A 72089-nucleotide genomic window follows, 5' to 3' on the forward strand; every position below is an offset into this window, starting at 1 on the left:
ATTGTAACACTCTAGCTCATGGCACAACTATGTACTCCAATCTAGTTGACCTCGTTCTACCAATTCCTTTGGTGTTCTGAATATAGCTTCTTTTATCTCTTGGAGCACTTCATAAATGCTCTCAAATCCATCCTCAAAGCTGAAAGTTAACATAAAATTTTCCCTTAAGATGTCCCATTCAACTATTCCATGGCAAAGCTCTGTCACAAATTACCAATTCATTGGAATTATATCTATGGTATGACAAAAAATGTGCACCCATGCTGGTTGTGGTTCTATACCCTAGGCCTTAGTCCATCGTGCCAAATGATCGTGCAAATCATCTTTTCCATTGTTTTTTCTGTTATCTGAATATTATCATATGTAAACATGAAATTCATCATCCTTCGATATTCCTTCCATAAAATAAATTTCTCCTTGTGTGTACCCCACCAACGGGCAGGCATAGCATGCAACACCAACTCTAGTGCTTAGAGGCGGTGTTCTCCCGATACTTCATATTGCATTGGAGTATAGATACTTCATGCAACTGATTATGCTAGTGTTCAAGCTCTTCATCTAAATCTGAGGTGCAGGAGCTATTCCTATACCACGCAATTCGTCCATCATCCATAGATTTGATCCAATCCTCATCTCACGCTTTTATTTTTTATATCTCGTCTAGATCATCATCACTTTCCATGAAATCATGAACAAGTTCTATATAATGCGCTCCTTCTGTAGGATCTAATGGCACTACAACCTTGAGATACTTCTTTCCAAATTTTATCTTCAACTTCTTTAAGTTGATTACCCTGTTCATATTAATAGCCCAGTCAATTCCTAGTAACATGGGGTATGGGTTACTATCATCCAGTACCTCAATGACCTCAAAGTCAACCAACATTCTCACACCTTCAATGTCCACCATTACACCATATAAGTGCCCCATCGAAATAATATTATGTTGATTTTCCATGTGCAGCTAAATAGGAGACCGTTGTAGCTGAATAGGAGACCACTACAGCACAACTCTCCCCATCCTCTCCCATGTCTACTTAGGTAGGACATTTGCATCAGACCCTAGATCCAAGATTAATTGGTCCATTTCATATTCACCTATTTGTACAGTTAGCCTCATCTCTTATCCCGTGTCCTTCTTATGCTTATCAATTTTCCTCATAGTGCACTATTCAGCAGGAGTCTTTTCTTTAGTTGCGCACTTGTCGATTAAATCTGGCAACCCTTCTACCACTTTTTGATCATGCAATAACTTCATACAGGTCTTCAAAAAGTAGCGAGTAATAGAGGATCTACCTCTTGCATCGCACTAGTCTCTATCATTTTCTCATGAATTACTAAGGTAGAGGCCTCAACGAAGTTATTTTTTGCTTCCATGAAGGTCTCTTTAGTGCGATTAAGGCCAAATTCTACTTCCTTATTAGTTGCTTTGCGTACCCGTCCATCATCCTGATGCTTCTTACCTTTATTTGTATCAGTCGCCATACCACCTCTCAGTACTATATTTATGCTATGATCTTCTTCGTGGGGCTCAACCCTCATCATTTGGATGTTCTGCGTAGGTTGCTAGGGTTTCACCTTTTCTTGCATCTTTGCCATAAGTAATAGATATTCCTATATGACATGGTCAAACTTTCGACAATACTGACACGACGGGTGTGTGGGATTCGTATAATCATCTATGAAGTTCCCTGCTTCACCATAGTTATAGCATATTATTTTCCCATGCCCTTGACCTGGTCCACCACCTCTTCCTCTTCCTCAGCCATAGAATCCTCCATGCACAACTTATGTGCCCTGATCCTTAGGTTAGTTCTTTCCCTACATTTGGTAAGTAGAGGTTTTATCCATTATCAACTCATAACTTCTACAATGGCATTCATCATGGCCCACAGATTTACAAAAATTGCAAAAAAATTGTTGAGGTGTTTGTACAAACTTCTGCAGTAAATGGAAGTTATCAGTTGCATGCTATCCTATAACCTGATAGATAGCACACCATAGATCATATCTTGTGCTCATCCCAAAATTAATCTCTAGTTTCAGGGGAATAGGCCCCTCCCCAATAATATAGTTCTTCTATACCGGGAAATGGTCCTTATCGTGTCCATGGCTCTTACACTTCAAACACCAGACATCAACGCACACCTCTAGCTGGGTCTCCTTTCCTTTCTTCAAGCTCTGCAATTCCAAGTGTGTGCTTTTAGCTGTGAGAATATTTTGCACTCCTAGTTTCATTTCCTGTATGGGCGAGGCATCCAGCCTCATCGCAATATCTAAGGATTCTACTTGCGTTTCTATCTTCTTCTATGAAAAAGGCACCTCAAGTGTGGCAAGAGTGAAGTTATGTACCAATCGCAATGTTGGGAATCCGTGATTATCATATTGGCATGCCTAATCAGGCATTTGAACCTTTGATCGAAATCTCAAGGTGTCTCATCTACCTTCTGTCGGATTTCCTTAAACTCAATTATTGATTGTGCCCCTAACTTAGGCTTACTGAACTCCTTATTCAAAGCTTCTTGGGTCTCTGCCAACATCGTATTGGGGAAATCAATGCAATACTTGATGTACCATGTTAATGCATGATCCTGTAAGGCTATAACCAGTTGCGCTTTCTTCATATTTTCATTTGTAATTTGTTGCATTGGGTCTTCACTCCATACTCCTTTAAAAACCAAAATCTTCGTTTTGTTCGCCATGTTGAATGGTGGAAAAGGAGGTGGGGGGAATGAAGGTGTAGGTGTATGAGGCTAAGGTGGAGGAGGAGATGGAGTGGATGGATGAGGTATCCTCAAGACACCCTTCGTAATTAACTGAAATTCACTTCGCGGCATAGTCAGCACCATCCCTTCATCATCATTTGAAGGTAGTTCAATGAGTAAACTATATTGTTGGGTGTAGGAATTACACTTAAGCAAAATCCTCAACACTTAATTTTTCAACCCGGGTGATTCGTAAACTTAGAGATGAAGCACAGGAAATGCTAGAGATGGTATGAATCTTCCTAATATAAATCCCTACTTTCTTTAAAGGAAAGATTGCAGAATCAAAATAAAAAGAGAAGAAGGCAAATTGAACCATCAAAATAATCTAAGACTGGAACAAGGAAGAATACATTTGCAAGAGGGAATTAAAGATAAAGGGCAATCACTCTATCTAATTATTGTTTAACTATTGAGTGTGTGTTTTTCTTTAGCGGAGACCCTTAGCAATCTCATTAGATGGGCCCTTAAACCTGATCCTTTAGAGATTTCCTTCTTGCACTAATCTGTCTTGTACTATCACAGTCTGCTTGCACTAGTGTAGGAACAGAGATTTATGCGGAAGGTATAAATAGTGTCTTTACTAAAGGCTTTTTACTTCCTGCAAGGGCTTGAACTTTTCCAGGTTCAAAGCACTCAGATCCCGTGGCAATAAACTAGTTCTTGCACCGGATCAGAGCTTCTTGTACTTAGCATTTAATTCTTAAAATGGGTGCTTAATTATTGCAAGTGCTATTATACTGTTAAATCAAATTGCACACATATAAAGTGAATGTTTCTTATCTTAACACAGTGCAGGAATAAAGAAACAATCAATATACATTCATCCTATCATAAGCATTTAATGAAAGAAAGAAGATTGCAGGAAGTAGACTAAGATTGCTTGTTGCATCACACCAACATGCACTGGTGCAGGTTCATTTCTCTTTCTTGGACCAGGCGGGGAAAACCAATCAAACAAAATTGCAGAAAAGGAGATATCACATCAATGTGTACTAATGTAGGGTTATTTCTCCTACTTGGACCAGGCAGAGGAAAACCAATCTGAAATCAAATGCAGGAAAGGGAATTTTTCTACTTCACACAATGGATCTGCTTTCACTCAGACAGGAATGCATGTGCTTAAAATTAAATCACACTTGACAATGTAAACACAAATTACAGGAAAATGAGAAATGGGGTAAACATGCTGGGTTGGCTGGACCCTAGCCAACCAGCACGTTTCCCCTTTAAATAAAAACAATGCTTAGTACCTTAATCAATTCATCATCTCAAATACAAAAACAAAATTTGTGAAACATAAGGCAGAGCTCCCTTTTATTAATTCACTGAGGCAAGTACATACATTAATACATCGTCCAGCCCAGATTCGGGTGATAACAAAATACAAAAACATGTTACCGCCCCTTTGGCTGTGTCTCTGTTCTCTTCCACTATAAAAAAAACTGCTTAGTCCTATTTACATTCTACATTATATAGATCCTTGGCTAAAGGCCAAAATAGATCATTCAACCGATTACATAACCAAACGGAGAATTTAGCTTTTCGGCCTTCAAAATTAGACAGTTAGCAAGACTAACCGTAGCCAATCTCCAGCTATCATCCTTCATAGATTCGATCTCAGCTTCCTTTGGATCGATCTTGTTGTCATGGTTGAAGATGCTCAAAACAAGGCGGTGATCAAGGAGGTTCGGATCTGCTGCAAGGATTTGTTGTGCTATCAATGGTGCAAGATCTGATCCTGCACTATGATCAGTGGTCATGGTAAGTACTCTAACTACTAAATAAACATTGGAGATATAAATAAGTTACAAAGAGTGATTAAAAGTAAAAAATCATGTAAAAAATTATTAATTAATTCTATGTTAAATTAAAATTATGAAAAATAAAGTTTACACGGAATATGTCACCATGCTTGGACTAGTGCAAGATGAGGGTGTATAAAAGAGGTAAAATAGTGGTAAATGGTTATGATTTAGGAAGGGGAAAATTGAAAAAAGAGAGAAAATTAGGGGGCTAACATCCTCCCATCCCTAAGCTGTTGTGTGTCCTCACACAACTCTTTACCTTTCCAAAAAACATTCAAAACTTTGAACATTCCAGCTCAATCCTACTCTGACATACTGACATCAGCCTGCAATGTTTCAGACTTCTTCTTTCTAACGTTCTTTAGTTTCTTTGTCACCTTTTTAAGTCGCATGAAACATCACGCTGCTTGGTACTTCCAAACTCTAACTTCACTTTTATTTTTCTGGATCTCCGCAGTTAATTCTTCTTTACTCTCTTCTTTATCCTCCTATGCTTTAGCCATGAGCTATTCTAAGTTCTTCACTTGAAGCTCTAGTTCAACTATCCAAGCAGAAAGAGTTACCAAATATTCTTCTTCTTCTATCTCGACAGGGGTTGTGTCTTCGTTAGGGACCTTAGTATCCCTCATGGTTACATTAAGAAATTCTTCTTCTTCTGGTTCTTCTTCTTGCACTGGTGCAGAAGGGGATTCAACGTCCTGTGGGGACTATGGTTATTTGCCTGCACCAGATTCTTCATTCTTTTTCTAGGACCTTTTAATGAAATTGGCCAACAAAGTGTCATCTTTGACATCTACAAATTTTGCGTCGTCCGCAAGGACTGATAGGTTGTCTTCTTCAGGGGTATGTTCCTGTACTGGTGGTGTAGAAGGAGTCTCTTCAACAGGTGCACTAGTTGTCTTCTTATTTGGAGATGGGGTCCTTTCTTCTATTGATTTTTTAGGTCGTTTCCTTTTTGCGCTGGTGCAAGAAGGACTCCCATTTACATTCTTACTCAGATCCTTGCTTGTGCTGGTGGGGTCCTCTGTCTCCTTTCCAGTAGCTGTCTTTTTATGTAGCTATTTTAACAATGCCTCCCAGGTCATGCCTTTAACTTGTAATTGTTTCTGGACCAAAATCTTTATCAGACCGTGGTGATATAACTTCTTGTCGACTTGGTCTGCCTGTCTATCTCGCACACTCTTGGCCATTTTTTCCAAGATCTTAAGCAAAAAATAGGGGAAATTCATCCTCCACTAGATGTGCCGGGCGACATTGAAATGTTGTAGCCTCCTAAAATGGTACAAAAAAGTGTGGGAGTACCTTCCCTCACAAGTTATGAATTTTTGTAAGATGAAAAGGAGGTCCTGCCACTATCCTAGCAGGGAACTCCGTGGAATTCCTTCCTTCCAATCTACCTTCATCTTCTTGTAGATGACAAAACACTATCATCGCTTCCTTTCTAGTTTCTAATTTTTAAACCACTACTCACCAGTATTTTCCAACCCTGTCACTGCTGCTATAAACTCTTTCATAACCTCAAATTTTAGAGGCCCAATTTTTACTCGGCCATTTTTGAAACTTCTGGTAAACTGTAAGGCCACTTCAATATCGTGCCCATCAAACTTTTGCAAGAATTGAAGAAATCCTGAGTCACTCACCAGTCTGTTCTACCCTACTGAGAGACAAAGGTTCGCTTCAAACAGGCGGCATCGCTGCTTAACAGTTATGAATAGTCAAGAATTTACATGCAACACCGAGAAAATTGGTTCTTATAGACAGGGATCCAACCGTCCACCATCCCTTCCATCTTATCACCCATTCATTCCACTAAAATAGCCATGGATGTGCGGCATCTTTGAGATCATGCTGGATTGGTACTTGTGGCGGCGTTTTAATGGCTAGGTGAGGTAATCATTATGAGTGAAGGACATCTAGGATTATGGTGGAAAGGGGAAATTATATCCAAGCAATGGTTAAACACTTCCACATTCCTTCATAATTCAAAAGAGAAATTAGCATTCATTACAAAATGATCATGATTCTTAACTTAAAAACACCTTGTACTTGAAATAATTTTCTCCTAGTTAATATGAGAGCACAAGTACTCATCGACTAAGTGAAAGAAGTTTTTATAAACTTTCATGGTGATCACTTTCTTATGACGTATGCTATGAAAAGAACACATTGTACTATGTTTTTGACAAGGTGCATGCTTGCACTAGTCTGCTTGCACCCCTTAAACTATGCTATTCTACTGGTACCATTCTGCTTGCATTATTATATAGGACGACATGCTTGCACTAGTACAAGCATAATATCTGAAAAAAAGAATAGGGAATTTAAGTAAAATATAGGTTGGACTTCCAACATGGCTTCCTCAATTTATACTGGAAATTTGCTTCGCCCTTTCTTATGCTTCATAGCATATCCTTTTGCTCTTTGTGTGTGAGATCCTGCAATGAATTCATGAGGGAACAAAGAAGTGGGAAAAGGGAAATTTCACAATGGGAAGGAATTCTATTACAGGGATTCCAAGAATAGTACCACAAGAGGGGATAAATAGAAGTGGGATAGCAAAAAAGAAATTCAAGGGTAAAGTGGGGTTTTTACGAAACGGACAGGGTAAATTCAGAAGAATATGGGAAGGTTAATCATTCTAGGATTGAAGAAGAAAACTGAGGGAATATTAGAAAGTGACATATGAATAAAGGCAAAAAAAATTCTGGAAGGTCTGCCTGCACTGGTGCAAGAAAAATAACTATAGCGAAAATTAATCGTTACTTGAATAAAAATATCCATGTTAATTACCCTGATTGTATAAACATTGGTTCTGTTGAACCTGATTTTACTTGGTGGCCGCTAGCATATATAAAGATCAAGCAACATTCTCTTTTTATTAGAAATTTTTGATCTTCCTGCCAGCAAGCTAGTTTTCAAGTTGATCCTTTGGCAATAATGTCAGTGAACTGATTTTCATAATTACACGAAAACGTTTTTTCTTTATATTTATAAAGAAAAAATTGTATGAAAATTTTATTATTATTATTATTATTAAAGAATAAGAAGAATTCATGTTTCCAAAAGGTTGGTATTACCATTCACCACTACCGTCCCAAATTGCTATTGGACTTGCTGTGTAAAATCTTTCCTAGCAAGTGGCTGAAAATACTTCTTTAATCTGTGTCCATTTATCAAGAATACTTAATTTTGTCAATCAATAGTTTTAACTTCTATTGTTCCATTCTCGAATACCCGGATCACTTCATAAGGTCCCATCCAATGTGTATGGAATTTCCCTTTAAAAATTTTAAATCTAGAATCATTAAGGAGCACCCAATCACCTGGTTGGAATTTCTTTTTGTGAATAGACTTGTCATGCCACCTTTTTCATTGCTGTTGAATTAGTATGTTCTGTTGAACAACATCCCTATGAAATTCATCTAACTCATTTAATTGGAGAAGAAGCTATTGTTGTTCCTCAGAGAGATCTAGTCCTAACTAACCTACAGTTCTGAAAGTTTTCATCTGGAATTCAATTGGTAACAGAACCTGTTTTCCATATACCAGCTCATATGGTGTATGTCCCGTGCTATTTCTCCAAGTGGTTCTGTATGCCCACAAAGCTTCTGGTAATCTTTCAGCCTAGTATTTCCGATGCATATTTACTGTCTTTCTAAGAGTGGACTCGATCACTTTATTTTTGGATTCCACCTGGCCATTTTCTTGCGGGTGATACGGTGTGGATTTCCTATGCCGGATCTTGTATTGCTCCATCACACCATGTACCCGATTAGAAATAAACTGCAGACCATTGTCAGAAACAATTTCTCTAAGCACACCAAATCTAGTAAATATTTCATTAAAAATAAAATCAACAACAACTTTTTCTGTAGCAAAAGAAACAGATTTAGCTTCTACGCATTTTGTAACAAAACTTGTACAAACCAAAATATGTTTTTTACTTAATGACGTTGGATTTATTGGCCCTATAAAATCAATAGCCCATTTTTGAAATGGCTCAATCATAACTTGGGGGAATAAAGGCATTTCATTGGTTTGATTAGTCTGGCCCACTTATTGACAGTTATCACATCGCTTGACATACTGTTTGGCATCCTTAAACAAGGAAGGCCAAAAGCTACTAGCACACAATACTCTATATACAGTCTGCTTATCAGCGAACTGGCCTCCACAAGATTCATCATGAGTAGATTTCAATATGTCAAACACTTCCTCATCTCTTACACACCTATGGATAATCAGGTCTGGACCAGTGTAAAAGAGATCTCCTTGAATCCAGGTGTATCCAACACTTTTCAGAATAATATTCCGCTTTTCACAAGCGGACAAGTGGGGTGGTGTTTTCCCAGTAACCAACTAATTAGCAATGTTAGCAAACCACGAAGAATCTGTTTACATAGAAAAAAGATTTTCATCCATAAAATCATCATTAACAGGAGTTGCTTCACTAGGATTATCTAATCTAGAAAGAAAATCTACTACAACATTATATTTTCCTGGTCTATCAACAATAGTAATATTAAATTCCTGCAACAATAGTAACCACCTAGTCACTCTACCACTAGACAATGGTTTGTTCACTAAATATTTAATCGCGGAATGATGAGTATGTACAAATACTTCATATCCTGTAATATAGTGCCTGAACTTATTAATTGCAAAAATTACAGCTAAAAACTCTTTCTCTGTAACTGTATAATTTAATTCAGCGGAAGACAAATTCTTACTAATATAATAAATAGCATAGGATTGCTTATTTTCCTCTTGTCCTAAAGCTACGCCAATAGCCAAATCTGAAGCATCAGAGGAAATGTGAAAAGGCAGGGACCAATTAGGACCTCTCAAAACTGGTGCATGTACTAACTTTTCCTTCAATGTTTCAAAAGACTGTTGGCAAGCTGTGGTCCAAGAAAATTCACTATCCTTAGCTAGAAGTCGGAAAAGAGGGGCAGCTATCTTAGAAAAATTTTCAATGAATCTTCTATAGTAACCAGCATGTCCTAAAAAACCTCTTACTTCCCTTTGAGTTTTGGGTGCAAGAAGATGTAGAATGATTTCAATATTTGCTGGATCAACCTAGATACCTTTACCAAAAATCAAATGGCCAAGTACCACTCCTGCTTTGCACATTAATCTACCTTTCTTTTCACTCAAGGTGAGATTGGCTTCTTGACAATGAAGAAGTACTTTCTCTAGATTTTTGAGAGCTTCCTAAAAAGAATCACCAAACACAGAAATGTCGTCCATATAAATTTCTACAAATTCTAGATTAGCAAAAATGGCGAGGACTGCCCTTTGAAAGGTATCCAGGGCATTACATAAACCAAAGGGAAGCACTTTATAAGAAAATGTACCCCATGGACATGTAAAAGTAGTTTTATCCTGATCTTCGGGTGCAACCTGTATCTGGTTATAGCCACTAAAGCCATCCAGAAAGGAAAAATATTTCTTTCCTGCAAGGGTATCAAGCATCTAGCCAATGAAAGGGAGAGGGAAATAATATTTAAGAGTGGCTTTGTTTAATTCTCGATAATAAATACAAATACGCCATCTTCCATATTTCTTAGGTACTAGCACTGATGGAGAGACCCTCTGACTGTTAGAAATAGGATAGATAAAACTGACATCCAAGAGTTTCTGTACTTCTTCCTTCACAATATCTCTTAGAGCTGGATTAATTCGCCTTTGGGGTTGTTGGACAGGTCGGGTTCCTTCCTGAATATAGATATGATGTGTACAAGTTTTAGGAGGAATACCCTTCATATCTTCATAGCCCCAAGCAAAGGCACTAAGATGGTTTTGCAACAAATTCACAAGCTGCTCCTGCTGAGATGAGTCCAAATCTGAACAAATATGCAAGGATTTACAGAGGCTAATCTCAACAAGAGTAGTATCAGGCTCAGGAGTACTCAAGGGAGTGGTCAAATGCAGCAGTACAGAAGAATGAGAATCATGATTATCTTGAAAATCTAAACTGAAAACATAGCTCAATGGCTCAAAATTAGGCATAGTGTCTAGATTATTCAGGAAATCTTGACTCTCATCTTCTTATGAAGACCTAGTATAATGATGGATAAGGGAAATGGGCTTAGTCTCTTCATCACTGCTTTGATCCAACCATAAAGTATCTCAAAGGTCCTGAATGGATCTGGCAGGGGGGTATAAGGTAATTTTCTTCCTACAATCTCCATGCGAAATATACATATCACCAGAACAACATCCAATATATGCATCGGCTATAGCAAGCCATGGTCGACACAAGATCAAGGGATTTCCTCCTACTGGGTTCTTTGGCTGAAGCACAATGAAATCAGCAGGATATTCCCAAGAATCTAATGAGATGATCTCATCATCCAATACTCCTTCTGGCTTAATTTTAGATCTATCTCCTAATTCAAGCACAGTGGGAGTAGGGCGAGGATGAGATAACCAAAGTTGATCCATGGTTTTCTTAGTCATGACATTAATGGCTTCCCCCAGGTCTATAATAACATTAGAGACAAGGACATTACGAATCTGAACTGAGACAACAGGGTTCACTGGATCCGTATATTTTTCCACAGACACACATCTCGTCATCAGCTCTTCTGCCCTACCAAAAAATTGAATGGTTTGGGGTTCCAATCTCTTCCTCCTGGGTTTCCTGAGACAGAGTTCCTTAATAATCTTGGTACAAATGGGGATCTCTTTGATGGCTTGAAGCAAAGGTATCTTAATGAAAATATTATGAAGCTCTGATGCCAAGCTAGTCTCAAAAATAGGCTCACTTCTTTCCATTACTAGCCTCTCTGGGAAGGGAGGCTGGTTGGAAGAAGATGGCAAGGATTCAGAGGGTAAGGGCTACTTAGTGACAACTTTTGGAGAATGGTTAAACGTTTCCTCTTCTCCTTTATTTTCAACAAGCACTATAGGTTGCTTCTGATTTTCTGATGTTACAGTCCTTCTCGATCTTAATTGGATATCATGAACCCCAACTGGAATAGACTAGTACTCGAATGGTAAAGGTGGGTTTGTTACATAGATCATTTGCACTGCTTTATTATTGTTAGGATTGGGAATAGGTTGAGCAGGCAACTAAGGAGGTCGAAATGGTGGAGGTAAAGGCAACGATGGAGTAGACTGACCAGAAGTTGAGGCATTGAATAAGGTGTATGCGTAGATGGATATGACTGCATTGGTGGCTAGTAGGAATATGGAGAATGAGTTGGCCCTCTCCAACCTTGTTTCCATGGTTGAGAAGGTTGCCCATGTTCATATTGATTCCCATACTGCCACTGCTGATTAGTGCTAGGATAAGAATATGCATGTGAATTATAACCAATATAGTGTGGAGAAAATTCACGAGCCATACCTGTACCTACCTAAGGCCAACTCCTTCTTGCTCCCATAGCATACAAGTATTCAGCTTCAGGTTGTCCCCCTGTAAATACAACTTTAAGTCTTGGTATAGAAGGAAATTTTTCTGTGACATGGTCTTCTACACAAATAGCACACTTATTAGTTTCTTTCAAATTAGGAGGACACTACTTAGGAGGATGATTGTCTCTACATTTAGGACAGAAAATACATAATGATTCTTGTTCCTTCATGAGTTTTTGCTGAAATTTTAAAGAGTCCAACTATTTGGTAAAAGTATTCATTATATCAATTTTCATGTTTTCCATTTTGTTTTCTAGTCCAATAATCATAGCATCAGTAGATTCGGTTTTTATATTTCTATTTCGAGTTCCTCTACCGGATCTATACTGATTTCTTGAAAATTTCATGCATAATTCACAAATTTGTTCAAAAGTTTGCTGAGAAATATCACCTTGTCTGAACAGATTTAAATTATTTCTAGCATTATCAGTAAGTCCTCTTAAGAACAAGGTTCTAATAGTACTGGGATCAAGCTTAAGTTTCGGCCTTTGTAAAATATACAAAAATCTTTCTAGGTAATCTTCAAGAGTTTCATCATCATACTCTATGATTGTAAAAATCTCATCCTGCATGTCCCGAGTTTTGCAATATTCTTGATATTTAGAAAAAAACACTCTCTTCATCTGATCCCAAGAGGTTATAGTGTTTCCTCCTAACCCCATGAACCAACGTAGAGTTGAGTACTTGAGAGTAATAGGAAATAATCTTAACTTCGGAGTGTCAGTTGAATAATCATAACTTCTACATAGAATATCAAACTCGAATAGAAAATAGTCAGGATCTTCATGAACTTTACCATGGAAATGAGGGAGAGCTGATGGTGGAATATTCTTCATTTACGCCACACTATCAGGGTCCACAATTGGAAACACAAAAGTGGATTTTTCTCCACTTACCTGGCTTTCACCAGTCCCTTCCACATGATCTTCATGGTCCACCATTGTTTCCCTTTTACTTAAACCGCTCTCAATAGGCTAAACCACACCTGAGCTATTGTCACCAGAATCCATGTGGATTGTTCCTGCGTGATGGGTTTGAATTGGATTAGGCTTCCTACTTACAGAAGGAGACCCAATATGATAATTTTTTTTAGAATTCTTTCAACCCTTAGTGGGCTTCAAACCCTTACCTTTCCTAGTCATTCATTTCAAAAAAGAAAGAAAAATAACAAACAACTTCTAATAAAAAATGCTATCAAAAATCAATTAACACCAGTAAAATTCCTTCAAAGAACCTTTTCCAAACAATACTGTAAAAATAAATGAAAAATTACCTCTATTGTATAATCAGAAAATTCTTACCAAATCAAATCGCCTCCCCGGCAACAGCGCCAAAATGTTGGGTGTAGGAATTACACTTAAGCAAACTCCTCAACACTTAATTTGTCAACCCGGTGGATCCGTAAAATTAGAGACAAAACACAGGCAATGCCAGAGACAGTATGAATCTTCCTAATATAAATCCCTACTTTCTTTAAAGGAAAAATTGCATAATCAAATTAAAAAGAGAAAAAGGCAACTTGAACCATCAAAATAATCTAAGACGAGAACAAGGAAGAATGCATTTGCAAGAGGGAATTAAAGATAAATGGAAATCACTCTATCTAATTACTTTTTAACTACTGAGTGTGTGTTTTTCTTTAGCAGAGACGCTTAGCAGTCTCATCAGATGGGCCCTTAAACCTTCTCCTTTAGAGATTTCCTTCTTGCACTAATTTGTCTTGTACTATCGCAGTCTGCTTGCACTAGTGCAGGAACAAAGATTTATGCAGAAGGTATAAATAGTGTCTTTACTAAAGGATTTTTACTTCATGCAAGGGCTTGACGTTTTCCAGGTTCAAAGCACTCAGATCCCGTGGCAAGAAACTAGTTCTTGCAATGGATCAGAGCTTCCTGCACTTAGCATTTAATTCTTAAAATGAGTGCTTAATTATTGCAAGTGCTATTATACTATTAAATCAAATTGCACACATAAAAAGTGAATGTTTCTGATCTTAACAGAGTGCAAGAATAAAGAAACAATCAATATACATTCATCCTATCATGAGAATTTAATGAAAGAAAGAAGATTGCATGAAGTAGACTAAGAAGGCTTGCTGCATCACACCAACGTGAACTGGTGTAGGTTCATTTCTCCTGCTTGGACTAGGGGGGGAAAACAAATCAAATAGAATTGCAGAAAAGGAGATATCACACCAACGTGCACTGGTGCAAGGTTATTTCTTCTGCTTGGACCAAGTGGAGGAAAACCAATCTGAAATCAAGTGCAAGAAAGGGAATTTATCTACTTCAGACAACGGATCCACTTTCACTCAGACAGGAAAGCATGTGCTTAAAATTAAATCACGCTTGACAATGTAAACACAAATTACAGGAAAACGGGAAATGGGGTAAATGTGCTGGGTTGGTTGGGCCCTAGCCAACCAATGCGTTTCCCCTTTAAATAAAAATGTTGCTCAGTACCTTAATCAATTCATCAGCTCAAATATAGAAATGCAATTTGTGAAACATGAGGTGGAGCTCCCTTTTTATTAATTCACTGAGGCAAGTACATACATTAATACATCGTCCAGCGCAGACTTGGGCGATAACAAAATACAGCAATCTGTTACCGCCCCTTTGGCTGTGTCTCTATTCTCTTCTATTGTAAAAAAAAAAAAAAACCCTTAGTCCTACTTACATTCTACATTATATAGATCTTTGGCCAAAGGCCAAAATAGATCATTCAACCAATTACATAACCAAATGCAGAATTTAGCTTTTTGGCCTTCAAAATTAGACAGATATCAAAACTAGCCATAGCCAATCTCCATCTTTCGTCCTTCATAGATTCGATCTCAGCTGCCTTCGGATTGATCTTGCTGTCGTAGTTGAAGCTACTCAAAATGAGGTGGTGATCAAGGAGGTTTGGATCTGCTGCAAGGATTTGTTGTGCTGGCAACGGTGCAAGATCCGATCCTGCACTAAGATCAGCGGTCACAGTAAGTACTCTAACTACCAAATAAACATTGGAGATATCGATAAGTTACAAAGATTTATTAAAAGTAAGAAATCATGTAATAAATGATTAATTAATGCTAAGTTAAATGAAAAGTATGAAAAATAAAGTTTATACGAAATATGTCACCATGCTTGGACTGGTGCAAGATGAGGATGTATAAAAGAGGTAAAACAACAGTAAATGGTTATGATTTAGGAAGGGGAAAATGGAAAAGAGAGAGCAAATTAGGGCGCTAACATATATTCTAGGATTGATCCTTCATTTCTTCTAAAGAATCTTCCACTTCGCATAGCCCCAAACATCAAGGTAACTGTATAACCATATTTTCACATAAAAACATTTTAATCCGAGTCTTTAAGGATTTCAGAGACTTACCTTGCTGACCTTTAAAGAGACTTCATTTTGCTTCGTTATAGCTGATATTTATGTAGATCGTGAAATAAGTCATGAAACTTCCCAGAGTTCGATCAATCCAGTGATCCACAGCCCGCGTGATATTGCTTTCTGATGCCTCTAGACATCGCACCAGTTCAGAAGTCCACACTATAGGACCATCGGCCGCCACGTCCCTTGACTATCAACCAATTTAGAGAACCACACGTGTAGTTCTTTGGGGAAGAAACTAAAGAAAGCGTTGATCTCATATGTGTATAAAAATATCTGTAACCACTACTCCTTGGATAATTTAGGGCTCCTATTCTCTTGAGTTGTGAATGCGTGCACGTTTCAATCAATACACTTATTAATCTCTTTCTTCATAGGGAACCATTTATCACACATCTCTTAGCTAGATCATGATCCCAACAATGGAACCATTTGTTGGCTTAATGGGCCTAACTCAAGTTTAGATTTGTTTGTGCCAATCAACAAAACCATGACTAGTGGCCCTTTCAGGAACAATCTAAATATAGTAGGCTCCAGTCTCACTTGAAGCAGTATTGGGGGATGCTAAAACTAATTTTCTACATCCAGAGACGATGTAATAAGTGGTTTTAAGCCCTCGTGGCTCAGATCTACCTTCACGCAAATCAGTACCCTTCTATGGCTCGCTACTGCAACTCAAGAAAATGGCTTCTAGACCTTCGCAAAGGTTTGCGATCAGACTTTAAGAGCTTGAAAGAAGAAAATTGTCCACTTTCGCACACTAACTAATAACCCTAGATCTGCCTTCGCGTAGATCTATCCAATTCATCATAAATCATAGTAGAATCAACCCTTATCTTCATGAAAACATATAATTATTCAAGTCATGCATAAATATTATAGATTCATTTATAATATTTTTACTTTAGGTATTTTAAAGGTTTCATTTATTTGTTCAAGAAATTTTTTTAGGCAGAATGATATAAAATGTCTAATTGATAAATTAAATGGGCTTAGTTACCTAACCATTAACAAAAAATATCTAAATTTTTGGTCAAGTTTGTATAGAAATTCCAGCTTTGGGGATTATTAAGGTAGCTCACACAAAAAATTTATTTAACTAATTATGATAAAGTATCACCTTAAATCGTGTTCAACTTGAGACGTTATTGGGTATTTTTTTGTTTAGGAATGGCCATCCTTACATAAATACTTCCTAACTATGGTTAACTTACATGGTCACTAGTTATTGTGGGACCCACACGAGTTGTGCAAAGGCAACTGTAATTACTCTAGGAAAGATGGGAAAGAAAGAAAGAAAATGTTAACATCCACAAGGCTAAAGATAGGCTATGGGACCTCTTTGAGAGTGAAAAACTTGAAAAAAAGTATGCACCTCAAGAGATTTAATCCTCTTCAAAATGGATCTATACGGGTTCTATATATGCATATAGAATGTGTAACTTTTCATTTTTAAAACTGTATTTTTGAATGCATATATGGATACAATGCCTTGAATGTTTACTTGAATACTTGGATTGTGTAAACTACACCACATAAATTTACAATTCCAACAAATATTTGCTAGACAAAATTTTAATTTTAATTTAAAACTGGAATTAATGGCTCCATGAAAATGACTCCAAATTAATTTAAAATTTTCAAAAGGAGATAGCTAAAATTCTAAAACAAACCCCCTTATTTATGTTGATTGTAGAATATCATGGAATCTGAACGTCACTCTAGTGAAATATGTTATCTATTTAATCTCATTATCAACACACAATGACTTTAGCCAATTCCTATGTGCAATTACATTTTTTGTGCGCTACCCACGAGGACCTATGGTAATGTTTCTCCTAATTACCTTGCACATTATATCTTGGATATAATATGTATATAAGATTTTGACATAGTGGTATGATTGGAAAAAAATGATTTAGCTAGGTGATTTGAGCAACATCTATCATAAATGCATCGACACAAATGTGAGACTATTGCAAGCCTGAACACATTTCCTCCCCTCCATCCTCCACCCTCTAGGTTGTTAGCTTTCCTTTACTACAACATTTTTGCAATAACATCATTAGCATGCTCAATTAGTTTAGTGTATCTTTGCACCTTTAGGGGAAATTGCTAGTTATATAATTTAACTATATATATATATATATATATATATATATATATATATATATATATATATATATATATATATATATATAATTTAACATAACATAGCATAATGTAACATGTATTGTGCATAACTATAACATAATATAACTAGAACTAGAACTAGAACATTTAACCTAGCATAATTATTTAAAACATAACACACACGCACACATATTTAGAATTTAACATATAGCTATATATATAAGTTCACGTTTCAACAATGCACCATTGATAGATACATTAAATCCATTATGAAAAGTGCATTTGGTCTAGTGAATAAAAGAATTTAGACTATTTTCTAATTTGTACCATACTATTTCATTATGTAGTGTGTTTTACAACAAACGTTTTCTTCATGCGTTTGCGCCTAGTACATGTCATGTGTCAAAGTCAAGCATTAAGAACTTAAAATCTATTGTAGTATTTGGTTGGCATGAAATTTTATTAGTTTTGTAAATAAGTTTATTTCAAATTTTTACATGTATATTTACATATTTATACACTATGAATAAAATGCATTATTTAGAAACATGAAAAAGTGTGAAGATATATTTAATCCCTTATTTTGATTGTGTTTACATGGAACTCAATAATTTGGTTGATAAATTATCAAAAAATGGACTCTAAAGCTTTGGACTTCAAGCTAGATTATTCTTCTTGAGTTTAGAAATAGTTTTTTTGTCAAAAAAAAGAAATCTTGGATTAGTTTATATGTAATATGATGGGGCATACCATATACACGCCCCAACTATAGGCCATGGCAGTGCGAGGGGTTCTGTTATACGTGGTCGGGCTCATGATAGATCATGTAGCCCACCAAGAGTTCATGTTCCACTTGTAGATCTTGCCTTTGACGCCACTCAAAGTGTAAAAGACATTGTTTATGTCTCCATTGATGATCATGCTACATTTAGTGGACTTTCTTTTCCTATTTCAAGTAAACCTCCTACATTTTTAAATCCTCTTTAAACTTTATGTGTTTATGTCTATAAATTGTCTTCAGTTTTTAAATTTTCTTAACCTTAGCATGTTGAAGCTAAGGATCAGAGTGCAGCATCGATCCCTTTATGGGATGATGCTATAGCTCATATCATATTATAGGATGTTACAAGCTATGATACGTGGATCACAACAGAGATAGAGAAGATCCTTGCCAATTCACCGACTCATCTTGCATTGTATTTGATGTTGGATAGAATCAATAGGTTGATCGAGACATAACAAAGGTCAAACCCACTTATCCACATATCACAGTTTATATATAGTATTACAAGGCATGAGGTTAGAGACCTAGATACTTGGGAGGTGGTGAAAGAGACCACCAAGGACATTGATCTTCGTGGGGAGTTGTTTGACATCCCTTTGGATCGCCCTGCTATACATAAAGATCTGATTCCACTGAAATAGCTTAAGAATGTTCATGCAACCCCTCTTGTATATGATAGAATCATTGGAGCTTAAGGCCAGTTCCCCTGCCATGACTAGGTCGCCATTTATTCTTTGAAGCATTTATGTGTAGAGTTCATGTTACATATGAGTCAGATTACACTTATACTAGATCTCATTATTATGGATCGACATGTTAGGTAAACTTGACTCAGGATAGAATCAAAGTTGACCAGGTTAAATAGTGATGGTTTTAGGGCACATGGTATTGTGCACCCATAGTATTCTGCCCGTGGTATTATATGTAATGGAGCTTATAAAAGGTTGGAAGGACTTCATGTAATCCAAGACCTAGAGGTGAGCAGTGAAGGCTCACTTGGTCGGATTGGCCAGGGTTTTGGCCAATGCTAATGAGATCTTATTAGGTTGGGTTTTTCCCCAGATTTGGGGTTTTCCTGGATAAACATTTGTGTTTATGTGTTTATGGTTGTTGCTGGTTATTTTCTTATATATATTCCTTTCGGTAATTATTTATGTTATGCAGTAATTTCTTAACAACTAGTATCAGAGCCAAATATTGGTTTCAAAGGGATTCTTTGATGCTAGGGTTTATAGTGCCTGATGAGATCAATGCAGCCTTTTTTGCAGATCTGGGTCTGGAAAATAATGGTGGAAAAATCGTATGCAGAAGAACCTCGAGGAGAATGTGCAAAAGATAGTGCCATAACTGCTAGGGATCGCAGTGCATTTGCATATTTACCGGGTTGGAACATGCCGACGAATTGTTTGGGATTCATGTGGCTTCGAAAATTGTTCATTTTCTGCTACGTGAGGCCACCGGTGCTGGAATATACAAGGTTCTCGACGTGCTCGTAGTTGGAGCGGTTTGATAGAAGTTTTTGAGCAAATCAAATTGAGAGAGGATGGATCAGAATCGTAGCAGCAATAAATTAAAAAATTAATGAAGTCAAAATTATTTCATGTGAATGGGCATACTACTATAAGACCTGGTAAGGCATGTGTACCCCTCGGTGATCACCGGTAAAGTCTGGGTTAGACCTAGGCGATAGGGGGGATGTCGAGTTAACAATACCCTGGGTAAAAACTCTGAGGGGGGTAAGAGCTAGAGCGAGCGGGATTGTGTCACTTAGCAGGTTTGGCTGGAGTTAGTCAAGGAACCCCAAGTCAAGTTTAAGGGGGTAATTGTTAGGTAAACTTGACTCACGATAAAGTCAAAGTTGACCAGGTTAAATAGTGATGGTTTTGGGGCTCATGGTATTGTGCACCCATAGTATTCTTCCCGTGTTATTATATGTAATGGAGCTTATAAAAGGTTGGAAGGACTTCATTGTAATGCAAGACCTGGAGGTGAGCGGTGAAGGCTCACTTGGTTGGATTGGCCTGGGTTTTGGCCAATGCTAATGAGATCTTATTAGGTTGGGTTTTTCCTCGGATTTGGGGTTTTCCCGGATAAACATATGTGTTTATGTGTTTATGGTTGTGTTGTGGTCACCAGCAACCCCCCTCTTTGTTTAGTATTAGCAATAATATCAAGCAAAGGGGGACCCTTAACAAAAAATCCCAAAAATATTTTTATCCAAATTTTTGTATTTAACTCCCTAAAAGCTATATCGCAGAGAGAGAGTGAAGAGTTTTCCTATGTGCGTAAATAAGTTGTAAAGAAGTGATGCAAAATTCATCGCATCGCATATTCTGAAAGCGCCCTTAAAAAGAAAAAACCTAAGGAATCGCCGACGGTCGATATGCGACGTCGCATATCGCAAACATCGCAAAAGCAGCACACAACGAGCAAATGAAAATTGCGATATTGCGATTTGCGATCTGCGATCCTACAAACTGGGATTTTGCAATTAGCGATCTGCGACGAATGAGACTATTAAATTGCTGCGATGCAAATCGCAGAAACCACTCATCGCAAAGTTTCTTCGGCATGATCTGTAAACCCAAAATTGAGCGCGCACCTTAAGGCAAATTAATGATTGCACGCCTGAGTATCCAAAGATGATCGTGTTGCGTTTTTCGAAGAGTCAAGTCATTATGAGTGTCATGATTATGCATTCATTAGAGTTTAAAGCTTTCATGTCAATCTTTTCGTCATGTCTCTTTTCCTTTGCGTAAACTGTAAGGCAGTAACTGATATAAATCTATATGCAGGAAACATCTAAGGAAAAGGGGAAAGCGCCAATACTTGAAGAACAGAGAGGAGATGCCTTCGCAAATGAATGCCGCATGCAGCAGAGCCGCGGATTCCAGAGTATCACTCCACAGACACTGATGAAAATAGACTATCCAAGACTCAGAGTCAAAGGCGCACAAAAGCAGCATGTTTGCAAAAGATCCTGAAGCTCAGATTGGATAAAGCAAAAAGAAAAACGCTGAAAAGGGATGATGCTTCAGAAAAGCCTGGAACAAAGAATGGAAGCAATTTTCAATACGTAAGATTGTTCAGGCAACGAAATCCCTAACTCATTGAGTCATTCACACGGTCGGAAACCGAAATAGCAACAACACAATCAGTTTGAAAGAAATCTGGGTTATACTAAGTATACACACAGCAAAAAACACCCAGCCAGAGGAAGATTTTCAAAAATATCTTCTAGTTTGTCAGAAAGAGGTGCCAGCTTTTTTTATTTCTACTTTCATCGCCCGAGCAAAAGGAAAAGACAACCAGCCAACTCTTTCCAGGCGAACCTCACATTGCTTACAACACTAAGGAGCAGATACAGAAACGGTTAGAAATTAGATTCAATTTTTAGAAATAAATTTGCTTTAGTAAAAGGGCGGTCATTTGAAGCCGTTCCCTAAATTTGTGTAATTAAGATTAGTTAGTTAGTAGTATTTAACCCTTCTCATGGCATTTGGAGAAGGGTCCGGAAATTTGTCAAAAAACTTGTCCTCAGAACATGCACTTTTGCACCCTCGGAGGGGGTTTTTGATGAATGGATGGATCGAGATTTATTTATGTTTGCATATTAATGTCTGCTACTGATGTTGCACTTCTGTACTCTTAGTAGATGTTAGAAGTAAGTAGAGATAAATCATTATTGCTTGAAGTTTGTGAGTGAAAATCAGTCATAAATGGTACTTTTATCTCTTGATTAATTTATGCTCATATTCTTAGAGTGATATACAGCTGATTTGTTTATATGTTGATGTATGAATGTCTGGATTACCATTTGGCACTTTTGTACGGTGGAATCATTTGTTTATGCTTGACATATGAATAAATGATTATGCGATATGTTGTTCACAACTGTTTTTCCTAACTTCTTATGCAGAATGGTTCATCTTAATTGATTTATATTCTTATGATAGCTGAATGATCTTTATTACCAGTTGTTGTATGAAATCTTTCTATATCGCATAATGAAAGAATTTTACCCCGGGTTAGTATAGATTAGATGTGCTGTTTTTGTTAGATTACAGTAGCATAGAGTCAGTTTAGAGTTTAGAATTAAATTAGTTTAAAATTACCTTTAGATTAGTATCTTCAAAATCTACACACACACACACATCTTTTAGATTGGGAAGCTGGTCCCATCATCCCCAGTCGGACCCGCTACACCAAACGGGCAAGGAGCCGCCAACGAGGTTCCCGACCGGGTGGGTATCCCCCTTGTTGTTGACCCGATTTCGGGGCCCTCAACATATTTGGCGCTAGAAGGAGGGCACGAACTATGAATGGCAACTAAGTCAAAATCTAAATGCCATTCTGAGAGTAAATCACCCTCATCAACTCCCCCGACTTCTCCACTACGGTTAAACCCGGAGTTAGAAGTCGCTCGAGTATCCACCGCTGCTACCTACTCCAATATATCAGACCAACTCATTATTGAACCCCCTAAAATTCAAACTTTGATTCGTAAACTCCAGGGATTCTCTATTTTTTCTCATAGGTCTGATAAATCTAACAGCAACGTGACTTCGCGGTACAATCCTGCTCACCCTCTGACCAGATTGAAGAGTGAAAAATTTGGTATTCAACCAAGTGAACTCCCTCTCCCTACTAGGAAAAGAGCAAGGAAAGCACCACCAGAGTCTGACCGTGAGACTCTTTCATCCACTTCGTCCATTTCAACACCCTCACCGTGAAGTCAACCACCCACATCCTCATCCCAAATCACTCATCCATCTTCCACAACACTTCCTCTTCAATCATCAAAGATCATAATACCTTCATCTTCTCAGCATCAGGGACCATCTTTTGCACTCTCATTAACTAGCGGCTCAACGATGGCCCAGTCTCCATGGAACAATCCTGGGCGGTTTTAATGCCTCCACCCCTGAGCCCAATACCGGCCCATCCTGAGAAGTGGCTACCTAAATTCAATCCAGAAATAGGCATGCTAGCTGAAGAGCATATCAATAATTTCATGCTTTCTGTTAATCTCAACGGAGTTACCAACGAAGATGCTGTCGTCCGACTTTTTCCTTACACAATGCAAGGAACAGCCGGGTCATGGTACTTTTCGTTACCTTCCGGGTCCATCACAAGTTGGGACATTTTTCAAAGTCAATTCCTCACCAAGTTTGGCGATGACAGATCAACAGTGACATTGATCAATGACCTATCTAATCTTAAAGCTGAGACTAGAGAACCCATTAAAGATTTCAATTTACGGTTCAACAAGATCCTCAACAAGATTCCCGCTGCTTCTCAACCCAGCAAGGAAGTAAGATGTGAATGGTACATCACGGCCTTACCATCAAACTTGGCCATCTTCGTAGATAGGGCAAACAAGACGACCTTAGTTGAAAACTTGACTAAGGCATTAGCAGTAGAAAAACGCGTAGTTGCCCTAGAAAAGAGACCTGCAATAGAAGAACGCAAATCTAAGAAGATCTCTTTCAAAGAAGACACCAAGAAGAAGCAAACAAAAGATCCTTTCGATATGGAAGGATTACAAAAGGTGTTAAAGGCCATGTCCAACGAGATGATTGACATAAGAAAGCAAGTAGCAGAAACTTCTTCAAAAAATCCCTACAGATATTTTAAAAGAAACCTTCCCATGGAGGTGAAACCACCCAATGCTGTCTCAAATGTCGAATCTGAAGAAGAAGAAGAAGAAGAGAATACCACTGAAGGGCAGACCGATGATGAAGAAGTTGTGGAACTACAAGGAATGTGGGATTTCATCCTCCCACAAGAAGAGGATCAAGAAGCATTTCCGGTTAGCACACGAAGCAAAAATCAACTTGATCCTCCCCAAACTACCCCTAAACAGAAGGGCGCAAGCCCTGCAACAAAAGATAAGGTCGCAACAAAGAAAACAACCGCTAGAGCGACCCAATTTAGCCCAGTCCAATCAGATCAAGCACCTCCATCAAGAACACTGATAGTGTCGGATGAAATGGAGTATAACATTATCGATGACATGAAAAAGACTAGGGCTAATATCACTCTGTACGAATTGAGCAAATTGAGACATCAACAGAAAATAATGATGAAAGAATTACATGCCGTGCCTACTACATCTTTACCTACAACTATAGCTTCCCACAACATGGGAAGACCTCCAACCAACATGATCAATAAGATTGATCTGAATGACATTGCCTTGATTGGAGGAAGGTCAAGATCCCATACTCCTCCTTTTCTCCTCACTTATGAAATTTTCAATAAAAACGTGCACAATTGCCTGATTGATTCTGGTGCTTCAACGAATATTCTACGCAGATCAATATGTGCCAAATTGAATGTTCAGCCTCAGAAATCTGCAATGCGCATAGTTCAACTTGATCGATCTCAAGTCGAAGTGATTGGTGAACTTAACTAGGTGACCATAAGATTGTCGTCTAACCCGAAAGTATGTCAGGTTATCGACATTCTAGTAGCTGATATCCCTGAATTCTATGGTTTAATTCTTAGCAGGGATTGGTCCGAGAAACTCCACGGATATTTCTCAACCGACTGGTCGCACATGTGGTTACCCTACAACGGCAAACCCAATCAAATAAAGGTTGAACGAGAATTGCACCAAAAGTACATAGTGACAGAATTGGAAGGAGAGAACGAAGCAATAGCATACAATAGCAGTATCATAGGCAATTACTCGGTAGATTCTTTCCTCGACAATTTCAATGCTCACACTTCACCTTACTTAGAAAATTCAGTTGTGTCCCAAGTTGAAAATTTTTCCCAAAATGATGATTCAAAGTGTTTTAATTTTTTAGATAATTCTTTAAATACATCTTTATTTTGGAAATTATATTTTGATGGCTCTAAATCTAACGAGGGAGCAGGAGCAGGATGTGTTCTGGTTAACCCAGATGGGAACAAGACCATGCTTACATGCAGACTTGAGTTCGATTGCACAAACAATACAGCGGAATATGAAGCCTTGGTGCAAGGCCTATACAAAGCAATCGGCTTGAATGTTAAGTATCTTCAAGTCTTTGGAGATTCCAAAATTATTGTCAAACAGGTACGTAACACCATACATTGCCTGTCAAGTCATTTAAAGCACTATCAATCTTTAGTACAAGATCTGACTTCGCATTTCATAGCATTCAATATTTCGTCAATCCCAAGACTCCAAAATGCAAGCGTAGACCTGTTAGCTAACGTAGCCTCTAGACTGATTCCCTCCGAAGATTTTAGTCCCGATAGGTTTTCAATAGAATTAATCTTTAAACCATCCATCCCTGACAACATCACCAACTGGAGAGTATTCAATGACGATTCAGACATTGTAAATTTCCTCACTTCTGAAGGATCCTACTCAAATCAAATAATTGACGAAGACCATCATGATCACCAAATTTAGCAAAATAGCACTGATAACGCTATACCTAAATCGGTGGTTAAGTTAGAAGATTTATATGATTTGAAAAGTCGGTTTAAAAGGTCTGCCAATTCTAAACTCTACAGTTCAACTCTGAATTATGAAGTAGTGAACCTAGGAACCGATCAGAAGCCGCAAAACGTTAATCTGGGCCACGGCCTAGCCCCTGAAGAAAAATCAGCATATATCCGTCTTCTGAGACAATACAAAAACGTTTTTGCATGGAATTACGATGAGCTGAAAACATACAACACTTCTATCATTCAACACACTATCCCTATGATTGACAATGAAAAACCTGTCCAGCAGAAGCTCAGAAAAATCCACCCCAACTTAGAAAATCAGATAAAGACTGAGCTAAATAAATTGTTGAGAGCCAGAATAATTTTCCCCGTCAGACACTCCAAATGGGTATCCAATATGGTGCCTGTTAGGAAGAAAAACGAAGATATTAGAATCTGTATTGATTTTCGGAATCTCAACAAAGCCTGTCAGAAAGACAATTTTCCCCTCCCACCTATGGAGCAAATACTACAGGCAGTAGTGGGCTCAGAATTCATGTCTTTCCTAGATGGATTTTCAGGATACAATCAAGTGCTGGTACATCCCGATTATCAGTTAAAAACCACATTACGAACCAAATGGGGCACATACGCATATCGGAAGATGCCATTTGGTCTGATCAATGCCGGCGCTACCTTTCAGAGAGCCATGGACATCGCGTTTAAAGGTTTGGTCAATAAATCGGTAGTGATTTACCTGGATGATATAACAGTGTACTCCAAGAAGCGAAGCGACCATCTCAAAGACTTGAAACAAATCTTTCAAAGATGTTTAAGGTATGGAATTTCACTTAACCCAAAGAAATCTTTTTCCGCATTAAGTGAAGGGAAATTGCTCGGATTCATAGTGTCGAAATCTGGTATTCACATTGAACCTGACAGAACCAAAGAAATTTCCGAAATATCCATACCCCATAACAAAAAGGCCATGCAATCTTTCCTTGGACAAATCAATTTTGTAAAAAGGTTTGTCCCCGATTTTTCACGTATTATTTCTCCTTTACAAAATATGATAAAAAAGAATTCAAATTTTAAATGGGGCATAGATGAGCACGAAGCATTCAACTTGATCAAACAAGCTATCATCAATGCTCCATCTTTAGCTACACCAAATTTTTCAGAATCTTTCATCTTATACACTTTTGCCTTAGAGAAATCTTATGCCGCGATTTTGACTCAAGTAAATCAAGAGAAGGTGGAAGCTCCAATCGCATTCTTTAGCTCGAACTTACAAGGTGCTGAACTCAATTACTCAGACGTGGAGAAACAAGCTTATGCTGTTTTCAAAGCGATCAAATATTTCAGACCTTTCTTACTTAAAGCCCATACCAAAGTCGTAGTACCGTTTCCAGCGGTAAGAAACTTGTTGGTACAGAAGGATGTGGGCGAAAAGAGAGCAAATTGGATTACCGCTCTACAAGAATACGATCTTGAGATCAAACCAGCAAACATCGTAAGGGGTCAAGGCTTCTGCAAGATGTTAGCTAGAGCATCGCAAATTCCTGAGAACTCATCTGAAGAGGTACACACGTATGAGGTAAGCCTAAACGACGCAGAATCATTATATGCGGACACCATTTATTATCTTAAGAACGGGTATGCTCCATCACACCTGGATCACACCAAGAAAAGAGCTCTGAGGTTGAAAGCTAAACAATACTAGCTCATAAATGATGTTCTGTTTAAAAGGAATTATGATTCTGTACTTCTTAGGTGTCTTGAGAAAACTGAAGCCGAAAAGGTTTTGCAGGAACTCCATGATGGACCAGCAGGTGGACACTATGCTGGAGAGACTACTGCGCATAAGATCTTACGTGCAGGATATTATTGGCCCGCGCTGTTCAAAGACTCATACGATTACGTAAGGAAATGCCAAATCTGCCAGACTGCTGCAGGGAAACAAAGGAAATTGTCCATGCCACTACAGCCGGTTAACATCGAGCAACCATTCAGCCAATGGGGCTTGGACATAATAGGTGAGATCGTTCCTCACTCTTCTAAGCAACATAGGTATATCCTCACGGCAACAGATTATTTTACTAAATGGGTAGAAGCAGTTCCTCTCAAGACAATTAATTCTGAAAACATTATTAAATTCATAGATCAATTTATCATCACTAGGTTTGGATTGCCAACGGCCTTAATGTTTGATAATGCATCATACTTTTCTGGAAATGCAATGACTGAGTTTGCATTAAAAAGAGGGTTCAAATTGAAATATTCTGCTAATTACTATCCACAAGGTAATGGGTTGGCTGAATCAACAAACAAAAACCTAATCAGGATTATCAAAAGAACAGTCGACCAAAACCAAAAGAATTGGCACAAAGTGTTGGTAAATGCTTTATGGGCAGATAGAATCACGAAGAAATCTTCAATCTGCACTTCTCCCTTTAATTTAGTTTATGGGAAAGAAGTGGTTCTTCCAACTCACTTAGTCATTCCCTCTTTGTCTTTAGTACAACACATCGATGAAGTATCTACTTCCTCTTTGCAATTAAGACAAATGGAGATAATCAAACTAGAAGAACGCCGAGAACAAGCTAAGAAAACCCATGCTCACCACCAAGCACTAATAAAATCCTCTTTTGACTCAGCCATCATAACCAGAAAGAACTTTCAGATGGGAGATTTAGTTTTGAAATGGGATAAGGCTCATGAAGAAAAGGGCAAACATACGGAATTTCAGAAGCTGTGGCTTGGTCCTTTTCAGATTGTAGAAGTCATAGGCCCATCGACGTTTATGTTGCAGGATTTGGCAGGTAGAAGAGATTCTTTGCCTGTGAATGGACAGATTCTTAAAATGTATTTTCCATAGAAGATCACTCTTCTATTTTTGTAGGATACTTTTAGTTTCTTTTATTTTTGTTTTTTTTCTTTCTTATAAATAAAACCGTTTGTAAATGATCATTGAATAAGATTCATGAAAGAGCACACTAACTCTCTATCAGATTTTGATTTCACTTGTACAAATAGCAAAGCTTTTCGAAAAATCTGATTTTTATTATTGACAAATAGAGTTAGCTTTAGCCTAAATAATGATATTAGTTTCAACCTTTCAAAAGACTTTGATGAAAGCAACCTTTGGTAAGAAATTGTTTTATCCCAGCACAATGAAAGGTATCATCAATAATAAAATAAATATTCTCTGCAAAGCTGTTATTTTCAAAACTCTATTATTGTCGTCCAGAGCTTTCTTAAGGAAAAACAATGACTTCCTCCCTGCTAAAGGAAACCGCAGCATTCAAAGAAACAATCCAAGAAAACACTATATCTCAAAGAATAAGAGGTCTCATCACGAGCCGGCTTATCATGATCACAAATATTATAACTTGCTGACTTTGCCAATACTGTCTATCAAAACAGGGCAACGACTCAAAATTGTTGCAATCAAAAGACAAGGGGTCTCATCACGAGCTAGCTTGTTCAGCAAAAGTGTAAATCAAGTGAATGACTGTGTCATAATTTGGCCACCAAACCAAGACATTGTTCTTTAGAGAGTAAAAAAGGAAAAAGTGCCAAAAAGGATTTTTCTCTGAAATGTTGTAAATAACCTCAAGCAGGAAAAAGGATCATTGCTGGATAACATGGTAACCCTGTTGAGGCTATGGACGCTTGCGGGCAGCAGAGGCTCTACCTACGACAAATGAGCATAGTTTAAAGCCAGTACGCAGAGAAGACCTTATTTTATCTTTAAAAAAGGACCAAGTAATGTCTGGTATGAATGCAAGAACTAAGCCTAACGAAAGTAGACAATTGGAATAAAAGAAGGGTTGAGACAAAGTATCACTGACAGGATGAGGGGTAATCTACTCTATCTGTCCATAACAAAATTTAGACATATGAAAATTTTTCTGTTTCGGAAGTGGAAATGTCAATAGAAAAGCAGAGATAACTGGTTCTTCACAGTGAATCGCCATTGTTGTGGTCACCAAAAACCCCCCTCTTTGTTTAGTATTAGCAATAATATCAAGCAAAGGGGGACCCTTAACAAAAAATCCCAAAAATATTTTTATCCAAATTTTTGTATTTAACTCCCTCAAAGCTATATCGCAGAGAGAGAGTGAAGAGTTTTCCTATGCGTGTAAATAAGCTGCAAAGAAGCGATGCAAAATTCATCGCATCGCATATTCTGAAAGCGCCCTTAAAAAGAAAAAACCTAAGGAATCGCCGACGGCCGATATGCAACGTCGCATATCGCAAACGTCGCAAAAGCAGCACACAACGAGCAAATGAAAATTGCGATATTGCGATTTGCGATCTGCAATCCTACAAACTGCGATTTTGCGATTTGCGATCTGCGACGAATGAGACTATTAAATTGTTGCGATGCAAATCGCAGAAACCACTCATCGCAAAGTTTCTTCGGCATGATCTGTAAACCCAAAATTGAGCGCGCACCTTAAGGCAAATTAATGATTGCACGCCTGAGTATCCAAAGATGATCGTGTTGCATTTTTCGAAGAGTCAAGTCATTATGAGTGTCATGATTATGCATTCATTAGAGTTTAAAGCTTTCATGTCAATATTTTCGTCATGTCTCTTTTCCTTTGCATAAACTGTAAGGCAATAACTGATATAAATCTATATGCAGGAAACATCTAAGGAAAAGGGGAAAGCGCCAATATTTGAAGAACAGAGAGGAGATGCCTTCGCAAATGAATGCCGCATGCAGCAGAGCCGCGGATTCTAGAGTATCACTCCACAGACACTGATGAAAATAGACTATCCAAGACTCAAAGTCAAAGGCGCACAAAAGCAGCATGTTTGCAAAAGATCCTGAAGCTCAGATTGGATAAAGCAAAAAGAAAAACGCTGAAAAGGGATGATGCTTCAGAAAAGCCTGGAACAAAGAATGGAAGCAATTTTCAATACGTAAGATTGTTTAGGCAACGAAATCCCTAACTCATTGAGTCATTCACACGGCCGGAAACCGAAATAGCAACAGCACAATCAGTTTGAAAGAAATCTGGGTTATACTAAGTATACACACAGCAAAAAACACCCAGCCAGAGGAAGATTTTCAAAAATATCTTCTAGTTTGTCAGAAAGAGGTGCCAGCTTTTGTTATTTATACTTTCATCGCCCAAGCAAAAGGAAAAGACAACCAGCCGACTCTTTCCAGGCGAACCTCACTTTGCTTACAGCACTAAGGAGCAGATACAGAAACGGTTAGAAATTAGATTCAATTTTTAGAAATAAATTTGCTTTAGTAAAAGGGCGGTCATTTGAAGCCGTTCCCTAAATTTGTGTAAGTAAGATTAGTTAGTTAGTAGTATTTAACCCTTCTCATGGCATTTGGAGAAGGGTCCGGAAATTTGTCAAAAAACTTGTCCTCAGAACATGCACTTTTGCACCCTCGGAGGGGGTTTTTGATGAATGGATGGATCAAGATTTATTTATGTTTGCATTTAATGTCTGCTACTGATGTTGCACTTCTGTACTCTTAGTAGATGTTAGAAGTAAGTAGAGATAAATCGTTATTGCTTGAAGTTTGTGAGTGAAAATCAGTCATAAATGGTACTTTTATCTCTTGATTAATTTCTGCTCATATTCTTAGAGTGATATACAGCTGATTTGTTTATATGTTGATGTATGAATGTATAGATTACTATTTGGCACTTTTGTACGATGGAATAATTTGTTTATGCTTGACATATGAATAACTGATTATGCGATATGCTATTCACAACTGTTTTGCCTAACTTCTTATGCAGAATGGTTCATCTTAATTGATTTATATTATTATGATAGCTGAATGATCTTTATTACCAGTTGTTGTATGAAATCTTTCTAGATCGCATAATGAAAGAATTTTACCCCGGGTTAGTATAGATTAGATGTGCTGTTTTTGTTAGATTACAGTAGCATAGAGTCAGTTTAGAGTCTATAATTAAATTAGTTTAAAATTACCTTTAGATTAGTATCTTCAAAATCTACACACACACACACACATCTTTTAGATTGGGAAGCTGGTCCCATCATCCCCAGTCGGACCCGCTACACCAAACGGGCAAGGAGCCGCCAACCAGGTTCCCGACCGGGTGGGTATCCCCCTTGTTGTTGACCCGATTTCGGGGCCCTCAACAGGTTGTTACTAGTTATTTTTATATTTGTTTCTCTCAGTAATTCTCTGTAATTAATTTGTGTTCTTGGGTAAATTTCTTAACACGACATTGGGACGTACATATGAGCATGAGGGGGCTTGTAGGGACCCTAAGAATGTACCACCACTTCCAAGATTCTTTCCACTACCATATTAGAGCTTGGTATAACGACAAAGCTAGGGGAGTTATCACGACTCAGTGGTGAGACCAGTGAGACTATTGCAGATAGCATGCAGACTTCATTGGTTAGTGAAAATGTTTCATTGGATGGGGAGATTAGGATACCACCACCATTGCCTCTTGGCCTGCTAGTGCCCTTATATGATGATGCATTTATCATGGTTTTACCCTTTGAATATATTTTGACACATACATGTATGTATTGCGACGTCATTCATGAGACTTGGAGGGTGCACAACTTGCGTGACACAGACCAGGTATCTATATATATATATATATATATATATATATACAAAACTTTTGACTCATTTTGTCAAATTATATATAATTATTTATATTAAATTTTCTAGTTCATATTATATTGCATTTATATTAATAATTTCATGATAACATGTAGACACATCCCAACTACATGGATGAGCTTACGAGGTGATCCGTGGGGGAAGTTGATTAGCCAGGTCATCCTCGGCCAGAGCATGTTTCCATGGATTCTCCTCCACCTCCACCTCCACCTTATATTTTCACTAATGTGGAGGAGAGTCACTATTTACAACAACATGGACCAATAGTTTAGGCAAACTTTTTTATTCCTAGGATTTCAATTTTTTTTTTTAAGTTACACATGTATGCTAATTAATTTGTAGATTAATTATTATTTTTCCTTGGCATTGTGTACATAGACCCATATGAAAAGTGTCTTTGATGTCATTGTTATTTTTATACATGATTGGGATACTACATTTAGAAGCACTGATGATGTGGTTCCATCGATTCAGGCCCCAATCATTGAGCCATAGGCAAGGGAGCACCACACCCAGATTCATGATCAAGCCCCCATCATATCTGACTTGCATTTAGACTCAAATGAGGTTAGTAGATTCATGTATAGGTAATTAAAAGTGTGCTTCAAAATAATTTATTTCCACAGTGTTTATTTTGTACAAATAATGATCTAATTAGTTTGAATTCAAATGTGTTATATTGCAGTACCAACTTATGGACACTTACTTTGCTCAGCATAACTCACATAGGAGTTTTGGTGGTACTTACGGTGTGATGGTTTGTATATTTTCAAGCTCATTTCATAGGGAACATTCACATGTGTGATATAGACTTTGTATATTTTCATACATAGGAAGTTTATGGATATACATCATGGACATTATTTTAGTTTATGGATTCTTATTATTTCTGTTTATTTCTGTTTATGTGATATTTCTAATTTGTATATATTTTCAAATGGATAGTTTATTGATAAATGTATTCACTATTTAAGTTTATGGATTTGTATTAATATTGTTTATAGATATGTTAAAATTATTTCGGTAATTTAAATTTTTTCTATATACTATAACTTTTATTAGTAAAATATATGTTCAATTTTGATTTTTAGATTCATAGGCTAAGAAAACAAGTACAAACTTAAGTTATGATGAAAGTCACTTTGATAGTTAAAATGAACTAAAATATATCATGTATCAATTTAATATTGAACATGGAAATAATTCCAATCATGCTTCATATTGGCTTGTATCAAGTGTCGTTTAGTGCAATCAACATGTATGCTATTACAATTCAATTTTAAAAGTAAATTATTTAAATTATAAAGTCATGTGTGTGTGTGTGCGCGCGCGTGTGTGTGAAAATTTTTGTGACCCACCCATATACCATTTCATGGCCAACTTTTTTAAGTATTTCAATCAATTTATTCTCTCAAGGTTCAATTAAAAAACACAAATAGGATTGAAATAAGTTTTATTCATTTTTAAAAGATGTCATGTAAACAACAAATAGGTTTTATTCAACATTATTTATTTTGAGACTATGTACAAGAGATTAGTCATAACATGATATAAATCAATCGTATTGAAATTTAATATATAGGTCAAAAACAATATATGACAACATTTCTATAATTGTATATAATGTTATCAACTTTCCTAAATTTACAAGTAGTTATCCAAGTATTTCAATCAATTCCTTGTAATGGAAATAAGTTTTATTCATTTTTTAAGAACTCAAATATGATTGAAATAAGTTATATATTCAATTTTAAAATATGTGGAGATGTAAAATTTATAAATACATGTTTTATTCAATTTTATTTGGTTTGAGGTTATCTACAAAATCTTAGTCATAATGCACATTATCAATAATTGTTTTTGTGCTTACACTAAAACCAATGCACAATTTTAAACTAATTACCTTGAAATTAATGTACACCATATATCTAATTACATCAAATCATAAATCAACATCTTCACTAAAATCAATGCATCTAATACAAACAATCAAATAGGATCATAAATAAACATCTAATGCAAGAAATCAAATAGGATGAGAAATCATTATCTACATTAAAATAAATGAATTTAATACAAACAATCAAATAGGATTAGAAATGAACGTCTACACTAAAATCAATGCATCTAATGTTGCAAGCAATCAAATAGGATTAGAAATCAACACCTACAGCAAAATCAGTGCATCTAGTGCTAGCAATCAAATAGGATTATGAATCAACATCTAGACTGAAATAAATGCATTTGATGCAAGCTCAATCAAACAATATTAGAAATTAACATCTTTAATGAAATTAATGCATCTAATGCAAGCAATGAAATAGAAATAGAAATAGAAATCAACATCTAGACAAAAATCAATGCATCTAATGCAAGAAATCAAATAGGATTATAAATCATCATATGTACACTGAAATCAATCCATTTAGTGCAAACAATTCTCTTCCTTTCTCTCCGCCATACATCTATATTGATATCTCCCTCCATCTCTCCTTTTTATTTCTATATCAACCCCCAGACACACACACACACACTCTCTCTCTATTGATATATATCTATCTCTCCCTCCCTCCTTCTATCTCTCTTTTCTTCCCTATCTCCCCCTTCCATCTATATCTCTATCTCTATGTATCTCTCCTTCTTCATCTCTATATATCACCCCACAAACATACACATAGTTTCTCCATATCTATCTATATCTCACTCCTTCTCTCTCTCTCCCTTTCCCTATCCCTCTCCCTTCCCCTTCTCTCTCTTTGTTTCCCCTTATATCTCTCTTCCCTCCTACTCTCCTCTCTCCCTCTCTTTCAATACCCCTTGTCACTCCCTCTCTCTCTCCATCTTCCTTGTCACTCTCTCTCTCCCTATATATGTCTTTATTCTTACCTCCCTATCTCCCCCCTTCTAATTCCATCTCTCTCTCCCTCCCTCTCAATTCCTCTCTATCTTCATTTCTCTCCCACTTCTCTCTATCTCTCCCCCTCTTCACTATGTATCTCTCTATCTCTGTCTATATCTCTTGAGCTTAGTCTTGCAAATCTATTGACTATCTCCCTCCCTCTCTCATTCTCTCTCCCCCTTCTCTCCATCTCTCCTTCTTTGTCTTTCTATCTCACCCAAAACATACACACTATCTCTCCATCTCTCACTTGTCACTTACTTTCTCTCTCTATATGTCTTGAACTTCTTCCTTCCATATCTTTTCCTCCAAATCCAACTCTTGAGCTCCCTCTCTTTCTCGAAGACTCTCTCTTCCTCTCCCTCTCTCCATCTGTTTGTGCCCCTCCCTCTCTTACCCTTCTCTCCCATGCTCTCTCCTATATATTTCAAAATTTTTAAAATACTTTTACAATTAAAATATTATGTTTAAATAACCTTTTTTATTGTTATGGCGTAAAATAATTTAATTTTTTTATATAATACATATTTAAAATGCAAGATTTCAAATGTGTGTTGTACATTCACCTCGGGGGGAAATGATAATTTTCCATGGAAATATTATCTAAAATTTTCCAAAATATTAATATTCCATCTACCTCCATCAAAGACACATAGAGTAGTTCATGTCTTCCAATTTAGACTATTTAGGTTTTATTTCTTTAATGGTAGTTTTAGGTTATGATTACTTCAGGATTTTAAAAATATTATATATCTTACTATGTTAGGTTTATAAAAATATTAGTTTTAAATAAAATTAACATATTGAGTGAGCTTGTATGACTCTTTTTGTGTTAATCACTATTCTATTGATGCCTATGGGGTATATCAATCACATTTATTAATGTGGTTGTGCTAAGTATATATTATAATATAACAAATTTTATATTATCTTAAGTTGATAATATTATATTACTCCAAAATTAATAAATTTAATAATAAAAATTAAAATATATTAATATAATAAAAAAAATACAAATATCAAGTTTCACCATTTAATTTAATAATAATAATAATGTTTTTTAATATTAATACTAAATTTAATCAAGTTTCTACACGTCATGATAACAAAAATTATAATAAAATTTGGAAGTTTAAAATGTGGTAAAAGCTTAATTTTAGATCATTCAAATTATTTATAGAGGCTCGATCAATCCATAATGCTCAATTGAGCTATGTAGCTCAATTGAGCCATAACACTCGATCAAGCCCTTGTTAACCACGTATATGGCTCGATTGAGGGTTTAGGAAACCATCGATCAATCTATTTGAATTTGAAATTTAAGCGCTCAATTGAGCCTCTTATGTCCTAAAATCCACAATTTCAGTACCCCTTTTGCACAATTTCCTGCAACACCATTTTGTACCCTAGCGATCTTATGGCTAAGTTTTCCCTGAGGTTGTGGAGTTAATCATGTTGGATTCATGAAGGAATCCTCTATCCAATCAAATATGAGTTTCACATTTTAAAATTCATATGATATTTTTCATCTAATTTCTTTTAAACATAATGCTTCAAATTTTTTTGAATTTTTTTAAAGAGGTTGAATAAAAAATCAATATCATAAAATATACACAACGAAAAATTTCATAAAATATCACTATCTTTGTTTATGAGTCCTCTTCAAAAGGATAATCTTGTTTTTCAAATTTATTTAAATAGTTTAAAAAATCCTTACGTGAACACGTGTGTCTGGAAAATGTAATTGAAATATTACTTCGCCAACTTCGAAAAATAACAAAAAATATATTTTTTCATAAAAAAAATTAATAGGAAAAACTTAGCTCTCTCCATGTAGATCATGCTCATATATATATATATATATATATATATATATATATATATATATATATATATATATATATATATATTAAAAATTACACATTTTAGACTAAGTTAAGCTACGTAAAGACACACATACCTCTTAATATATCTGAACATTTCATAAGGACAAGCACTTCATTTAATGGAAAATTGACATATTATATGACAGTAAATATTTTTGCAAAAATTATCATTAGGTAAACACCATAATTCTTCACAATTTGTCTTTTTACTCCAAATAAAAATTCAGAGTGCTTATATGAATTTTGAAGGCTTCAATTCGATAAAAGAGGATAAATTTGAAATTTCATCACCACATTTGGCCAAAAGGTGTAACTCATCTTGATGCATCCACCCTTATTGTTCTTTATCTCTTGCAATTTTAAACATTTCATATATCATAGACAATAGAATGGTCACTTTGTAATTCAATTTCTCCTAAGTTGATTTTCACCTACATAAGATCAACAAAAGAAGAAAATAATACATGTGACACACATAGTGTTGACCCCTCTTAAGTTTGTATGAACCTCATGTTGATAGTTAAATTTGACACCTTTGGGAGTTGCAGTTTTCTTGCTACAATACTGAGAGCCATGACATTTAACTGTGAATGGATTTTACTCCCTAACTATAGATTATTGTGTTTTTTTGGTAGCCTAGGAGAGTTGACCTCACCAACCTATTCCAAGTCCCTTGAATCCTAAGGTAACTTTGGTGTACTACCAGACAAAAGAAAAGATACTAAATCGACTATTAACATTGATTTTAGTGGTTTTTCTTACTCATGGGTAATGGAATCCAATTGAGATTGTGTGAAATGACTCAAGACCAATTCTAATGCATGCTATGTGAATTGCAATTTTTCAATTTCTCTTTTGATGAATACTAATTAAGGAAGGGTAGTGAGTATTTTCATTTTTCCAAGTTACAAACAACCTCACATTCACTTTTAGTATTCTCTCTAAAATTCACTAAATCTACAAAAGAAATATAATCCAAAAAAAAAAAAAAAAATCTCAAACAATTACCAAAGGAAGAGAACCAAGCACTTAAAACCCAAAAATTAAGGCTTTACAAAATAAAATCATAAATAATGTTTTCTCACACATGGATAAACAAAACATTTGAATTAAAAGTAGATTTTATAACTGGAACTCAATGTAGATAGCAATAAATCATATACCTACAATTACCTACAAGGGAAACAAACCAAAGCATTGAAAATGAAACAAGACTTGGAAAGCCAAATAAAAGAGGATTTCTTCACAATCTAAATAGTCAAACAAATCACAAGTAATTACCAAATCACCTTGATCTTGTTTGCAATGTCTTAAAAGAAACATGAATATCAATCACCACAAAAAGAAATTGAATCAAGAATGCAACCTTGAGCAAGAAACCAAAATTGCAAACAAAGGACAAGATCTCCCAAATCAAATACCAAACTAACTAGATATAGTACAAATATTATCATTAATAAGAAAAGTATGATATATCTAAGGTCATGTTAGTAGATCTTAATAGAAAAAAATTAATTCTACATAAAATAAAAATAAAAAATAAAAAATTAGAGAATTTTTTTTGAAGACAATTGGTTACTAAATACTTACAAGAAACAAATAATATCATATGCAAAAACAAATCTAAGAAAATTTTCGATATAATGGTTTTGGTTTGATCTAAAACAGAGATCCCTATGAAAATATATGGCAAAAATAAATTTGTGTGGTCGTCCTAAAATAAAAAATAAAAAAAATTAGTTGATTTTTCATTCAACCATATCTTCCTCATCTGGACACCATTTCAGATGTTTTTTCTATGAACGTTTTTTTATAATAACTCGGATCTATAGTTGTTTCACTCAAATTCTATAAATAAATTCATATAATTTGATCTAAATCCCACAACCTGTTTATTTTATCAAATTTTTTAATAGATTTAGATCTACTTAAATGCAAGCAAACTCAACCTACAATAGGTGAAGACAAGGTAGAAAAAGGCAGAAACAATTAAGCAACAAATAAGAACCCAAGATCCAAACTAAGGAGAAAGAAATAAAAGTATTAGGGTTAGACTCCCAATAAATATCACCAATTATGTTATGCCAAGAATATCCTTGAGACAAGGAGATATTGTCATGCAAATCTGGCCCTCTAATTCGATATATAGTGTGTTTAATCTTGTAAGTTCCTATAACTAGATAATAATACATGCAACAAAGTTTATATTCTAAGGGAATGAGTGTGCACCTAATGCCTAACATATTGATGGAGTACATTTGAAAATGATATTGGAGATCCTGCTCCTAATTGAAGATCATGTTGTTTTTTTCCCTAGATCCAAACTCCTGCACACATTCACCACCAAACAAGATGAAAGCTCCTCCTCTACAAAGAAGGAATTAGCATGAATAGTAAGAACAGATAGATATATGTAGATATTAATCAACAACATACATAGGAAAGGAAATCGCATGAAATTTCATTAATTTGAAACATTATTACATTATATACCTTGAGCTTGTTGTTGCTCCTCCTCAATCCTTACCTAGCCACTTCCTAGATCCAACAAGATAGGGTTAATCACGCGTAAGATAGAAGTCCAAAAAAATAATAATAGCATAAATGTGCTATCTCTATTGATATTCATCCCCCTATCCCATATAGAGGGTCTTGTTATCACATCAAAAATGATCATCTAGCCATAATTTATTAGGTGGATTGAAATACGTGATGTAGTATGAGATTTTACGCATTAGAACCCACTTTCATCTTAGCAATTAACCTAGGGAACCAATTTTACTAATTTATTTCAATTAATTAATTTACCCACATGAGAATAACCCATAAATTCATTAATTTTATGTTATTCTCCTAGTTTTACCCATTAAAGTAAAAATGATAAAATTATTTTCACTTTCATTTTCCATTTCCATAAGAATTATGTCAAAAATCATTTATTTATTGATTATTCCTTAATCCTATAAACATTATCATAAAAATAATTTATGAAATTATTATTTATAAAGTATTTCCAACTTATTTGACCATTTCATCTTGATGTAATTTAATAAAACAATTTTTCTATGTTGGAATAAGGAATTACTGAGAGTGGGGGTGAATTAGTAATAGTGAAGTTCTTTCGAATTTTAAGTATAAGTCTTTAAGTCTTTTCACTATGGTCAATTACTTCCGAGAGATTTCATACATAATAAAAATGATCAAAAAGATAAGGCATTCACATGTAGATACAATCCATCACATGAGCAACATACACATATTGACATAGGTATTTTCACGTGGAAACCCAAAGGGAAAAAACCACCAATATTTTTGTTGTTATGATGTCAATTAAGCACCTACTTAATTACATCAATTTTTTTCTTAGAACCCACTCATAGGAGGCACTGACCCCCTTAAGATAGCAATCACCTACTTGCTAAGAGGCACCAACCTCTTATGAATTTAGGCCACCACCTATTCTAACCACTGTTCTACTTTCATATAATTTTCAAACTAAAAACAGGGGAAACTACATATACACAGAAATACAAATATGATCCACTATAGTTCTCCTCTGAATTGTACTCCTTATTGTTTCTTTAGCTCTAATAACTACCCTCAGAAACACTCTATCTTAGTTTAAACACTTGGCCCATCCTCACCACTTTCACATACTCCACTCCGCACTCTTCAACTAAAACAACAATATTGTCTTCTCCCACATTTCTCAAATGTGCTCCTATTTTTTGTTCCTCTACAATGCTAGGAATGATGCTCTCTCCATTGTCCATTCACATGCCATTCATGCTACCTAAGAGTACTCTTGCATGGATTTCCATGTTTTTGTTATATCAAATTGTCTGATCTCTTCAGCCATATTAAACATTGGGAATGGGCTCCTGAGAGTTTCTATTCTGAGAAATAAATCCTTAATCAACCTACACACTCCAACGAGGCTCTCCATTCTTATTCATTTGATCACAATGCTTATAATGTACTCCAACATGGATCTGTTATTTTTATAATCAATCTCTTGTCCTTAAGGGTTTGATCTTCATTCAATTCAATGAGGCGTGCACAAGAAATCAAAGGTAACTTACTTCAACTCAAGAGAGGACCCATTTAAACCATCTTGCTTAATCTTGGTCCTTGCTGCCTTGCCCGAGCGATCTCTATCTTTGTCTCCATTACTCTAGCTACCAACTCTTATGTGTGCAGTTACTTTTTAGCTTATGAATCATACATATTTCATACTCCTTTGTATTAGAATACGAAAGCTTCTCATATCATAACTTTATTAAGGTGTAATATTACGAAATCACATGATTCCAATATTGGCCTTGAGCCCTTTTTCTCTTAGCCTCTTATTGTTTTTCCACCATAATACCAGGATCTATTACTAGTGGCTTCATACACATTTGTATTGAGATTTCGGGGCCCCGCATATTGTAACTTTATTAGGGTTTGACGTTAAAAAATTGTGAGGTTCTAATTGGACTTTAACTGCTTTTTCTTCGCCCCTTATTTTTTTAGAACATATGACCAAGTGTTATGACTGGCGACATAGTACTTAGGTGTTAAGCACTTCAAGTTCCTGTCGAGGGCCTATCCCCTTGTGTTATTTCTCTACACTCTTCATTATTTGGGTCTCCATGACCAAAAGCCAACCAAATCCCCATTAGGCCACCAAATAATGATGAATCTCACTTCCACATGTCATTCATACAGCCATTTCATGCTGACATCATATGCCACCATCAACTCCTGAGGGCCAATCAACAACTACCATGTGCCTTGTCTGAGGAGAGAGAAAGGGTCCTTTGTGCCTTGGTTTTGCAAGAGAAATCCTTTGTAAATCATGCTCCCCGTAACCCTCAGTGCTTTCAAAATAATTCAATTAATAAGAAGTTATGAAATTCCAATCTCCGAAATACCAAAATTTATAGGTTCTAATATTCCTACCTTCCAACGTCCCAAAGTTCTGAGGATCGGCTACTTGGTATCATATCGAAAATTTCTAGAAAATAAATTATACGAAGTCTCTGACCTCTCATATTCTAACCTCCTGAAGCTCTGATGTTCCAAGAATCATCTCCTTGGTATCAGATCATAACTTTCTCAAAAAGAAATTACAGTGAGGTTACGAAATCTTCGACCTCTAATATTTTGACCTAACGAAGCTCCTGAGACTCTGCCTTTTCGACGTTCCAAGCCTCCAACCCTCTAAAATTTGGGGTCTTTAAATTCAGCCTACTCCTATGGTTCCGAAATTTGTACTTCTTCTAATGGCTTCAAGCTCTTTACTTCAGCTATCAATAACTTTTGATGTTGAGATCCATTCAGCGACTTCCACATATCGTTGGAAATCTCTTTCTGAGAAATTTCTGGTCGAGAAGGTCTGATGTAGGCCTTGACCCCATTTTCTACCTAAAACATGGATGCAAACTCTTTACCTAGAATCTACCTCAATTCTAGTATGGTTAACTTCAATGCCAACATACCAAGTGCGGCCAATCAATCAGACAATTTCAACTATCAAATAATCTTCGTCTTTGGCATTGATGGAAACAATATAAGATCCCCCTAGAAATAGGCATGGTGTTCTTCACTATTGTTATTCTCGGATGCAATAGTAATCTTCTCCTCCTTTTGCATCAATGGCAAAGGATGTTGTTGAAAACTCTCCCTAAACCACTGCAACCTATGCTTCAATTGACCCCACATACTGATTAGATTAAAACATGCACTATAATTGATTCATTTGGGAGGAGGAGTCACAACCCCAATCTGTTACCTGAGATATTCAAAGGGTTCTCTTGCTAGTGGCTTAGTAAATATGTCTACAAGTTAGTCTTTAGTGGCTACATATTCAAGTCGACCAATGTTAGTTGCAACCTTCTCTCTTTAGAAATGGAACTTGATAGGGATGTGCTTGGTCTTTGAGTAAATGACAGGATTATTAGAGACATTGATGGCACCAGTATTATCAAACATGATTGGATTGGGATTAATAAACTCTACCTTAGTTTCCTTCAAGGTTTGCTTGATCCATATAATTTGCGAGCAATAAGTGGCAACTACCACTCTGCTTCAATAGTTGATAAACAAATGGAGTTTTATTTCTTGCTAACCGAGGATACTAAGAAATTTCCCAAAAATAAGTTACACCAGAGGTTCTCTTCATGTCATCAATACTGCCTGCCCAATCAGCATCATTATAGGCCTTCAACTTAAATTCTCCTTTTTTAGCATACCATAGTCCATAATCAGTTGTTCCTTAAACATATTTGAAAATCCTTTTGACAGTGATGACATGACTCTCATGAGGGAAAGCTTGAAATCTAGCCACAAGACCCATTGCTTGCATGATGTCTAGCCTCGAAGCTCTGAGATACAACAAGATTCCTGTAATTGATTTCTACTCAGTCTGATTTACTAGCAGTGTCTCATCTTATTTGCACAATTTGTAGCTTCTATCCATAGGAGTTCTAATTGGCTTGAAATTTTCCAGCTCAAACTTCTTCAAAGTTTCTCATAGTTACTTGGATTGGGAGATAAATACCCCATTTTTTATTGAGAAATTTGTAATCCTAAGAAGAAGGAAAATTCTCTCATCATGGACATCTCAAACTCTGTCTGCATACAATTTGTGAATTGATGTCCCAATAGTTCTAGGCCACTTCCAAATATTATTTCATCCACATACACTACTACAGTTAGTAGATGATCATCTTGAAGTTTTATGTATATATTTTCATCTACAATACCTTTCTTAAATACTTGTTGTTGAAGGTATCGATTTAGTATTGCATACCAGGCTCTAGGGGTTGGTTTGAGTCCATGTAAGGCCTTTTTTCAATTTGCACACAAACCCTTCATTTTCGGTGAGCATGAATCCTTCTAGTTGTTCAATATAGACTTCTTCTTCCAGATCCCCATTGAGAAATGATGACTTCACATCCATATAATATTCCTTGATATTTTTATGACTGGCAAAGGCAAGAAACATTCTAATAACTTCCAGTCTAGCTATTGGTGCAAAGGTTCCTCAAAATCTATCCCCTCTATCTAGGCATACCCTTTACAAACTAATCAAGCCTTGTTCCTAATTACTCGACCCTGCTCATTTAGCTTATTTTTGAAGACCTGTTTTGTACCTATGATATTTTTCTCTTTGGGTTTTGGAACAACCTCGCAAGTGTCATTCTTCTGAAGTTGGTCAAGTTCTTCATTCATAGCTCTCACCTAAAACTTGTCCTCAATTGCCTGGTTGGGATTTTTTGGCTCAACCTGAGATAGAAGAACAATATTTACACAACTTAACTACCAACAAATTTCCTCCTGGTCTAAACACCAAGTATTTTATCTCCAAGAATTTGAATCTCAAGGTGTTCTTTGTGTACATACCTGGAAGGTCTTTTGGGCCTTGGAGTTGTGCTCATTTCCATGTCTTCATTATCTAAATTTGGTGCATCATTATCTAAGGGTGTAATGTCTGAAATCTATTCTCCATATGAGTTCTTGTTTCCTCTGGAGAACATAGTTGTGAATCTATTTCATCTACCACTACATCAATGCATTCCTCAATCCTCTTTTAATGTTTGTTGTAACACTTGTATCCTTTACTTCGAGTAGAGTACCTAAGTAATATACCCTCATTAGAGTGTGAATCAAACTTTCCAGGATTTTTATCATTCCTTCGGATAAAGCATTTTCTCCCAAACACCTTGTAGTGTTTAATTGATACAGGCATTCCCTTCCACAACTCATAGGGAGTTTTATCACTATTGGGCCTGATTTGTGTTCTGTTTGATAGGTACATTGTTGCTTGTGTTGCTTCTCCCTAGAATATGTGAGGTACATCTTCTTCATCCATAATATCTCTGGCCATTTCCTCGATTATTTTTTTCTTTATATAAACTAATCCAATTTTTTGTAGAGTTCTAGCCACAAAATACTGCCTCCCTATACCATGCTCTTCACAAAATTCTAAAAATTATCTTGAAGTATATTCTCCTTCTCTGTCTGATATTAATAATTTGATCTTGATATCTTTCTCATTTTCTACTTGAGATTTAATTTTTTTTAAATGTTGAAACCCTTCGAATTTTTCCTTTAAGAGCACAATCCAAGTGGCCCTCATAAAATCATTAATAAGAAACAGAAAAATATTTCTCCTTTTGGGTTTTTTTACTCTAGTTGGGCCACAAATATCTATGTGAATTAGGTCCAGTGGTCTAGATGAAGAGAACTATTTTGTCTTGAAATGAGTCCTAGTTTTCTTACCAAATTGACATGAATTACACATTTAATTAACAAGCCTTGAAAGTCTTAGAAAACCTCTCACGGCTCCCAGCTTGCTTACTCTTATTAGACTGTCAAAATTTTCATGACCAAGTCTCTTGTGCCATAACCAGGCTTCACTCGACTTGCTCAAATGACAACTTACTCTAGATTCATTAAACACATATAAATTATTGTGAGTTCTGACTGCTTTTCCCACCAGCTTTCCATTTTATTCATTTCAGATCTCAAATTGCTTGGATTTAAAGGTCACATTGTAGTCATTATCACACATCTGACTTACACTAAGCAAGTTGTGCTTGAGACCTTCTACATACAACACATTTTGGGAATTAGCATTTTCATCAAGATTAACTATGCCCTTACCCTTAACTCTTGCTAGGGCATTGTTGTTGAAAATGACATTGTTCCCTATTTTAAAAACATAAATTTTTCTCTTATATCAATCATATGGTTGGAACAACCATTATCCACATACCATTTGTTTTCTTGATTATGTGCTGATAGAGCAAGTCCACATTCAGTGCTATTTCTCGATTTTCATTTCCAATTCTCCTTATATTTTCGAAGAGTTGGATGCTAAGTATTTTGAGACTTAGATGGGTACTCAAACCTACTTTTGCACTCACTTTCCTTGTGCACAGAATTATTAGATTTAAAACATTCAACATCACTCACTAGGGGAGAGAAGGCCTTTCGATTTCTGAGAGATGAGCTTTGAGAACTAAAATTCTGATACTTATAGTATCTCACATTTTCATCTCTTTCAACTTTAATCCTTCTACAATAAACAACCTTATGTCCAAAGATGTGACATTTACAACAATGACCATAAAATAAATGTGAATACCTGAAGTTGGAATGTTCATGAGTTTGTGCATGAAGGCACTAATGTTGTCTGGTTGATTGATTCATTCTCCACTAGTGTGGTTCCTTGGGGTAGATGGAGTTATTAATCAAGTGATGGCATGCTCTCTGGATTACTACCTTTTTTTATTCATTGATTATTTCTTGATACACCTTTGCATGGCTCTGAGGTTCCTCAAGTCTTGTGGACCTAAAGTTCATCATTCCCATAGAAGATTCCTATGGGCTGGAGTATCCTAGGCTTGTTTTGTTTCCTAAATACCTTTGGTTGTTTAGAATTTGATCTAGCTTTCATATTCCGTCTGCAAATTATTCATTTATACCTTTCTCAGTCTTCATTTTCTCCAGATATGTTCTCATAGAGATGACCTCTACCTTGAGACTCTAACAATTTGCTTCCCATTCATGGATCAAATCTTGACGAACTTATTCCTTTATTTTAGCTTCTTCTATTTTTAATTTCAAGGACATAATTTCATCTTTTCATGTTTTTGAGTTTGTTTCCTTGTTTATCTTGAACAACTCTTGTTTTAAATTCTTGTTCTCTTCTTCTAGTTTCTTGCATGTTACTTGTTTTTCTTCTAGTAGAAAGGCTAAAAAATATTTTCTTTTAATGGCTTCTTCAAGTTTTTATTTTTGATAAACAAACTCCTCATTGTCAGAGTTGTACATACCTTCTTCAGCACGTTGTAATTTTTCGTTTAGCTGCTTGTTCTGTCTCCTCGCCTTCTTTAACTCATTAAGAGCATTGATGAGTTCCCCTTCAAATTCCACTACTCCTACTTCTTCTTCCCCCTCTTCTGAGTCATTAATATTTGTTTCTTGGAGTGTGAGTCATCTTCTAAATAATTTTTGTTGTCTGAATCTATTTCTAAACTATTTGTTTGGTAATTTAATTGATGTTAAATTACTTACATAAAATTATCAACCAGGGCTAGTAAACTGATGAAATGTGTGTGCATTGCATGTACTAGAAGTATTTGTAACTTATTAAATGCCTAAATCAATTTGAGTTATCAATATGCACATGTTTCTCTATGGCTATATAAGTAAACAAATTGCTTATATCAAATGAAATCAATTCTACTCTCCTTTCTTAAATAACAATTTCATCCTACTTAAAAGAAACTTCAAACTTGCTTCATAAGATCACACTCACACTTGTTTGAAATAAAATCACTCACACACTTGCTTAAAGTAAAATCACACATGTTGTAATGAAAATCAAACACACTTTCTTAAATGAAAATCATTCTTGAAAATTACATTCATTCAAATGGAAATCATACTTGCTTGAATAAGAATCATAACCCACACTTGTTTGAATGAGAATCACACATGTACTTAAATAAAATCACTCTTCAAATCGTACTCATAAATAAATCTATCTCTATGAAAATTGTGATTAAAAACTATTGCATTATAAAGCTTAAATTCCTGCTGCTATTTTGAATTAAGATCTATCCATATGCATATAAGATTTTTCCTTTCCTGATCAATAAAATGGTTAGTAAAACAATTTGAAATCTATATCTAAAAATCAAAACCTGAATACTTTAATGAATCGACAAAATCTAAGGAAAATTCGTGCAGAAATATTGATTATAAATAAACAAATCCTTACTGTCTCGAGGGGGGCTTCCTACGAGAAGCATACTATTTTATGAAGATTACACAAAATTATTATTCATGCATTGGAACGCACAACAATAAATGGAGTTGAAACAGAGTTTTTATATCAAAACATAGTACTTCACAAATACAATTCTTGTCCTTAGCTATGCCGAGAGGCATATTTATAAAACCCTTACACAATAATTTTTTTTAGAGCTTTATGTCTATGCTAATCAAATGCGTCTATAATTATGCTAAGAGATATGGTATCGTAATCTTATTTATGATTTTCTAACAATGTAGGAAATCATGAAATGGAAAATATGCATCTCGCTCACTTGATCTGCGCCTTCCACATCGATTGACTTATCCTTTTACCACACTGATAAGGTTTTTCAAATAATAACGAATCATTGTCTTCACTATTTTCCAGCTACCCACGTGCCTTGTTTCTTAGATGGAGCTCCCCAACATATTGAACCTTGGATCTAGCTGCATAAGCTTTTATTAGTTACAAAATGAATGTAATTCGGCAGCTTAGGTAAATATTAAGTCAAACAATAAATACAAATGACACTTATTAAATATATGATGAATATATACCTGTTATGCTTCAACCTTGTAAATTGATACCCATATTATAACTTATGAATGTCAGAAAGGAAATATTAATGTGGAAAAAGGAGTGTCAAAAAGAAGCAATTCTGGGGTTCAACATTCCCCCATGCAGAAGACATTGCATGTCCTCATGCAAAATTTCAAAATTTGAAAGTCCTCCTTGTTACTTAGTTTCCTCAAATACTTGAGAAAGGACACCCAAATTACTTCTCCTTGATTCCTTAACAATGATTATCATCCTTGGCTTCTTCATCAGAATTTGGTGTTTCAGGCCCATAATATTCCTCTTCACAAATTTGTTCTGAGCATTCAATTTATTATTTTTCTTGTGCCACATACCAAGGTGTAATAGTATATTTTCATTATGGTTTTTGTGGATTTCATTTTGTGCCTTCACTGCTTCATTTTCATGTTTTAAATGTCTATTCAATACTTCTAACTCGTAAATTTCTTGTTTTAGGGTTTCCTTAACCTGAAGGTCCCTTGAAATATTTGAATTGAGTGCTTCAATTTCACCTTGAGTTGAATATGATGCAATGAATTTTCCTATAGATTTCCTTTCCAAGGACTCTATATAGTCGTAAATTTCCTATTGTACTAGATCAATCTCTGGAGTTTTCCTTACTGCATTATAAATTTGTGATGGAATCGGTGATGGAACTATAGTTTTTATTTCTAAATCAGCAAATTCTGGGGACTGTTGAGGTTGTTCATGCATCACTTTATTAAGCCTTGCACTCCTCCTTACAGAAGATGAGGGCTTAGTGGTAAGGGACTGCTCCTTAACCTTTTTCTTCTTTGTTTTCTCTTTAGATGAATTCTGTTCTTAAGTGTTGGATTTTGTTCTTCTAACATTTTTCTTCTTAATATTTACTAGCATATCTACAAGAGGAGTTTCATCTTCTGAGTGTTGTTCCTATGAATTCTCTTTTATGGTCAACTTCCTTCTACTTTTCTTTGTTTTATCATTGGGCTCTTCTATTTCTACTTCCTTGAAATGATTCCTAACTAGGAAATCTTCCCAATTGTCTCCATTGTTTCTTAGGTGTGCTTCAATCAATATTTTCACTAAACCATGGTGATATAAAGCACTATCAGAAGATTGAATTTTCCTTTGAATTCTTTTAGCCATTTTTCTTAAACTTTGAAGCAAAAAAAATGTTAAGCTAATTTCATTCCCATCTAAGAAATTCATCATTAATCTTGCATGATAAAATAACATATTTATAAATATTCCTTCTCAAGTTATAAACTTTTGGATGATCAATAGTAGGATTCTCAATTTATTTCTCAAAGTCGTAACTGGAAGACTAAGTTAGAGAGGAAGAAGAGTCTTCCTTAACCATCTTTAAATCAAAATCGCCTTGCAAATCCTCTATGAATTCTTCCTTTGTTAATGGTTTATGATATACTCGTAATCTATGACCATTTACAAGGAATGTCACCTTCTCTTCATCAATAGTTTTGATTCTAACTACTCCATTATCAAAGAAAGTTTCAGTCTCAGATGGACCAAGACAATGAGATTGAAATTTTCCTTGAAAATCTTTAAATTTTGAATCAAAAAGCAATGCCCAATCACCACGTGGAAACTTCTTTTCTTTGATAAAATGATCATGCCACCTAGATCTTGTTGTTGGACTATATTAGTTCTTTGAATAGCATCTTGTCACATCTTATAAAGTTCATTCAATTGTTCTATTCTTTGTCTTTGCGTTTTTGATAAATCAGGACCCAAATTGGTTTTTGTTTTAAAAGTCTTTTCTGGAACTCAATAGGAAATAGGACTTTTTTTCCATAAACAAGTTCATGAGCATGGCCAGTTGTATTTCTCCATGTGGTACGATATGCCCACAAAGCTTTTGGAATCTTTTCTACCCAATCCCTTTGTTATGAAACCAGCTCACAAAAAGATAGAAAAGAAAGATCAACACCTTAGAGTTCAGCCTCTTCGAGGGGGAAACCTCCTTTACATTACATTAATGAACAATTCTTGGATGATACAAATGAAAAGACTCCTTTCTATATATAGGAGTCTAAGGGGTCATAATATAATCAGAGTAGACATAACAATAATAATGTAAGGGAACAATAATAGCAATAGTGGGATTCTATGGGGCACAATAATAACAATATGGGGACTACATGGGAACAACAATTTAATAATGGGTTGCAATAATAACAATAATAGGTTAAAATAGTAGTATAGGGACCTAGCACCCTTCTATGCAAATGCACAGTTTTGTTAAGAATTTCTTCAATTACTTTGTTGGTAGATTCAACTTGTTCGCTGGCTTGTGGATGGTATGGAGTTGACCTTCTATGTCTGATTTTGTATTCTTCCATTATCTTTTATATTAGCTTGGATGTAAATTGAGTGACTTGATCTGTCACAATTTCTCTTAGGACACCAAAATGAGTGAAATATACTCAAAAATAAATGAAACTACAACATTTTCAGTAGCAGAAGAAAGTGCTTTAGCTTCTACCCATTTCGTGACATAATCTATACAAACAAGAATATAACTTTTTTTGTCTTGATGGTGGATTGATTGAACCAACAAAATACAAAGCCCATTTGTCAAATGGTTCAATAAGTACCTGAGGTTGTAAACGCATTTCATCTGAAGGAATAGGTTTTCCCGTTCTTTGATAATTGTCACATCTCTTCACATATTCCTTGGCATCCTTAAAAAGGGAAGGCCAGTAATATCCTAAGAGAATGACTTTATAAGAAGTTCTTTTATCAGCGAAATTTCCTCCACATGTCTCACCATGACAAGCCTTCAATATCTATGTTACTTCATCTTCTCTTACACATATTCGAATGATTAAACTAGGTCATATTTTGTACAATTCTTCATTTATCCATGAATAGGATGCAATAGGTTGAATAACAATTCTCTTCTGTCGAGGAGACAAATATGGTGGTAACTTCCCTATGGCCAACTAATTATAAATATATGCAAACCAATGAGATTTAATAGATACTACAAAAATATATTCATCAGAAAAATTATCTTCTATAGGAACATCATTATTATCATTTTGAATCCTGGATAGAAAATTAGCAACTGCATTTTGTTTTCCAGGTCTATCCAAAATAGCAATATTTTATTCTTGTAACAACAATAACCATCTTGTAATTCTACCATTAATGATTGGTTTATTCATTAAATATCTAAATGTAGTATGATCTGTGTATATGAAGGTTTCATAACCAGTCATGTAATGTCTGAATTTATTGATGGCATGGACAACAACTGAAAACTCATTTTATGTTACAGTATAATTAACTTTACAGGAGTAAAATTTTTACTGGTGTAGTAAATGGCTAAAGGATTTAAATCCATTTATCCTAATACAAATCCTAAATTTGTATTAGAGGCATCAGTCGAAATGTGAAAAAGTAGTTTCCAATTTGGTCCTCTTAGAATGGATGCTTCATAAATATTTTCTTTCAATGTTTCAAAAGCTTTTTTGCAATAAAAATTCCAAATGAATTCACAATATTTTGTGAGAATTTTGAAAACAAGTGAGGCTATTTTTGTAAAATTTTCTATGAATCTTCTACAATAGCCAGTAAAACCAAGAAAATTTCTAACATCTCTTTGACGAGTTGGAATTGATAATTTAGAAATAACTTCTACTTTAGATTTATCCACTCTAATTCCATTTCTTGAATATGGTGTCCTAAAACAATTCCCTCAGTGAACATCATAAAACATTTTTCATGACTCAATGAGAGTTTTTCTCCTTTACATCTAATGAGAACTTTTTCCAAATTTTTAAGAGCTTCTTCAAAAGAATTTCCATAGATAGTAAAATCATCTATATAAACTTCTATACAATCATGAATTAGATCAGAGAAAATGCCTAAAACTACCCTTTAGAATGTTGTAGGTGCATGACATAACCCAAAAGGAAGTACTCGATAGGCATAGGTTCCCCATGGATAGGTAAAAGTGGTTTTATCTTGATCTTCTGGAGCTACTTGGATGTGGTTATATCCACTAAAACCATACAAGAATGAAAATTATTTCTTTCCTTCCAATGTATCTAAAACTTGATCTATAAAAGGGAGTGGTAAATGATATTTTAAAGTAGTTTTATTCAATTCCCTATAGTCAATGCATACTCTCCATTTTCCATTCTTTTTAGTAACAATTACTAATGGTGAAACCTACCACTATATGATATTGGATAAATGAAATTCACATTTAACAATTTTTGTAGTTCCTCTTTAACAATCTCTCTTAAATTTTGATTCATTCTTCTCTGAGGTTTTCAGATTGGTTTGGAATTTTCTTCAATATATATATATATGATGGATACAAGTATTGGGATCAATTACTTTCATGTTAGTGTATTCCCATGCATAAGAAGATGAATGTTCTTGTAACATCTTTATTAATTATTTCTTTTGAAATTCTTCGAGATTATTATTGATGTTCAAAGCTTTTTCTAGAAGATTTCTATTAGAATGTAAAGACAATTGACGATATAATAGATATTCAATATTACATTGTTCTTGAAAACTTTGATTAGGTTCACCATATGAGGAAGATTCATTATTTTCTATTAATTTCAAAATCAGATCTTCTTCATATATTTGTGAATTAACAAATACTGGCCGTATATCAATATCATCATATATCCATTCTTCACTTTCTACCTCTATTTTTGTTTTTGGAGGAGGACATAATGTGAATTCATTTGTTTAAATTCCGTTAGAAATAAACATATCACTAGATCTACAACTTATAAAAGCATCAGTTGTAGTTAACCATGGTCTTCCTAGAATCAATGGATGTCCTCCTAAATTATTCTTGGGTGTCAAGATCATAAAGTCAACAAGATATTCCCAAGAATCTAAGGATACAAATATATATTCTAACACATCATCGGGTTTGATAACAGATCTATCTGCTAATTGCAATAATGTAGGTGTATATTGAAGATTAGCAAGTTTCAATTGATTCATAGTTTGTTTACTCTTGATGTTTATAGCTGCTCCTAAATCAATCAATGTATTTGGAATTTTGATACCATTGATGTTTGTTTTCACAATGGGACTTGCTAGATCAAGATATTTCTAAATTGTTATTTTTCCCATCATGATATCCATAATTTTTCCAACTAACTAAATTATTTTGACTTCTTTACTCTTTCCTCCCGGTCTTTTAATACTTAACTCCCTAATTGTCTTTGCAAATATTGGTATTTCTTTGATAGCTTGTAACAAAGGAATTTTAATGTAAAAATTCTTCAGTTCATTTATCATATCATAATCAGGCAACATAATCTGTTTTTCTACCCCTTTATCAGTTTTCAATCTTTCAAGAAAAGGTGGTGTTTGAATAGAAACTGAAGGTTGTTCTATGATGGGAGTTGAGTTTACTGGGATATCATCAACATTTGTAGGGGTGGTTTGTTTTTTATATTTTTCCTATTGATGTAGAGATTTCTCTTCCTCAGAGAGATTTTCTTTTTCAGATCCCTGAATAAGAACTGATGGTGACTTCTTTTCCAATACCCTACTAGATCTAGGTTGGACATTGTTTAGATCTAATGGAGTTATCACGTAGGATTGAAAATTTTATCCTTCCACATTGTAAACAAGTTGTTAATTTCTATTCTTATTCGGGTTTGGAAGCGGTTGAGAAATCTGTTGATTTGGTATTTGAGGAAATGGTAATGAAAGTTGTGGATTTGGAATCTGAGGTTGGTTTGGTGCAATAAGCTGAGGAAAATATTTTGGTGGAAAAAAAGGGAAGGCTTAATGTTGATATTGAGGATATTTAGGGTATTTTCAATAAGGATTTTTCCATTGTTGTGCCCAGGGTTGAGGCCAATATTTCCAAGGCATGGGTACAGTCCAATTTCTCTGTGATGGTTGTGCAAATGTTTGAGTGTTAAGACCTTGGGTCATATTTGGTTGTTAATTTTACCATGTTCTCTTAGCAATAAAATAGAGGGGTTCTGCTTGATTTGGTATTACTTCCTCTTGATAGACAACTTTAAGACTTGGTATTGGAGGACATTCCTTTGTATCATTATTTTCTCCACATATAACACAGTTTTCTACACTTTTTAAGTCAAGAGGGCATTCTCCCAAAGCATGCTTCTTTCTACATTTTGGAAAAAAGATGATAATGCAACATTTTCAGCCTTTTTCTTGTTTTGTACTTTAAGGTTATCTATTTCTTCACTAAGACTCCCCAAAATAGTTGTTTTAAAATTTTCAAGCAAATTGCCTAACTCGATCCTACTTATTATCCCAGTCGTAGCTTTATTAATCCTAGACATGACAAGGTCTCTTGGATTTTTCCTCATTTTTTCTTTACTTCTTAAAATCTGTATGCATAACTCACAAATATCTCCAAATGTTAACTAAGAAATATCTCCCTTTCCCATCAAATTTAGAAGATCAATGCACTCATGTCTGATGGATTTTAATAAGAGATATTTCAAAGTTTCTTCATATTGATTATGCATTTTAGCCCTTTTAACATTATAAGCAAATATTTCAATGAAATCATTAATAGTTTCATCTTATTTTTGCATCATTTTAAAGACTTCATCCTAAAGATTATGGGGCATACAATAATCCTATATTTCTCTAAGAATATAGTTTTCATTTGTTCCCATCTTCTTATAGAATGTGCTTATAATCCCATGAACCATTTTAATGCTACATCCTTAAGAGTTACTGGAAAAAATTTCAAATTTTGAGTGTCAAGCAAGTAGTCATAATATCTACACAAGACTTCAAATTCAAAGAGAAAGGTTTTAGGATCTTCACTCCTTAATCTATGAAAATTTGGAAGGATGGAGATTTCATTGTGGTTTTGGTATCTTCATCGAGGATCCGAAATCAAAAAGGTTCTGGATCTCCTCTACCACATCCTCTATTTCCTCCTCTTCCTCCTCCAATCCTAGGTTGTTCACAATTCACATTATGTACTTCTCCTTCCCCTTCTCCAGCCATTGTAGATTCTTCAGAACTAATGTAAGGTTCCAAAATTGGATTTTCTAATTCCTCTTCTTGTTCTTCGGGTTCTTCTATCAATGGAAGGTTAAAATAAGTTTCTTCCTCTTCTTCCTCACTAGGGATTTCTAGTTCTTGTCCTAGAATTTGCTCTCCAGTTGAAGATAGAAAAATTACTCTTTCTGTTGGGGATGTAGGATCCTCTTCTTGTATTATGGCTTTGGTTGGTGAATTTGGTGAATCTCTAGGTTGGATTTCAGATCTAAGTACCTCAAGAAGTTTGTGTTTTCCTCCAATAGATGGAATATGAGTTTGGGTGGATGATGTGGCACTATGAGGTCATGGTGGGGTGAGAGATGATGTTGGAATAAAAATTCTACCTCTACCTACAAATATACCTCTAGAATATCTTCCTCTATGCATATCATTTTTATTTTTTTTTGTTAAATTTAAAAAGGGAAAGAAAAAGACTCCTATATACACTTCTCTAACAACAACGCCAAAATTTTTGGTAATTTAATTGATGTTAAATTACTAATATAAAATTATCATCCAGGGCTAGTAAACTAATGAAATTTATGTTCATTGTATGTGCTATAAGTCTTTGTAACTAATTAAATGCATGAATCAAGTTAAGTTATCAAGGTGCACATGTTTCTTTATGGCTACATAAGTAAAAAGAAAATTATATCAAATGAACTAAATTATGCTCTCCTTTCTTAAATAACAATTTCATCCTACTTAAAATAAAATTCAAACTTGCTTCATAAGTTCACAGTCACACTTGTTTGAAATAAAATCAATCACACACTTGCTTAGAGTAAAATCACACCTGCTATAATGAAAATCAAAAACACTTTCATAAATGAAAATCATTCTTGAAAATTACAGTCATTCAAATGAAAATCATACTTACTTGAATAAGAATCATAGCCCACACTTGTTTGAATGAGAATCACACTTGTATTTAAATAAAATTACTCTTCAAATCGCACTCATAAATAAATCTATCTCTATGAAAATTGTGATTAAAAACTACTGCAATATAAACCTCAAATTCCTGCTGCTATTTTGCATTAAGCTCTATCCATATGTATCTGAGATCTATCCTTTCCTGATCAATAAAATGATTAGTAAAACAATTTCAAATCTATATCTAAAAATCAAAACCTGAATACTTGAATGAATCAACAAAATCTAAAGGAAATTTGTGTGGAAATACTGACTATAAATAAACAAAATCCTTACTATCTTGAGGGGGCCCTCCTACGAGAAGTAGGAAACGTTATAAAGCTTTCATGAAATGATTATTCACACATTGGAATGCACAAAAAGCAATGGAGTTGAAACATAGTTTTTATATCAAAACAAAGTACTTCACAAATACAATTCTCATCCTGTTTAGCTATGTTGAGAGGCATATTTATAAAACCCTTACCCAATAAAAATTTTCAGAGCTTTATGGCTATGATAATCAACATCAATGATAATTATCCTAAGATATAAGATATCTTAATCTTATTTATGACTTTCTAACAATGTAGAAAATCATGAAACGGAAAATCTGCATCTCTCTTACTTGATCTGCGCCTTCCACGTTGTTTTATTTATCCTTTGACCGGATTGATAAGGTGCCTTTTTCATTGATATAGATTCTATAAATAGGAATGAATCATTGTCCTCATTATTTTCCAGCTACCCATGTGCCCTGTTTCTTGGATGGAGCTCCACAACATATTGAACCTTGGATCTAGCTACAGAAACTTTTATCAGTTGTAGAATCATTGTCATTTGGTAGCTTAGGTAGATATTAATTCAAATAACAAAGGAAATTGACACTTATGAAATATATGATGATTATATACCTGTTACGCTTCAATATTGTAAATTGATACCCAAATTGTAACTTATGAATGTCAAAAAGGAAAGATTAAGGTGGAAAAAGGAGTGTCAAAAAAAGCAATTATGGGGTTCAACACTATTATTTTTTTAGTAGAGCCCCTTTTTCTTATAAAAAATCTTCTTCTAATGTTTTTGAGATTTGTTTCTAATTGTTTTATCATCTCCCTTTTCCCTCCATTCCTTTTAAGGGAACTTGGATTAAAAATGTCCAACTCTTCCACAATCAAAGAATTTAAAGGGAAACTTCCCTTTATATTTTCTTTAGCCATGCTTTAATTTCATGGAAAATTGAGCCATCTCATGATCAGATCCACAACTGGTTAAATCTTGATTATCTTTTTGATCCTCGGCCTTCTTGGACACTTTGAACATTGCATCATTGGGTTTTGACTTCTCTCTTCCTACTCTCATCTCATAGGCTGCGAGAGTACCAAGCAACGTATCCATCTTAAGATTCTTTAAATCAACCATTTCTTCAATAGCAGAGACTTTGGCATTCAATATCATGGGTATAGATATTAAGACCTTTTGAACAATCATATCTTCCTTTACTTCTTCACCAAGTCCTCTAATCATATTGGTTACTTCATCAACTCTGAGGAAGTATTTTGTTATGCTTTCTTATTAACTCATTTTTAAGTTTTAAAACCTCACTTTGAAGGTTTGAAGTTTGGCTTGCTTGACTTTTTCATCTCCTTCATGACTCTGATTGAGCTTCACCCACACTTCCTTGGCAGACTTACAGTGCATAACCTTTATGAGTTTAGATTGACTAAGGCCAAAGAGAATGGAATTCTTGGCTTTAGCATTATTTCCATACATTTTTTTACCATCTGCATCAATGGGAGGGACATCAGGGACATCATAATCTACTAGTATAGAGCTCCAAACATCTACTCCTAGAGACATAAGATAGGTTTCCATCCTAACTTTCTAGAAGGCATAGTTTGTCCCATCAAAGACTGGTATCTTGCTTGAGTAAGCATCTTGACTCTCTTTCTTAGACATAATTCCTTATGGATCTACCTTCCAGTGGTTAAATTGTTCCTAAAGGAACTTGGATCTGATACCAAATGTCGGAATAATGAATTATTGGGGGGGGTGAATCAGTAATAGTGAAGTTCTTTCGAATTTTAAGTATAAGTCTTTAACTCTTTTCACTATGGTCAGTTACTTGTGAGAGATTTCATACACAATAAAAATGATCAGCAAGATAAGGCATTCACATGTACATACAATCCATCACATGAGAAACATACACATATTGAAATAGGTATTTTTACGTGGAAACCCGAAGGGAAAAAACCAAGAATTTGTTTGTTGTTATGATGTAAATTAAGCACCTACTTAATTACATCAATTTTTTTGTGAGCATCCACTCATAGGTGGCATCGACCCCCTTAAGATAGAAATAACCTACTTTCCAAGAGGAACCAACCTCTTATGAATGTAGGCCATCACATGTTCTAGCCACTGTTCAACCTTTCATACAATTTTCAAATTGAAAACAAGGGCAAATAGATATAAATACAAATACAAATATGATCCACTGTAGTTCTCCTCAGAACTTTTCTCCTTCAACTCTAATCACTTCCCTCGGCAACACTCTATCTCATTTTAAACACTTGGTCCATTCGCACTGCTTTCACATAATCCACTCCACACTCTTCATCTCACACAACAATATTGTCTTCCCCCACTTTCCTCAACTATGCTCCTCTATTTTATTCCTCTATGGTGCCAGGAACGATGCTCTCTCCATTAACCATTCACCTGTCATTCATGTTTCTGAAGAGTACTCTTGTATGGTTGTCCATGTTGTTGAAACAAACTACCTGATCTCTTCAGCCACAATAAACATTCAGAATGGGATCTTGAGAGTTTCCATGCTGAGAAATAAATCCTTAGTCAATGTGTGCACTCCAACAAGGCTTTCCATGCTTATTCATTTGATTGCAATGTTCATAATGTTCTCCAACATGGCTCTATTATTTCTATAATCAATCTCCTATCCCTGAGGGTCTGATATTCATTCAATTCAATGAGGCGTGCATGGGAGATCGGAATTAGCTTACTTCAACTCGAGACATGCCCCATTTAAATCATCCTATGTAATTGTGGTCCTTGCTACTTTGACCCAGCGATCTCTGTCTCTGTGTCTATTACTCTAGCTACCAACTCTTTTATGCGCAGTTACCTCTTAGTTGTTGACTTATACATGTTTCATACTCATTTGTACTAAAATATCAAAGCTTCTCATATCGTAACATTATTAAGGTGGAATGTTACGATATCGCGAGGTTCTGATATTGACCTTTAGCCACTTTTCTTTTAGAATCTTGTTATTTTTCCACCATAGGAGTGGGTGTTGTGACTAGTGGCTTCATACACCTTTGTATTGGGATTTCGGAGCACCGCATATTGTAACTTTATTAAGGCTAGACGTTACAAAATTGTAAGATTTTGATTGGCCATTAGCCCCTTTTGCTTCTCCTCTTATTGTTTTACACCATATGACCTTGTATTGTGACGGACAACATAGTACTTAGGTGTTGAGCCCTTCAGGATCCTATTGAGGGCCTCTCTCCCTATTTTATCTCTCAAAGCCCATGGTTCTTTGGGTCTCCATGACCAAACACCAATCAACATTGGAGCTCCTTGGTATTGGTACTTTCTCAAAATTCAATTATGGAGGAGTTAAAAATTCCCAACCTCTGATATACCTCCTGGGTGACATTATGCTCATGTCGTCATCCCGAGATGGTGTCTCCTTAGTGGTGACACATGTCACCAGGATTTGTTGAATCTTATTGCACGTGTAATTTGTAGGTCCATGTCATTTTGATGTCATATGCCACCATCAGCTCGCAAGGCCGAATCAATAGTTTCCATGTGTTCTTTCTGAGGAGAGAGAAAGGGTTCGTCCATCTATGGTTTCATAAGAGAATTTATTTGTAAATCCTGCTCCCCACAACCCTCGACACTTTCAAAATAATTCAATTAATAAGGAGTTATGAAATTTTGATCTCTGAAATACCGAAATTTCTAGGCTCCAATACCTTCCGAGGTCCAAAGTTCCTAGGATTGACTCCTTGGTATCGAATCACAACTTTCTCAAAAAGAAATTATACAAAGTCTCTGACCTTCAATATTCTAACATCCTAAATCTTCGACATTTCGACAATCAACTCCCTGGTATTGGATGAGAACTTTCTCAAAAATAAATTATAGTGAGGTTACGAAATCTCTGACCTCCGATATTTTGCCCTACCGAATCTCCCGAGACTCTGCCCTTTCGATGTCCCAAGCCTCCGACACTCCCAAATTCAAGGTTACAAAATTCAGCCTACTCCTCTAGTTTCAAAATTCGGCCTACTTCTAAGGGATTCAAGCTCCTTACTTCGAATATCAATAAATTTTGATCCTAGGATCCATTCATGGACGTCCACATACCGTTGGAAAGCTCTTTCTAGGCACTATCTATTGGATCAGGTCTAATGTAGTTCATGAGCCCATTTTCTACCTGAAACATGGACACAAACTCTCTTCCTATAATCTACCTCAATGCTAGTCTAATTGACATCAATGCCAACATACCAAGTTCCACCAATCAATTAGACAATGTCAATTGTTCGACAATTTATTAATTGTTTCTTATTATTTTACCCATTTATATCAATTAATAGAATAAATCATTTTTTTGAGCTAGTTATAAAAATAAAGATTATTATCCATTTCTTTGACCTTTTCCTCCCACAAATAAAATAAAATGCCAAAATTGGTTATATGTTGATTTGGTCTAACAAATATTTTATTATTTGACGATATCAAATCTAACCTATCATTCTTTTTATAAATAGATAGGTTTCCTCTCCTCTTTTCACCATCACAATTATCCTCTTTGAAACTTTGCTCATGTTAGATTTGAGTACCCTCCATTAGAGTCTAACCATATACCTTTTACGTTTTGCATAAACTAGGCAGGTTCTAGAGACACTACAACCACAAGTAGGAAACATAAATAACCCTCCCAAGGATAAGGTCATTGTTAACCATCTTTGGAAGACTTATCTACATGTGTATTTCTTGATAAAATACTTTAATTTCATTGGTTATGGAAGTTATTTATTGTGGTATGTTTCAAATTCCATATTTGCTACATATTTTCTATTGTGTTTATTTTATTTATACAGATATGTTTATTTACTGTATTGATAGACACAACTTCTAGGGTTTAGCCCTCATATTGTTATTATCCTACAAAACCATTGTAGGAAAATATTTCTTACTAGCACTTGCACAAGAAAACCATAATAGATCTCATTAATTAGTCTTTTTTCATTCCTTAGGAGAATGTATTTGAACACCTAGGGGCTTGAGAAGTTAGGAAACTTCTACAACAATGGATTCTTAGCTAACTCATACATAAGCAAGTCAAGTTAATCTCCTTGGGATGAAAAGCGTCGAAACCTTTTTCTCAATTACGAAACAATTATTATTTTATAATTATGAAAGTATGAAAAAATAATTATGATAAATTATTCAATTATGTAATTTCACCCCCATAACATCTGCTAACTTCCTTGTAAGACCCATATAAGTACAAACACGGGTGAAACTCGGATGAATACTAGCCAACAACTAAGGTATATTGAACTACAGTCTCTCTCACTAAAATGGAGTGCTAACTAGGGTTTTAACAAAAAGAAGAATATAATTTTTCATCCCAATGAAGAAACCATACACCATGCTAAGAAAGGGAAGAATCAATCACATGATTCTTCTAGAGGAGAAAGATATTAAAGAGGAGGTGGAAGAGTGAAATTTAGATGCAAGGAGGGTAAACACAACCATGTGGAGAGATTTGATATTTTCTATGTTTGTTGTGGTAGAAATGAAAATGGTGCATCAATGTGTAGAATCCCTTGGTAGAAAATAAAAGAAAAAAAGGAAGGCATAGGTAAAGCACCCAATCCAACAAGAGGTAAAGCACCTGAATTTGCTCATTACATTGTTTCCCATTGCAATATTAGAGTAATTGAATATGGTTTTCATAATTATTTTCATCTTGGAGAGATGCTTGGTTTCTTGAAATAATTGCAACATGTCACATGACCTTACACGGAGAATTCTTTGAGAATTGCAATGAAAATGTAGATGGTTTAATGTATATTGAAAATAAATCAAGTCTCAGACCCTTAGGAACTAGAACCATTGGGCTTAAAGGCTACCCTCATTCCCTTATTCTGTTTTATATGAAGTATCTTATCTTCTAGAGCTGCAAAGAAAATCAATGTACCTTGTGCACATTATTCAACAAGGCCAATCCATTCACATAGTTGATGGGAAACAATAAATGAGGATTTTGACAACATGGTTTCCATAACTGTAATGGAGGTTGAAATACTTCTGAAGCTAAAAGGTTTGTATGATCAAGCATAGAATTTTGCATAATTTTCTCATCACAATGAAGGTACATTACAATCTAGTCTTTTATGTTGTGCTATATTTGGACGTATTAATAATGACAAACTTCATTTACTAAAAAATATTGGTGTTACTAGTTTTCCTACTATTCCTAGGAAATTGAAGTAATGTTATGCTTCTGTCCTTGGAAAGCATGCACCAAGAAAACCTTTCATGATTCCACTTCTATAGAATGTAGAAGACTAGGATTGATAGATTCTAATTTTTGTGGCCATATGCCTATTCCCTCTGCTAATGGAATTAAATAATGATGATTACAACAAGATACCTCAGGTTCACTTGTTGAAAAATACATCTCATGCTTTTGAAACTTTTAGACATTTTCATGAATGGGTTCAAAATGAAGAAAATCCACATATTTTCTCTCTTTGTTCTAATCATGGAGGAGAATATCCATTTAGTGAATTTGAAAACCATCTTTTCCAAAATGGGATTCAACATTAAATCACCATGTCATACAGTCCTCAACAAAATGGTGTAGCTAAAATAATGAGTAGGACCATCTTGAATATGGTGCACTCCATGATGTTATTCAGAAATGTAAAGTTCATGTTTTGGATTGATGTGGTTCTATATGGAACATAGGTGTCCACCTCATGCTCTTAAGAGAATAATTTTTTTTATGAAATATGGTTTGGTAGCATTATTTTGGTGAGACATCTTAGGATCTTTCTTTCCAACTGATGTGCCTTGATTCCTAAGAAACAAATAAAAAGGCTTGATCTAAGCGGTTGGAAGTGAATTTTCTAAGGGATTTCAAACACTGCCAATGCATATCTTCTTTATGATGAGGTAACAACAAGTTTATTTTTACCAAAGGTAATATTTCTTGAATGTTCCAAGATTGACAAAATATTGAGAAACAACTTGATCATTTGGATAGATTCACTTCTATAAATAAATAACATGAATTTGATTATGAGATTCCACAATTTGAAGGGGTGATCCCTATGTTGGAACAATTTTCAAAATATCCTTTCAAAGCACCATCTCCCCCTCACAAAGTTTCAACTACTTCATTAAATGAGGAAGATCCTTTGAGTCATGTGATTGAGAAGATTGGAAAGTTAAATCTTGATGTGACACCATCTCAATCCATCGAGCAACTTGTAGCACCATAAAAAGATCCACCAAGGTGGATCGTCAAAACACTTGAAAGTTTTATTCCTAATGAGGTTGAAAAATAGGAACTAGAGGTTCCATCAGACAAGATGGAGGTGATGTAAATAATTCCATCTCAGGAAATATAGATGATCTGGATGTTTCATAGGATTGTAAATTTATTTTTTCTACTAATTTTTAATCAAATTCCTTTAAATAAGAAACTACTTATTATTAGTAGAAAGAAGTAATATAGAATGAATATGTTTCTTTCATCAAGAATGGGACATGGAAGTTGTTGACCCTTCATTTAGAACCAAATCAATTAACTGCAAGGGGATCTACAAGAACAAGTACAAATAAATTGGCTCACTTGACAAGAAAAAAGAAGCAAGGCTCCTGGAAAAAGGATTTGCATAGAGACAAGGTGTTGATTATGAAGAAAAAATTTCCCCCATAATAGGATGGGCCACCATCCAGACTCTCTTTGCCTTACCAACATAGAATGGACGTGAAGAATACTTTCCTGAATGGACATCTAAAAGAGAATGTCTTCATGCCTCAACCATAAGGTTTGGTTGTGAAGGGAGAATTACAAAAATTATGCAAGTTCATCAAATATTCATATGGCCTAAAACATACATCATGAGTTTGGTATGATAAGTTAACTAAGAATCTTCTAAAATTGAATTCGAAACACTTTAATCTTGATCATGTGATTCTATGTCAACAAATTTGGAAAAATTGTTGTATTTTTTTAGTGCATGTAGATGATTTGTTGGTGGCATGGAGCAATGAGAACTATATTTCATCCACAAAGAAAGAGTAGAACACGGGCTTTGAGATGATAAATTTGCGACATCCTCACTACTAATTGGGCATTGAAGTGATTAAACATACAAAGTACATATTCATATCCCAAAAATGAACATTGGAGAATTCTTGATTTGGTATGGCATGAATGAATGCAACCTTTTATCTACTCTATTGGAACAAAATTTGAAACTCACATCTAAATAAGGGGGTGAATTTGAGAATGTAACCAAGTATATAAAACTTGTGGGAAGCCTTATCTACTTCACCACTACAAGACTTGATATTTCATATTTCGTTGGGATTCTTTCTAGGTTTATGAAAATTCCTTGTGAAGGACAATAGTCTACTACAAAAAGGGTTTTGAAATTTTTGGAGGAAACTCAAGATTTTGTGACTCAAGTACTCTAAGGTGGATGAGTTTAGCTTGATTTGACATATCAATTCAAAAATTGATGGGGAAAAAGAAAATGGAGATTCAAATTCAGGCGATCTCATGATTCTTGGATTAACACTAGTCCCCTAAAGGTCATGCAAATAGTGAATTCTAGAATATCCCACAAGAGAGGTATAATATGTGTAAATTATTTAAGCAACAAAAGAGATTTTGTGGCCAAATAAAATACTTAAAGATTTGCAGGACAAACAAATGCATTCTAAGTATATTTTAGTTGAAAACACTTCTACAATTAAGCTGGCTAAGTATCCCAGATTATATGATTGATCTAAACACATCACCACAAATTATCATTTGATTCAATACCATGTATGGTCCAAGACTAGTCATTTAAGACATTGTTCAATAAATGACCAAATTGTAGACATATTGATGAGCCTCATCATTGGGTAACTATATGGACCTTAGTCCACCTCCTAGCTTATTCAAATCAACTCTTATCATAATTTATTACATATTTTGATTTTATTTTTTAATGAGATGAGTCAAAGTGAGATATTATGCCTAGTGGACTAATATGCATTAATTGTAGGTTTTTGAGAGAAAATAATGGAAATTTTGGCTAATTAAGGGCTGAAACTTGAATGAGACAAGGAGGAGAGATTGTAGGAGGTAGATCTTCCTCATTTACTCCTAACTTATTCGAATATTCCTCAATCAATCACACTAGCTCGTAGTACAAGCAGCCAAGACATGGAGATCAAAAGTCAGTCGAGCAAGTGACAGTCAAAGAGCTAGTTTATCTCGAGTTTGGGAGTCGAGCCTCCCTAAATTTAAGGAAGTCGTTGGAGACTTCAGTTGTATAAATAAGAAGGCCTGGAGCCTCATTAGGATTCGAATATTTGCTGTTAAAACACTAGTCATTTTCGAGTTCAAGACTTGTGGAAGACATTGTTATGTAATTTTCTATTTTGATAATGAGAATGAGTATTTCCTTGATCCAGCATTGATTTTACATAGAGGGATGAAGCTCTTGGGTTGGGGCCCAACCCTAGCAGCAAAGGCTCCTCTTCTTCTATTTGCATTCTTAGTCAATTCCATATATAAATGGTTGAATTGTCTTTAGAATTATTTCATTGCAAGTAGTAGTAGATTTGATTAGTTTGCTTCCATTTGTGCTTTACCTCAATAGCAACTTAGAAGAGATAAAGGAACATCACAAATCTTTCAGTAGGTGGAATTTTCCTCAATCCTTCCTTCAGGGATCATGGTTTGAGTAAATAACCCCTATGCAGCACCAAAAAGATAGAATTCTAGTTTCTCATGGAATTTAGGGTTTTCTGTACTTAGGCCAACATTCGATCAATTTGCAAGAATAGGATTTAGTTATAATTTCTTTTATATTCAGTCTTACATTAGATCTCATCAAGGTTTCATATTATTTTGCAAGGTTTCCTCATGCATGAAATAGGCAGCTAGCTCATGAAATTATGTCTTCCTTAGTTAATTGAAATCCTTATCGTTTACATGATTTATGGATAAATGTCAATGGTTGATGCAGTGCAGGAGTTTCCGCAATACATAGATATTTCATGATTAGCAACCTCATCCCAAATTCATCCATCCATGATCATTCCTTTTTTTCACTAAAACCCTCACCAATTTCATCATTTCACAAGAATACTTCTCCAAGCTTGTTAAGCAAATGCAGCCATCTCACAACTCTATTTTTGAGTTCTGAAGTGGTCCTAGGCACTCCCTGGCCTCATTCAATCCAATAACCACCTTCCCTAAGCCTTCCAGCACCTTCAACATCCCTCTTTTTTCTCTTGGTTGTATCCTATAGGAATACAGGGGATCCTATAGGAATTCAGGACATCCTGTAGAACACATTAGGACATCATGTAGGTTGACCTGTAATGGCATGTTTTGAGGCTGAATTATGGAAAAAGGCCATAGGAGGCTAGAAAAGGACCCATAATTTTCTCCCTAGCCTTCTAACCATTCACCATAATCCCTAAGCCACCTGCCACATCACCAAAAGAAGTTAGATTTCACACTTTCTCATGAAAAAAGCCAAGAAGAAAAACAGAGTTATTTTATTCATTTACATGCACAGAAGTAGAATGTTTTATGTTTAAATTTGCATACCTAGGATAGTAGGATTGCATACATGTTAACTTAGCATTCTTTTTAAGCAAAGCCTCTTAGCAGTTAGTTAGAAAAATGGTGTGTTTTAGCATTTGATTTCAGTCTTTTTCCTTACTATAGTAAAAAAGCTTTCCCTTGATGTAGATTTCTCTTTTCCTCCTTGGTAATCAAGCTTCTTCTGAATCAATAGAAGTCTAGTTTGAGAAACCTTAGTGTTCTATCACCAACTTAGTAGTGATAAAGAGAGGACCCATCAGATTTACTTGTGTATACAACACTGTCACCTCCAAGTTTGTACGAACCCTGAGCTAAGAAAGTAAAGTTGGTAGCCCGAGAAGTTGCAGCATTCTTGCTGCAATACTGGTGCTCATCACTTTTTTGCACCGTTGTCAGGGAGGTGTCTGAGTAATATGTGATTTCTGCTTTCTTTATTCCATTTCTTATCTTTGACATCCTGCTATTCATTTCATTTCAGCAAAAGTAATTTAGTTTGCTTTCTTTTCCATTCTACATTCTTTGCTTTCTTTTCCATTCTACAAGTGAAATTTCATTAAAGCAATTAGTTTTCATTCACTCAATTAGTTTCCATTCAGTTCACAATTTTAATTATGTTATTATTTCAAAGCTTGAAAAAACACAAAACAAAGCAAAAACACTTCTTTTATGCCTCATAGGAATAGGCATAACTTAGAGAATTTTTTACCAATTACCCCCACCCTTTCAACCAGCCAACCTTGCCTCTACTTTGATGGATATGAATTGAAGGAACCCTTAGGTGAACAACCATAGATATTTGAAGAGCCTATAGGGGGAGAAGAAGAAGAAGAACCCATTCCAATTGACCCAATGGCTGAAAATAGAAATGACAGAGGAAATAGAGAAAGAGTTGAGGGGACCTTTCCCATCAGAGAAACTAATGGGGATACCAAGATGAAGAATATAAGCCCCTGTGCTCTTCCTCATTTCCATGGCTTGACCTCAGAAGATCCAGACACTTTCTTTTTTGAGTTTGCTATCATATATACAACCTATGATTACACCAATGGCGAGCAGAAGTTGAAACTATTCCCATCCACTCTCAAGGATGCAACTTTGCACTGGTCATGGGTTTTCCTGGGGTTATCATCAAAACTTGGGCACAGATGCAGCAAGCCTTCAACAACATGTATCGAGACTACTGCAAGTCGAAAGACACTAAAGAAGAAATTTTTAGGATGACCTTAGGGCATGATGAATCGCTAGAGGATTATGAAGAAAGATTCTAGCTTAGCTACAAAAGGGCCAAGTGCACACTTGATCCTGAGTCACTGAAGCTAGTATTGCTTAGAGGGGTAAGGGAATATCCTATGGATACCCTAAACTTGCTAGCAGGAGGGAACATCTACCAACTACCTTATGAAGATATCAAGACTGTCTTTAGGAACCATTCTAGGGAAGCTAGTAAAAAGGGTGGGGATAGTCAACCTATGGTAAGTCCATCCTCTTCCAATACATCCATCAAAAGTGAAATTGGGAATATGCTGGAAGATTTCAAGAGTGAGATGCTGAAAAACCTTTCCCCGAAGATGGACACTATGCACATCAAGAGAAAGCAGGAGGAGGCAGAGAGAGCCTTAGCCATTTTCTTCCCTAGATGCACAAGGAGGCACGCTAGGAATGAATATCCATTGAATCTGATTGAAGTCTGCTCGGTCTGTGAAGAAAAACACTCCATATAAGAGTTCCCTTGTCTACCTAGACTAAAATTTGTGTATCAGGGGATTAAAGGGGTGACTGAATAGCTCTGCTACATAAATAAACAAAGACCTCATAGGCCTCGGCCATACCAGCAGGGCATGAAAGGGTCATCCAATGCCTATTACAGCCCTAACTAGACCACATTCATTCCCTCTTTGGGGGGGCCTACTCATCCTTCCTGGTCTACACCTTCGCCTTGGTCCTTTGCACCTCAGTACCATTCCCAGCCAACCAGCCAGTCATTTAAGCCATATGCTCCAACTCAGCCTTAGTGGAAAGCATTGCCCCAGGAGTGCAGGCCCCCATACAATAATGCTCTAGCTTTATTGCCTTCACCACCTACTCAACCACAACTTTCACACCCTACTCCACCTAAACAACCCCAGATGCCTGCCCAACCAAATCCAAACCCAAACAATAGACAGGCACAACAAGTATAGAGTGGAGAAACATCATATCCTGCTTATGTTGTGGAGATTCAGGAAATCAACCTAAGATCTGGGAGAGTAGTCTTGGAAAAGCAACCTCTACCTCCACCTAGGGAGAGTGAGGAAGAAAGAGAGGAAAGCATGCCTAAAGTAAATCCTCCACCCTTTCCTGAGAGATTAACTCATCCAGTCCAGCCTAACCCAGAAGAGAATGAACTTATCGGTGAATTAAGAAAATCTATGTGTCAAAATTCCACTTCTCCAAGCTATAAAGCATGTACCTATTTACAACAAGTTAATTAAGGAAAGTGCTTCAAACATACAGGTAGGTGAAAAAGAGACACACCTACCATTAATGTCATTGGACAGTTGTTCGACTTACTGTTGGGGCAGGTAAGTTGTCTGAAGTATTTGGACCCTGAAAGTCCTGTAGTAGATGTGCACATAAATGGAACCATTGTCCCACACACTTTGATTGATCTTGGGGCTACCATTAATGTGATGGCTAAGAACAACATGCTCAAGCTCAACCTCTAGGGTTCATTGAGAAAGACCACAACAGTCTTGCAACTTGCAGACCATTCCAGAGTGACCCCTGAGGGGATTGTGGGGGATGTGATGGTTTCCATTTACTCTTGAGGGTACCCTGCAGACTTCCTAGTTATCTAGCCTAAGTCCATGCTTACTGGTTACCCTCTCATCCTTGGGAGGCGCTAGTTAGCACTGTCGATGCCTACATCAATTATAGGGCTGGAAATATGACTATAAAAAATGGGCATCTGTCCAAGTAGTTAGTCTTGTACCCTTCTGTTCAGTCATCTCTAGAACATTACTTACCTTTATGGATGCAACAGGAGGAGCAAAATGAATTTTATTCAGCCCAACTCTGTACCTTAGAAATAGCCATGGGAGGAGGACAACAGTATGAAGATGATTTGATTGAACACATACTATAAAGTCCAACTTCCAGCACATTGTCCTTAGAGGAAGTGGTAAAGGAAACCTGAAACAACCATCAGATTGACCTATTCTTAGCTTATTCAAACCCTACTTGTGTGAAAACCATTGAATTCGACTCTGAGAGAACTTTGAAAATTAACCCATCTCTTTTTGTGCACCAAGAAGAAAAGTTGTGCAACATGCTAAAGGAAAATTTGGATGCCTTTCCTTGGAGTTACAAGGAAATGAAGGGATTGCACCCCTCGGTGTGTACTCACCATATTTATATCAAAGAAGGTTGCAAACTAGTCCAACAACCCCAAAGGAGAATGATTCCAGCTCTCAAGTATATAGTCAAAGAAAAACTAAAAAAGATGCTAGACACAGGATTCATTTACCCTATGTCAAACAGTGAGTGGGTCTCTCCTTTGGTGTTGGTTCCATAGAAAAAGGGGAATTGCAGGATTTTTGTCGATTACAAAGAGTTAAGAAAAGAAACAAAGAAGGACCATTTTTCCCTCTACCTTTCATTGACAAAGTACTAGTTGACCTAGCAGGGAAAAAGTTTTTCTCTTTCCTAGATGTGTTCAGTAGGTACAATCAAATCCAAATCAGCTCGGAAGACCAAGATAAAACCACCTTCACTTGTCCTTGGGGCACTTTTGTCTATAGGTTCCTTCCTTTTAGCCTATGCAATGCCCCTGCCACTTTCCAAAGAGAAGTCCTGAGTATCTTTGTCGAGCTAGTCCATGATGTAGTAGAGATTTATATGGATGATTTTACACCCTATGGATGTGATTTCCACGAGGCTCTGTCTGAATTAGGTAAGGTGTTTAACAAATGCATTGAAATGAACCGGTCCCTTAGTCTCGAAAAATGTGAGTTCTTGATGATTGCGGGGAATATTCTAGGTCATTCAATATCCCAACAAGGATGAAAGGTGGGCCCAAACAAAATAGCCATCATCCAAAGGTCCTACCTTCGCAGAAACAAAGAGATGTGAGAAGTTTTCTAGGTTTATCTAGATAATATCATAGGTTTATAAAATATTTCAACAAGTTAACTTCTCCTTTATTTGGGTTGTTGGACAAAGACTATGAATTTGTATGGTCAAAAAGTTGTCAAGAGGCCTTGGACACCCTGAAGGACAAGTTAACCACTGCACCTATTCTTTGATGCCCGAATTAGGCCCTTCCTTTTCATATACATGCGGATGCCTCACACAAATCCATAGGAGCAACTCTAGGCTAGGTAGATGACAAGTTACCTTATGCCATTTACTTTATCAGTAAGAATCTTCCAAATGTTGAACCGAACTACACAATGATCGAAAAGGAGCTCCTAGTTATTGTGCATTCATTAAAAAAATTTAGGCATTAAATTACAGGTTACCAAACATTTTTACATACTGACCATGCTGCAATTAAATGTTTGCTGAATAAACCTGATGTGAATGTCCAGATTATTAGATGGTTACTTTTATTACAGCAGTTTGATCTAACTATTGTTGATAATCCTGGAAAAGGATAATGTTGTTGAAGATTTTTTATCCATGTTAACTTTTACTATGGGGGAGGAAGGAATGTTTAATGATCAGTTA

This window comes from Pinus tabuliformis, chromosome 4_1, assembly GCF_031772625.1.
Source record: "Pinus tabuliformis cultivar Carrire ecotype Pingquan chromosome 4_1, CPIR1, whole genome shotgun sequence".
In the NCBI taxonomy this organism is placed as follows: domain Eukaryota; kingdom Viridiplantae; phylum Streptophyta; class Pinopsida; order Pinales; family Pinaceae; genus Pinus; species Pinus tabuliformis.